The sequence below is a fragment of the Camellia sinensis genome, chromosome 7 (genome assembly GCF_055761805.1).
Source record: "Camellia sinensis isolate YWXY chromosome 7, ASM5576180v1, whole genome shotgun sequence".
NCBI classification, from domain to species: Eukaryota; Viridiplantae; Streptophyta; class Magnoliopsida; order Ericales; family Theaceae; genus Camellia; species Camellia sinensis.
The window spans coordinates 61,506,701-61,575,480 of NC_138967.1; the positions used below are offsets into that span (position 1 = coordinate 61,506,701).

The window sequence follows — 68,780 nt, forward strand, 5'->3', positions numbered from 1 at the left end:
TATTGGGAGTGCATTTGCTGCTGAGTTGGGAACAATGCAGGTTTCTGAGCAAACCGATACCCTAAGAGTTCTTGGGTCGGACCCAGTAGATTATCTGGTGACACCAAGGGTCATTGCTTCATGTGTTGCTTTACCGATTTTGACCCTGATGTGTTTCACAGTAGGGATGGCATCGAGTGCTCTCCTGGCTGATAGTGTTTATGGGGTTGGCATTAACATTATTTTGGATTCTGCCCAGAGAGCTCTCAGATCATGGGATCTAATTAGTGCAATGATCAAGTCGCAGGTTTTTGGTGCGATCATATCTGTCGTGAGCTGTGCGTGGGGGGTCACCACGTTGGGAGGTGCCAAAGGTGTTGGAGAGTCGACAACTTCAGCTGTGGTGCTCTCTCTTGTTGGTATTTTTATTGCTGATTTTGCCCTTTCTTGTTGCTTCTTTCAGGGAGCTGGAGATTCACTCAAGAATTGCGTATGATGTGTCCAAACATTTTGTCAATTTGGATTTGTATGTCTATTAGTTCCTTCTTTGTTGTTGGTTCTGTTTAAAATGGCTCCAAACACAAGCAGATGAACCATAAAATGGATTGGAATCCATGTATAATAGGTGGAAGCTTGATTCACCTTTAGGTGTTGATGTTTGTCTCCCTCATTTTCTTCTCTTCTAATGGTTATGGTTGTTTTGTTCTTAGTTCTCTTCGTACTTCCATTATTTGCTCTAATGGTCTACTGTTTGTGCTGGTTGGGTTGTCTTGATTTTATTACGAATGCTGGGTGCTCTGAGGCACATGTATGGGTCTACTTTTATTTTATTTTTTTATAAAAATAATAAGATATATTTGGAAGTATATCTAACACCTGTTGGAAGTATTTGATGAGTATCGATAACGCACAGGTATCCGACATGGACATAAATGCATTTTTGAAATTTGGATTCTTATATATAACTTCTGATGGCATTCTTTTATGCTGTGTCTGGTTGAGAGATTTGAGGAGGGATTTGGAAAAGGAAATGAAAAAGGTAGGTGAAATGTGAATAAAATATACTTATATTTTATCTAGTTTCACATATATTTTTCTTTTTTCTTTTTCCTTTTTCTTTCCTTTTCCCTTTCTAAATCTCTCAACCAAACACAGCATTAATAATATCTTATTTATATTGACTGTAATTTATTTAGGTTGGGTTTGGATTATGAATTTAGGTAGATTTTTAGAAATTTTTACCTTTTTATTTTTCTTTTTTTAAATTCATGATTCAAGTAGAGTTTAGTGTCATTGTGTATTGAAAAACGTATTTATGTATTGTTCATGATTTTATCGTGGTCTTTTGAATACCTTACATTTGTTTAGACCACCTTGTGGTTAAGTAGTGATGAACTAACAGTTTCCTTAAAGTTCTGCAATAGTAGCAATGCCGGGGAGATTTTTGTGATATTTGGTTATAATTTATTGTCGTGTTGGTTATGACATTTTGGTTATGATTGAAGAGGTTTTTGATTATGTCTTAAGTGGTATTTAATAATGACTTAGTTTTAACTTATTGTGATATTTATAGTTGTTATTTTGGTCATGACTAAAGATATCTTTAATTATCTTTCAAGTGGTATTTAATTATGATTTTTTTTAATTATATTGGTAAGTGATTTGATTATGACATTTTATAATATCAATATTATAAAATGTTATAATCTGTATATGATACACCATATTATGTTTGATTGTGAATGCAACTTGGAAAGGTTCTCATTACTCTTTAATATGGGTTAATTACACTTAACTTGTTAAGTCACTTAAATTTACTCTGGTTTACCATCTAAAAATAAATAAATTTCTGGTTCTTTATTTTCAATTGTCACAGCTATTCTCTTATCAAGTTACAAACTTATTAGTTTGGCCATTCTTGATAGACTTTTGATATTTACATCACATTAGGTTCCGATCTAAAACACAGGAAGATGAGGTTAGGAAAGGCTACAGCAACTCATAATTTCTCTTTTTAAGGTGGATTCTTTATATTTTCATTGCAAGAGTAAGTTCAAAGTAGTGCTGTTTGGGGAATACAATCTAATTACACATGTTCGAGGTAAAATTTAAGTTACTGCGTTGCATGATCGAGCTAGCACGGAGGTTGAGCAGAGTTGCCAACCGGGTGGCGAGGCTTAGGGATGGCAACGAGACGGGTTTGCGGTGGGGCGGGAGCAGATTAATTTTGTTACTTGAAAAATAGAGAAACTAATAAAAATAAGAACTAATATAATATATTAGGGATAATGATTTATAATTAGAAAGGGTTAAAAAGATATAAAATGATAAATAAATAAGTGAAATTGAATATGAAGTGTAATAAATATATTTAATAAATAAAATTTGGATAGTGGCGGAGGAGTAAAACCCGTCATTGCTCCACTTTCTCGTCGGGGCGGGAAAAACCTACGTGGACAGGACGGGGAAAAAATTGCCATTCCTTATAATAGGTCGGACGGCCAAGTACACAATTACTAGCATTCAAACTTACTTTCTAAGAGATATACAATTGTCATCATTTACTTAAACAGCAGAGAGTCTCTCGACGAATTACCCTAGTTAAAGAATATTCCATTTGTTGTTGTAAGAACAACGTGAGAGAAGTTTTACGATGTCTTACTTTCTAAGAAACATTATTTATTGAACATTAAGTTGATTTGTATAGTACCTAATTAATTTTGAATAAAAACAAACCTTATCAAGGAAAAGAGCTGGATTGCTGCAAAGAGAAAGCTAAAGCAATAGGGGCAAAGGAGATTACATGCAAAAGAAAAAGGAAAAGCAAAGGGGCAATTAGAAGAAACTTCTTGTTTTGACTCTATGATGCACCACCCAAAATACTTAGCATAAGAATGAAGAAAAGAATTCCACTGAGCTATTTATAAAAATATGCGGTGCTAATGATATTTGTACTGATTCAAATATCTCATAATTAAGCTCAACCTAATTGAGAAAAAATATGGTCGAGGCTGTGGTCTCTTTCGCAGCAGAATGGATTGGCAAGATGAGCACAAGACTTTCTATAATTTGGTTTTGGAAATCAGAGAAGTTGCTTATGATGCAGAGGATGTGGTCGCAATTTTTATATTTAAAGTTGAGCCTAGGGGAAGATGAGGCGTCCCAAGCATCCTCTTGAGATCAACTTGCTTCTTCAATGACCTCATAGCTCGACACAAGATTGGGTATGAGCTTATTGCTATTAAAAGCAAGATTACTCAGCTTACTGCAAATTTACAAATTTACGGCTCAACTGCTTTGACAACAAAGGCGGTCTCAATTAAGGCAGACTTATTCCCACATTGTGGATGAGGATTTTGTTGGTTTTGAACAAGATATAACAATATTAATTGCACAAATGAAGCCAAAAACTGTAGAGTTGTTTCAATCTGCAGAATGGGTGGTTAAGGAAAGACTACCCTTGCTAGGAAACTTTACTATCACCAAGATGTTAGGCGCCATTTTGATGCCTTCGCTTGGGTTTCCATATCTCAACAATGGCAACTAAAAGATGTTTTGCAAAGACTCTTAACTAAACTCATTCCGGAGAAAAGTCAGCAGATTGTGAATATAATAGATGATGATCAGCTAGTCAAGCAACTGTGCGAAGTTCAACAAGAGAAAAAATGCTCGATTGTTCTTGATGATATTTGGTCAACAGATGCTTGGCACATCTTTGCTCCAGCTTTCCCTAGTGAAAATGCAAGTAGCAAAATAATCCTCACGACTCGCAACAAAAATGTGGCAAGTGGTTACCTTTATGAACTCTAACGTTGTGTTTGGTTGGAGATTTGGAAAGGAAAATGGAAAAGGAAGGTGAAATGTAAATAAAATATACTTATATTTCACCTAATTTCACACTCCTTTTCATTTTTATTTTCTAAATCTTTTCCCAAATCCTCAATCAAACACAACATAAGCGTTTAAGCCAAGAAGAAAGCTGGAAGCTATTTGAGAAAAAAGCTTTCTCAAATACTGATGGAACAGGTTAGATTATCATGAAACTTCACACAATTTTGTCACCTAACTCTACTTCAATTTACATTTGTACTGTAATATGCTATCATACTTCGCCTTTAAATTAGAATAGCATCATCAAATTTTGAGGAAAATTATTTTGCCCTCTAAACTTTTACACGTTTTTAATTTGATTCACAGATTTTGATTAATATCAATTTTACATCTAAACTCTCGAAATTTTAATCAATTTGGCTCGTGCCGTCACATTCTGTTTACAATTAGACAGAATGTGCTGACGTGACACTAAAATTCATTTGGAATTTCATTTTATCTCCCAAACTATATCTTAAAAATCAATTTGCCTTCCAAATATAAAAAAATTAAATTTAAATATTTAATAAATATTTTTTTTGTCTCAATAATTAAAAAAATTAAATTTTAAATAATATATAATTTGCAAAAAAATAATAATAAAATTCTTATTTAAAATTATCTTGAGACTATGAAGCATATTCGACAAACATGTCGTACTCGTACCGGATACTTACCGACGTATGGCATTTCTGCATACGTATTAGGTACACAAAACACGTACTTAAATTTTTCCTTCTTAATTTTTGGAGTACCCAGACATATCTAGTATATACCCAAGTTGTTGTTGGAAATGGTTATAAAATTCTGGGTAAAACCAGAATTTTTTCCTAAATTTGGTCTATTTTTTAGGTGGGCCCCGTGCGTCAATTTTCACGAGTCAAAATGGTAACGCGTTCTATGCCGCATTGTGATTCACGTAGTATATTTGGTTGTTCAAAACCATTACCGAGTGAATAAGAAATTGAAGCCAAAATGTGCTCCATGGAAATGGAGTTTTGGTGGAAAACCCTTAAAGGTTTGAATAAGGCTTGTTCTACATTGATTTGGTGGGAAGTTTTGAATGGGTATATAAGGCATGAGTTTGGTACTTGGGGTGTGTCCCAAGGGGTACCCAAGTGTTTTAGAGGGAGAGGTTATGGGCTAGACCCATTGGACCCAAAAATCACCACACACGCGTGCGCGCTAGACCCATTGGACCCAAAAATTACCACGCGCCGCCGTCTGATCGGGCTGGCTGGGCGCGGGTGCGTGGTGTGAGGTTGGGTTGGGCTTGTCCGGCTCAATACTAATCTTTTTGGGTCAAAAATATTTGAATTTAATTTTATTTTTGGTAAAATAAAATCCAGAATTCAAATTAAATTGGTTTGGTTTTTCTGTACATCCAAACAGGGCCCTTCCCGTATTAAACCGGAAATAATCTGATCCGGATTTACTGTACACCCAAACAAGGCCCTTCCCGTTTTTGTTATCTGTTTGAATTGTAACCCAATAGATTTAAATCCGTTTGATTTCAAAACCAACAGGTTTCATACCTGTTCAATTCAAAACCTAGAGCCACCATTCCATCAATAAATAGGACAGCCCTCATTTGGATTTAGAGAACTCAAATTTTCGTCATTAATAATTCTACAAACATCCTCTTCATTTTGCTGCATTATTTTCTTGTCAGAGAGAGTATAAACACTTAGTGTGTTCGTTAGGCAAACAATTTGTAGTGCTACTATTGTTTGTAGTAGATCATTTTATCCTGGGAGATAGACGTCCAAATTCTGAAGAGGACGAATCTGTCTTAAGGACACAGTGTCAAACACTGGACTTGATCTGATAATTATTTAAAGAAATTAATCAAGTAAGTTATTTAATTTATTATTCTGTTTTATTTATTTAAATCAGATTTTAATTTTGTTTTTGTAACAAAATAAAATCTGTTTTTATTTATTTATTTTTTATTTCAAGTTTGATTTTTTAATCAAACAAAGTCTCTCATTTTCTTTATTTCTTAATATTCTAGTTGTTGTTTTGTACACAATGGAATTTAATCTTTTTAAATACAGTGAAGATTGTCCAACAATCTTAAGACAAAATATTTTTGGTATCTTCATTGTATTTAATTTTTTGTGTTTTCAAAGTAATATTCTGGTTGAAAAAACAAATAGTCATTTATGCTATTTGACAGATAGTAGTAATAGACTGTCTCTTTTCTTTGACAACTAGTAGTAATATACTGGTGTCATTAACAATTGCAGAATATTATTTGGTGTTACAGAAAATTAGCTTGGAATTTTTTTTTCTAGTTTTAGTAACAAGGAAAATAAAATTATTTTGTTGTTATCTTTTATTTTCTGGTTTTAGTAACTAGAATTTATTTTCTGGTTTTGGTAACTAGAAAATTATTTTGCGTTTTTTTCTGATTTTTGTAATCAGATATTATTTCGGTATTTTATTTTTCTAATTTTAGTAACAAGGAAAATAAAATAATTTTATTTTCCTTGTTACTAAAACTAGAAAAGAAAAGAAAATTATTTTATTTTCTAGTTTTAGTAACAAGAAAAATAAAATTATTTTGTGTTATAATTTATTTTCTGATTTTAGTAACTAGAAAATTAATTTGTGGTATTTTATTTTCTAGTTTTAGTAACATAGAAAATAAAATTATTTTGTATTATAATTTATTTTCTGATTTTAGTAACTAGAAAATTAATTTTGTTAATCAATCATGTAACTTTGTGTATCGGTCACAATCTGTAAATTTTGTACATGACTTACGATTTCGTTTGTAAGATCACTTAATTTTGAACCTTTTGTGAAAATGTGTTAATTCTTTTGACTTTATCATAGTTCATTATGAGTATACATGGTAGAATTTGTTTCTAGAATAAAATATTAGTTTTACAAACTAATTTCATTTTTATTATGAAGAAACCTTTGTGGCAAGATTATTTTCTTTATTTTTCTGAATCATTCTTTATTTTCTGTGTGTGGATCTGTAGTCGTGAATAGTTTCTGCACATGAGTCGGAAAATATATATATTCACAAGAGCATTTGAATGCATATTTAATTAGTTTATTTATGTACAAATCAAACTGATTAAATGAAGGTATGTTTTGTCATTTTGGAGTTTAAAATTCAAAACGCATTGAATTTTATTTATGAGTTGAGAATCTTTTTATTTCATGATGCAAGTTTTGGGATCAAGCATGATTAATTTATTTTGTTAATTCATTTTTTTTAGTTGATGCGTTTGATATGCATGTATGACATCAACTCAAGTTATTTCTTAATAATAATTTCATGTGATTTGGAATGATAAATTGATATGTTGACCTTATACATAAGCGGATTAATTTGAGTTTTTCCAATAAATTTTTGATGGGTGTTTAAACACTAGAGAAATTTAAACATGAAGATGTATGTAGTTATATCATTCCATTTAATTGGGAAGTAAATTTAAGAAATCTTTTATGTTGAGTTTATTTTGAATTATGTGACATGAGATGTCATTAATATTTATTTTACTTGCGTAGTAGAATTTGTTAAACCATGAACCACTTTATTAATATGGGGGTATATCTCTTGCATTAGTTGAGATAATTTAATTTTCTTCTGTCACCAATATTTTTAAGACAGTGACATTTATTCGTAAATGAGTTGCAAGAATGTATACAATCAATTGGGTTTTTTGAATTGTTTGATTCTTAGGCAAAATTTTTATGAGGATATGATTTTGTCAAAACTTTAATTCTGATTTGTGTAGTCATAATTATTTTGGATTTTTCATTTGAAATTTATGAATCATGATTTGAAATTTCTGAATCCAGCACATCATAGACAACAAATGATGAATGTCATGTTACCAAATTCAGGCTTATCACAGAACTTGTGGGGGGAAGCAATATTGTCTGCTAATTTTGTTCTTCACAGAATACCCCATGAGGAAACCAACAGCACTCTTTATGAATTGTGGAAAGGTCGACCGCCTTCCTACAAATACTTAAAAGTGTGGGGGTGTTTGGCAAAAGTTGAAGTTCCTGTTCCTAAAAGACTAAGATTGGACCAAAAACAGTAGATTGCGTGTTTATTGGTTATGCTCAGAATAGTAGTGCATATCGGTTTCTGACTTATAAATCAGAAATACCTGATATAAATGTGAACACTATTATAGAGTCAAGGAATGCTGTGTTTTTTGAACATGTCTTTCCTTACAAGAAAGGACAAGAATTAAGTTCACAGAAAAGAACTTATGATTGTACACAAAGTCAAGAGACTAATGACAATCAAACACAAGAGACTAGTAATAGTCTCAACCAACAGGATTTAACTGATGATGAACCAAGACGAAGTAAGAGAGGGAGAACATCAAAATCCTTTGGTCTAGATTTTCTGACATACCTGTTAGAAAATGAACCTCAAAGCTTTAAGGTAGAAATGACAGGTCCTGAAGCACTTTTGTGGAAAGAGACTGTTAATAATGAAATTGAATCCATTATGCAAAATCATACTTGGGAATTGGTAGATCTTCCACCAGGTTCTAAACCTCTTGGATATAAATGGATATTCAAGATAAAAATGAAAACAGATGGTTCAATTGACAAGTATAAAGCAAGACTTGTAGTTAAAGGTTACAGACAAAAGGAAGGTCTGGACTATTTTGACACATATTCCCTTGTGACAAGAATAACATCCATTCACATGCTTATTTCTATAGCAGCATTGTTTAATTTAGAAATACATCAAATGGATGTTAAGACAGCTTTCTTAAATAGTGATCTAAATGAAGAGATCTATATGGAGCAACCCGAAGGGTTTGTAGTATCAGGGCAAGAAAAGAAAGTTTGTCGACTTGTAAAATCCCTTTATGGATTAAAACAAGCACCTATGCAATGGCATGAAAAATTTGATCATGCAATGCTTACTAATGGGTTTAAGATAAACGAATGTGACGAATGTGACAAATGCGTCTATGTTAAAAACACTGACCAAGGATATGTCATAGTTTGTCTTTATGTGGATGACATGCTTATCATTAGAAGCAGTCAAAACATGATCAAATCAACTAAGCAGATGCTTAAAAGATTTGATATGAAAGATATGGGGTTTGCAGGTGTTATATTAGGAATGAAATTACTAAAACATCTGACGGATATGCATTATCTCAATCTCATTATATTGAGAAAATTCTTGATAAATTTATCAAGGATGATTTGAATTTAGCTAGAACACCTGTAGATATCAGTCTTTATTTATCGAAAAATAAAGGTGATAGAGTGTCTCAGTTAAAAAACTCCGAAATCATTGGAAGCCTAATGTGCCTAATGAATTACACTCGTTCTGATATAGCTTATGTTATCAGTAAATTGAGTAGGTACACTAGTAACTCCGGAGAAGACCATTGGAAAGTGATCATTCGAGTTCTTAGATATCTAAGATTCACCCGTGATCATAGTTTGAACTTTAGTCGATATCCAGCAGTACTTGAAGGTTATTGTGATGCCAATTGGATATCGGATACTAAAGATTCAAAATCCACTAGTGGATATGTCTTTATTGTAGGAGGCGCTGCTGTTTCTTGGAAATCCACGAAACAAACTTGCATCGCACGATCCACAATGGAATCCGAGTTTATTGCTTTAGACAAAGCAGGAGAAGAAGCAGAATGGCTTCGTCACTTCTTAGAAGACATTCCAATGTGGCCAAAACCTGTGCCAGCTATTTGTATTCATTGTGATAGTCAATCTGCAATAGGCAGGGCACATAATCATATGTATAACGGTAAGTCACGACATATTCGTCGTCGACATAATACCGTAAGGCAATTGTTGTCAAACGGAATAATCTCAATAGATTATATAAAATCTAAAGAGAATATTGCGGATCCGTTAACAAAAGGTTTGACAAAAGAGCTAGTGTATAATTCATCGAAGGGGATAGGATTAAAGCCTATTACATAAGAGTCGTCAAAATGGTAACCCTACTTATATGACTGGAGATCCCAAGAACTAAGTTCAAAGGGACAACTAAGTTATGTATGGCTCGCCAGAAATCACCAAGGGATTAAAAATTCCCTACCCATTCCTATGGTGAGAGTGATATCTGCAACATATGTTGTATGTAGGGGTATAAGGATAAGCTTTGCTTTTTAATGATTACTTATATCTTGATTGAGGCATAAATCAAGACGAGTATAAGGAGATACTCACAATAAGAATCACCTATATGAGTGTTGAACTGGGGCCGGTTCTATGAGAATGAAGAGGCTAAATTCTTTAGAAACACTTATGAAAACCAGGCGCGTTCAAGGCCAAAATGAACGCAACAGTGAGAACCACGATGTATTAGAAGATATTTTGTGTGAAATCTATTGTCTTGGCTTACACAAACGGTTGAACAATTCAAGGCATCGCGTCCATTGGTTAGCTAGTAAGTCCGATAGGTTATCACTAGGAAAGGTTCAAGGCCGAAAACTACCTATCTTGATGCAAGATATTTTCGACTTATACTCTTTCGATAAAGTCTGCATATTGTTGCATTTCCGTTGTCATCAAATTCCATTCATGTGGGGGATTGTTGAAAATGGTTATAAAATTCTGGGTAAAACCAGAATTTTTTCCTAAGTTTGGTCTATTTTTTAGGTAGACCCCATGCATCGATTTTCACGGGTCAAAATGGTAACGCGTTCTATGCCGCGTTGTGATTCACGTGGTATATTTGGTTGTTCAAAACCATTACCGAGTGAATGGGAAATTGAAGCCAAAGTGTGCTCCATGGAAATGGAGTTTTGGTGGAAAACCCTTAAAGGTTTGAATAAGGCTTGTCCCATATTGATTTGGTGAGAAGTTTTGAATGGGTTTATAAGGCATGAGTTTGGTACTTGGGGTGTGCCCCAAGGGGTACCCAAGTGTTTTAGAGGGAGAGGTTATGGGCAAAATGAGCTAAACCCATTGGACCCAAAAATACCACGCGCGCGCACCGCCGTAGCCGTCCGTTCGGTCGGGCGCGAGTGCGTGGTGTGAGGTTAGGTTGGGCTTGTCCGGCCCAATACTAATCTTTTTGGGTCAAAAACATTTGAATTTAATTTTATTTTTGGTAAAATAAAATCCAGAATTCAAATTAAACTGGTTTGGTTTTTCTGTACATCTAAATAGGGCCCTTCCCGTATTAAACCGGAAATAATCTGATCCGGATTTACTGTACACCCAAACAAGGCCCTTCCCGTTTTTATTATCTACTTGAATTGTAACCCAACAGATTCAAATCTGTTTGATTTCAAAACCAACATGTTTCATACCTGTTCAATTCAAAACCTAGAGTCACCATTCCATCTATAAATAGGACAACCCTCATTTGGATTTAGAGAACTCAAATTTTCGTCTTTCATAATTCTGCAAACATCATCTTCATTTTGCTGCATTATTTTCTTGTCAGAGAGAGTATAAACACTTAGTGTGTTCGTTAGGCAAACAATTTGTAGTTGTAGACACCCCATTTTTGACCGACCTTGAGACTCAGACGTCACCAGTTGAGCACTCGGTGATATTGCATATTGTGCTCGTTCAGAAGTTTTAGAGTCTCGGCTGCGAGCCTTGCCTCCGGACTTCCGGACTCTTTCATGCTTTGCCTCGGTTTGCGAACCAGGCTCTGTTTTCCCTGTTTTCTGTTCGCGAAGGGAGGGAGAGGTCTCGTAGATCATCTCTCAGTGGCCGTAGGCTACGTTTCGTGGTCGCAGGCCATTTTGCCCGTTTGGAGCCCGATTTTCGGTTTTTCGAAGCCGTTGGCCGTGTGCCAAGGTTCGGGACCGCTTAACCATCTCTGTTTGCCCCGGTTTTTGGCATACATCTTATTTGCTCCCTTTTGAGGGACACTGTGGTCCGAGAGACGAACTTCGTGGTCAAACACCACTCCCGGTGCCTAATAGCTGGTTTTCGAGGCCTCGGGCTGCGCGTTTCGGCCCCCGAACCTTCATTTTGTATCGGTTTCGGTTCATTTTTGGCAGGGGCCTCTGTTTCATTGCTAGGAAGGTCATAGAAGGATGGGAGGCCAGTAATTGTTCTGTCATCCAACTTTATCCCTTCATCGCCCTCCGTCGCCCGATTTTATTCACTTCAAAGCTAATGTTGACCACCCTTGGGCCATTTTCTTGCACCCAAAACCCCATATCTGTGATGTACACATCTGGGAGGCCACCAATTTTTGGTGGCCGGCCAGTAATTGTTGTTGACCCTTTTGAACCCCTTTGAAAAGTGGGTTGTTCTCTCTCCTGGTTCACTTTTTCCAGTGTTTAACCACAGGGTTGTGTTATGCACACATGGGAGGCCACCAATTTGGTATGGCCGGCCACTAATCACACTTGAACCTTTTGAACCTTGGCCGGCCGGCCATGGGAAGTAGCTGGCCGGCCACCTGCAACCTAGATAACTGGCCGGCCAGGATCCTCACATCAACTACAGTGCAGATATGCATTCTTTTTCCCCCCAGATTCTGTATCCGGGGGGCTGCATTTTGGAGGGAAACTTGGTGTGTTTTCCCTCCAATTTTTCCCCCCTTTTCCCCCCCTTTTTGGCCTTTATAACAGGAGCTCCATCTCCGATTTTAGGGTTACAAGAATCCCCCCTAAGGCTCTTGCATTACACCTCCTTCTCCATCTCTTCCAAGCTCAAAACCCTTGTGTTCTACACCATTTTACACTACACATCATAGCACCACCCTTCCATCCTTCATTCCAGCAGCTGGAGGTTGTTCCTCAGAGCTAAGGAGCCACCAAACTCAAGCCAAGAGTTGCCTAAAGAGTGGTCTTAAAGGATAAGTTCCATTTCCCTCCTTTTGGTCCATATTTTGCATGCTATTCTAGCTCCTTGTGCTTGCTGTTTTGGGCTCCGACCCTAACTGGAACTAGGCTTATTTTGAGCTACATTTCACTTTTGTTTAAGGGCCTCTCACTTTTTGAGGCCTCCTTGTTGCACTTACTTCATTACCCCTCTTGTATACCATTGTCTTGTGTAGTATTTTTGGCCTATGTATAGACTGTTTTGAGGCATGTCATAAACTGTAAAGTAGCTTATTTTGATCCTTTCTTCAATATTGGTGAAGGGATCATCACTTTTTGAGGCTTCTATCTTCCACTTGCCTTTATATCCCCTTTTTGGCTCCATTTTTGCATGATTTAGTAGCCTCTTGTGCTTCTGTTTTTGGACTCTGATCCGAACTGAAAATAACCTTATTTTGACCCCCTCTTCATGTCTCATTATGGTTATTTCACTATTTGAGGCACCCTTTATATACTTTGTGTTGTATCTCTCTTTTTGGCCTTATTTTGTGTGGTATTATAGGCTTGCATGCATACTGTTTTGGGTCCGGCCATCAACTGTAAAGTGCAATATTTTTGGCCCCTCTTCAACATTGTTTAAGGGCCCCCTCATGTTTGAGGCCAGAAACCACCACTTGCTTCTTTGCCCCTCTTTTGGCCCATTTCTTGCATGAGAGCTTAGCCATACCTGTGTTGGTTTTTGAGGTTTGTTGTAAACTGTAAAATATCATATTTTTGGCCCCTCTTCAACTTTGTTGAAGGTTCCTCACCTGTTTGAGGCCTAAATCTGTGAGTTTCTTCTTTACCTCACATTTAGGGCCATTTTTGCATGCTAGTTTTTCCCTATTTGTGTTCATTGTTTGACTTTGTTTAGAACTGTAAATGTGATTATTTTTGGGCTGTCTTGACTCTGTATTTACATTCCATTTTCAAATAATGCATGTTTTGTATAGCTATAGGCCAATGCATAGGCCTAGTTTTGCATTTCGGTTTCATTCCGTGCATCGGGTGCCATATTTTCATGATTCGGGGCTGTTTTGTGTCGCATTTAAGTTCTGAAATTTGCATGTTTTCATATCATATTTCATACCTTGCCATGCCTTGGTAGAGTGGCATTCGTGCCTTAGGTTCGGTCCTCGGTTTGCGTACACGCGTGCACGTACTTCGAGAGTCTTATTTTCATCTTATGGCCTCTTATGTGAGTGTGGCCGAGGTCCACTCGTGTTAGTGTAAGCCCATTTGTGCATTGTGTATGCCATTTCATCTCATAGCATTGCGTATGCTAGGTTGTATGTTAGCGCATTGTGTATGCCATGTTATCTCGTGCATCGTGTATGCCATTTCATAGCATTGTGCATGTTAGGTTGTATATTAGTTGCATTCATGCATGTCATGCATATTGCATTGTGCTCGGGATAGGTGTTAGCCCGGGCATAGGAAACGAGGTACGTTTCGTACTCCGAGTGACGGAACGTGTCTCAATTCCCCAGTCACCGACACTCCGGATTATCCATGATGGAGTTAGGTTTTAGTTGAGTTCTTATGTGCATTCATTCCATATTGAGTTGTGCAATTCGACCCCTCGGCCATCATGCATCGAGATACGTGATTGATGGCATGAGAATCGAGGCATGCATACATCTGTGAAAATACATTGCTATGCCCCTCTCTTGCTCTCTGTTGCAGCAAATCAAGAATCAGCAGCCTTCCGAAGCTTGGCGCGCTTTCCAAGAATAATTGTAAAACAGAGGCTAATTGGGGCATCCCAGTGGATTTCCGCGCAAGGCAACCCAGACATGCATCATCCATCATCCGAAGAAGAGTCAAGGTAGTCCCTGGCTTGCATGCCAGTTTATTATTTTTTTAGTTAATTTGTAAATTAATTAGGGATTTGTATTATTTGGACTGTATTATTCGGGACTGTATTATTCTTTCGGACCCTCCGAGCGAGGGCACAACTGTAATAAGTGTGCGTGAGTGTGATGTATGTCTTCCAACCCCACGTCTTTCTCCCTTTTATTTACTAGCTTATGATGGTTAGATTAAGGCATATTTCAATTAGCATACAGTATGATAGCATGTTTGCATTCATTCATCTGTTTTGCATGCACCGGGCTCGGCGCATCATACTAACTGCATTGTATTTTCAATTCCAAATTGAATATATGTTAGCTGTAGCATCATCATATGCCATGTTTAGAATAGCCGAGCCTGCTATAGTTGCATTCTTGCATGTGTTGCATTAGGCATTTCTGTATAGTTAGGATCATGCATGGATTTCTAACTTAGCTTCTGTTTTGGCTTGGAGTACTCGGTGAGTTTTATGGTTTAGCATCCTTGCATGTGTGTGAGTGACTGCCATGATAGCATGCTTACCATGAGGCTAATTGCTTATGTGATATAACTGCCTGAATGCCTGTGGGTGAAGGTTGGGTTATTTGGATCGGAACAATTCATCAAATGTGTGTTTTAAGCCCACTAGATAGTGGCAAAATCATATTTTCTAAGCCCACCTGAGGGTGGCAAATCCACGTCTTAGCCTACTTGCGGGTAGCACCTTTAAACCATTTTTCAAACAAACATACATGAAATGTTTTGTTCCAATTCAGGCGACCCAGTCTATACTTGTATGCTGTGCGCATCACATAGTAAATCTAGGCTAATAACCGGAATAAGAACACACAATGTTTTCAAAACTTGATATCATGGTTAGTAGAGGCCGATCGAGCGGGGGTGCTCACGAAGTGACCTTCCCCAATCGTACCCAAGTTCCCGAGCCGAGGCGACTTTGGTGATGACGGACACGTGGCCTTAGGCAACGAGTCAGGGTTTCCTAAATTTCCCAAAATAAAATATTTAGGTGGCGACTCTGTATCTGGCAAAGCAGTCCATGTTTGGCACTTCTTTTCTAAAAATCTGTTTTCTCAAAACGATTTGCCGGATTTGGACTCTTTGGTTCAGATTAAGAACCGTGACATTTGAGTCCTGAACTGTAGTGAGCCCAATATCGAACGGAACGGGGGACTCGTTCCTCCCCGGGGTGTTCGGGGACGTCTACAGTTTCTGGCGACTCTGCTGGGGACTTAGAGAACTTGACTCGAACTCATGATATTTGGTTTTGACTACCCTTATGTGTTTCTTTGCATTGCATTTGCATTGGTGCGCCTAGGACACCGTGTTTGCCATCTGCTATTCCTGAACGGTTTGCCGGAGGGTTGTCTTGTCAAGGCATGACCATAAGGCTGACCGGTTGTAGGCTCTGTCAGTATGGGAACACAAACCCCGATTTTACCGGGGCACCCTTTTTGACCATTCGATCTAGTGCATATTCGGATCCATAGTGACCATTCCAAACTAGGACAGGTTGCTTACCCGATATAGGTTGTTTGAAATCGCTGCATGCGTAGTGAAATCCTAGCTCCTGACAAAATAGGACAGGGAAACCCTACCCCAACATAGGGGTGTTTTGGCTCTCACTTATCTGCTATGTGCTTTTAGAGTACGTCTCTACAGGAATGCATGTATCCGTTTGCAAGTTTGGACATCAGGCCTGCGGGCACCAGTTCAGTATTTTGGGATCCAGTTTACCTGTGGGTATCAGTTTACGGGCAGAATTCTGTAGAGGCATAATCATTCAGCTCTACTCATATGGGTTATCGTGAAATCAGGTTGTGATGCTCTCTGTTTTCCCTTTTGCTAGGGGTAGTCCTGGAACCATAGCTTCAGAAGGCTCCAATATCCCCCAGGTACACCGAACTTGTGTTGATAAACTTTGTCGGGTCAGAGATTCAGTTCAAGGGCGATAGAGGCAGGGTAAAAAGACCAGTCAGGCAAAAATCCCTAGTTCAGCAGTTACTAGATCAGTGGCCCTTATCCGCCCCACCAGTGAATAGCCAGGCTGAGGCCTCAGTTTTTATCAGTTTTTAGTCACCCCACCAGACAGTTAGCAAGATCAGCAGAATACCGCCAGGATGGAAGAAATGATGCGCCAGCTCCAAGAGAGCATGAAACAAATGCAGGAGCATGCTGCCCGACAAACAAAGTTCTCTAAACAGCAGGCCACAGTCATGGCTCAGCAGGCCGAGCTAATCACTAGACTGCAACAGCAAAATGTAGCATCGGCCTCACATCAAGTTCCTCCTCCACCAGGGGTCCCGTTACCCGAGCAAGCACCTACTGTCCAGAATGCCCTGCCAAACACCCAGAACACCTTACCCAATGTCCAGAACATCCAAGAGGACACAAACCTTCCAACGGGGCCAGCTCCGCCCCCGCTTCCGCCTCAACTGTCCAAGACCCATACACCCAACCACCCGGACTCTCCCTTCGAGTTCGAAATAGACCATACAGCTCTGAAACTGAGCAAGCTCGAGAAGCTTTTCAAGAAATCACAAGGAGTAAAAGCTATTCCGGATATCGAGGACGGATATACCGATGTGGCTGTAACGTTGCCAGATAGATTCAAGATGCCGCAGATTGATCGTTTCGACGGATCCGGGGATCCCATGGTCCACCTCCGGTTATTCTCAGATATACTGCGGCCAATGGGCTTAACTCGACCACAAAAGCTTTCGCTGTTCGGTCGAACCTTGTCGAGTGTGGCCGCTATCTGGTACGCGAAATTAGAAGATGAGGTAAAAAGAAGTTGGGATGAAATGGCTGAGGCCTTTGTCGCACAGTACTCGTACAATACCCAGATCGAGATTATAACTCGTGATCTCGAAATAACGAGGCAGGAGCCCAAAGAGACTTTCTCAGATTTCGTAACCCGGTGGAGGGCGAATGCATCGATGATGACCCTGAGGCCTACTGACAAGGACCAGATCAGGATGATTGTGCGCAATCTCCAGCCAAAACTGATGCAAAAGATGATTGTACTTCCCTTCCCTACCTTTTCTGATCTGCATGAGATGGAGGTACAAATTGAGGACGCTATGAAGCAGGGCCTTCTTGACCAGGAGAAACAGCAGCCCAGGAGGGCATTTCCCCGCAGTTCAAATGCGACCACCAGTGGTGATGCAGCTGCAAGATCTTCTGATGTGGGCATGGTTACCACCACCGTATCAAAAATAGCTACCCCATTCACCGGTGTGTCCGGAAGTAGCTCACAAGGAACCAAATACCCACCTCGAGTCAAGAGGGTTTTTACCCCACTTCATATGCCTTTGTCAAAGGCTCTAGAGGTCTTAATCCGGAAAGGGCATCTGAAACCGTTGGAACAACGGCCCCTACCCGATCCTATCCCTGCAAAACATGATCAGACTAAATACTGTGCCTACCATCAACAAACCGGTCATGACACCGATAGTTGCTTTCGTCTGCGCCATGATGTACAAGATCTGTTTGACAACGGGGTCATTACCGCACCAGGTCCTGCAAAGTCTATCGGCACTTGATTAGTGAACTTATGGGGGGTAATGTGATGTGATCCAGGGATGAACCACTTGCGGGCGGCACCCAGTTAACTCCAGACGTGGGAATGGCATGCATTGTTCTGAGCAATATGCAAATACCAGTTTTTGTGCTTTCTGACTTGAGTATTGGGCCGGTCTTGTTGTGTCGTACAGAATCAGTCTTTTCTTACTGAGTCAGTCTTTTCTTACTGAGTCAGTCGGGTCTGTCTTGTTGTATCGAGTCAGTCCGATTTTGTTGGAGTCTGGTGATTTCAGGGGTGTTACCTCGGACATCACTTGTTTGTTTTGAACTTGTCTTTTTTTGGCTTTCTTTTGAGTCTGTTTTTGCCGGGGAGCCAGTTGTGCCAACAGATTTGAATGAAACAGCAGTGATTTTCACACTTTTGTGTTTGCCTCGGCCGTGCGCCAATTGTGCCAGAAAATTTGAATCAAACGGCAGTACTTTTCACCTACTTTTCTGTGCCTTGAATTCATTGCATTGACCTAAGTTTTTCAAAACCTTTTGAACACTGCGGTGAAAACGAAGAGGAAGGAATTCCTCGGGTTTTGCAAAATTTTGATCAATTGAGAGAAAGAGAGGCGTGCTAAGCCCCTTAATGAATGAAATCATGCTTGTTAGCGTGAGTACTGAGAAGGACCCTGGCTTGATCCAGACTGGTTTCGCACTATCTTCAGCGCGAGCGATTTGTCGCTTTCTTAAAAATTTTCAAAAACAAAATATTTTGCGCGGTCCTGCGAAGACTTGTGTGGAATCGCTCTTGAGATTGTGCAGCTTAGGATCGCTCTCAGCCTCGAGACTTGAGCCCTTGCTTTCAAACTTGGACCTTGGATTCAGAGTGTTCAACGGTTAACCGCGATATGAGGCCTGTGTGGCCAGATTTGAAACAGCCCTCGAACAAGAGGCACCAAAGTCAGATCAAGAAGATCAGACCTCATCAGAAGAAGCTTGCGAAGCTAGAACAGAAACACCCCTCGAACTAGGGGCGAAAATGTCAGATATGCTCGAAAAGCCGAAGATGGATCCTTTAGTAAATCAATACAACAGCCACTCTCCTGGATACAGATGGCTTCGAGATCCTAAAACCATTTGGCATGGACTTGTTACACTTTTACCCTTTGAGAGGCTCGCTGGGCCGAAAATCCGGAAGGGCGGCCTAGGCAAAAGTTAGAGCATGAAAAGAAGAAAAAGAACAAAAAAGAGAAAAGAACAAAAGAACAAAAAAGAAAGATGCAAAGAAAAGAACAAAAAAAGAAAATCAAAAAAAAAAAAAAAAAAGAGAAATGAAAAGATACAAAAATTGAAAAAAAAAAGAAGAAGAACAAAGCTCGCAAGGTCGAAAACCCGCGACGGACGCCTTGGCAAAAGTTATAGCGTAAAAGGAGAGGTTAATACCTAAGTGTACCTTAACCCCGAACTACGTATGGCTTGATTCCCATCTTTGGGATACGTAGGCAACTTCATTCTGAAGTCCAGCCGTAAAACACTTCAAATTCGATTGTGTCCATGCGATGGTTTTGGTCATCTTTGTCTTCTCTGTATCTGAGGATTGGTTGTGTTTGTCACTCTGAGGACTGCCTACAATGCGCTGCGGTGCCATCCAAATAAGGGGCAATTTTCCGTTTCCATTCAATGCGCCGCAGTGCCATTCAAACAAGGGGCAACTTTCCGTTGCCATGCAGTTTCCCTCAAGCAAGGGGCAATTTTCCTTCGAATCCGAGGTTGTGCATCTCGAGAGTAGGTTCCGTGCTCGTTGACCAGTGGTCGTTTGCAAAAATAGTTTTTGAGAATTTTTACTGTGGTTGACTAATCTTCTCGAAAAGTACTCTATTTTTCAAAACTAGACCATTTCTTGGACCCAAAATAGGAAAACTCCCAGTGCTCATAGCCTAACTTGCATGATTTTAAATCAGAAAATCGAACAAGCGCGTTAATCTAACTCTCATGTTGGTCAAAACTGTTTTAGTAGAAAGCAAAAACAAAAAATGGTCAAAATGATGAACTAGGGGCACAGTTGAGTCAGGTGTTCTGTCTTTTCCCCTTTGTCAAAATACTTGCCAGAAAGGGCACTCTACTTGTCGAAAAGGGCACCGTATTCGCCAGAAAAGGGCACAACAAAGGGCAGAAAGCTCTCACATCCTCCAAGCAACGAGGTATCAAGCAAAATGCGAAGCACGAACTAGAATGGGGCAAGATATTTCACTCCATCATCTGGACAGATCTTATCACGTCCAAACTCCTCAGCAAAGTATCATTAACCGATGTTAGCTGTAGATTTGCTACACACCCAGTTGTAGCACAACCTTTCCGTGGAAGGAATTCACTAGCTGTGAGTGGAAGAAAGAGAATCTAGCAGAATGCTAGGGGCACGAGCCCACAATTTGCTGTTTATCTATCAACCACCCAGGGGAGGGATGAAAAATGAGAGATTGAAGAATAGAGAGATGTGCGATGAGAGGAAAAGTGAGAATAGGGATTTTTCAGAAAAAAACAGAGCTTGAGGGCCGAGTGATGTGAGAACCATAAATGAGAAAGAGTGGGAAACACTACCCGGTGAAACAGGCTCCCTGTGCACGTTTGAGTGTCGTGTCTTTTTGTTTTATCTCAATTCTTGTTTTGAGTCGTTTCGAGTGTTACTCGATGTGTCTAGGTTGTGTGCCTTTTATTTCCTTGTTGAGTCGTTTTGCTGTGTTCAGTCGCAGGCTCGATACCCGGTCGAGAGCTCGTTTATCAATTCCAAAATAAAATCGTTTTGCGCTCCAAGTGCCGTGTCGTTCTCCACATCTGTGCAAAACAAGATTCGTTCTTTCATTAAACCGCAGGGTTCAACCCAGGTCATGTCAGAACAGCAAAACTAGGACCTATTTGAAGCTATATGGGTTCCAGACTACAAAGCAAAAGAAAAGAGGAAATATCGGGTATCTGAGTTTGTTCCAACTTCAGTAAGTTCCGAGACTACATTCCGTGTGTACCTCTTCAAGTCTTGCCAAAGCTCCGAAGTATGAGTGTGTCTCTACCTCAAGCTTAAGATCAAGTCTGCTTCAAGCCAAAATGGCAATCAAAAGTGCTCTCCCTGAGTACCATTCCCTGCCAGAGGCATCTTGGCTGTGTTCGCAATGAGTTCCTAGGAGACCAACTGCGACGGTGGAAACTAGAGTTCGAATGGCTGATGCCTAGAACGTAAAGGTTCGGGATTTCCGGGACTAAAGTCTAGTTTAAATACCCAGAGGCGTGTCCTCGGCTTGAAATCTGTATGGAAGCCCCATAGGTTGAGATAGCATGTATGCACCTCAATCCTGGATACTGAACCAACCTAGTCTATCACCTCGTTGGAGAATAGGGAAAGTTGTGAATGTGATCAGGAAGAAAGGCAACATCCAAAGTGTTCTACGTGAAGAACCCTTGTCAGTATTTCAGAGCCTTTGTACTGTGAGTTGAAGGTAAGTGTTCGAAGAGTACGAGGGGAGATCCCCGTCAGAGTAGAGCGGTTCCTCGCCACTCACCCCATGAGGTGCTTTCTAAAGCGCCGTTACGCTTGTTTATTGCGTTCCTTAAACATCATGCATTGTATTGCATTGTACCTATCAAGTTTCTTTCTCATTCATACAGGATATTGTATGTACGGTTCATTCAAAGAAGTTCCGTTTGAGATCTTTTATTTAGTGTATCAATCACACTTCATTCAATTAGTGTATCAATCACACTTCATTTTCAGTATATCAATCATACTCTGTTCACTAAGTGCATCTATCACACTTTATGTTCACTTTCAGTATATCAATCATACTCTGTTCACTAAGTGCATCTATCACACTTTGTGTTCACATTTAGTATATCAATCATACTCTGTTCACTAAGTGCATCTATCACACTTCGTGGTCACATTTCAGTATATCAATCATACTCTGTTCACTAAGTGCATCTATCACACTTTGTGTTCATTTTCAGTATATCAATCATACTCTGTTCACTAAGTGCATCTATCACACTTCGTGTTCACATTTTAGTATATCAATCATACTCTGTTCACATAGTGCATCTATCACACTTTGTGTTCACATTCAGTATATCAATCATACTCTGTTCACTAAGTGCATCTATCACACTTTGTGTTCACATTTTAGTATATCAATTATACTCTGTTCACATAGTGCATCTATCACACTTTGTGTTCACATTCAGTATATCAATCATACTCTGTTCACTAAGTGCATCTATCACACTTCGTGTTCACATTTAGTATATCAATCATACTCTGTTCGCACAGTGCATCTATCACACTTTGTGTTCATTTTCAGTGTATCAATCACACTCTGTTCACATAGTGCATCTTCACTCCTAGTATATCAATCGTACTCTGCTCACATTGTGCATCTATCACACTTTGTTCATTTTCAGTATATCTATCACACTTCGTGTTCACCTTCAGTGTATCAATCGCACTCTGTTCACATAGTGCATCTATCACACTTTGTGTTCACTTTTAGTGTATCAACCACACTTTGTTCACATACTGCATCTATCACACTTTGTGTTCACCTTCAGTGTATCAATCACACTCTGTTCACTTAGTGCATCCATCACACTTTGCGTTCACTTTTTGTATATCCATCATACTTTACTTCACTTAGTATATCAATCACACTTTATTCATATAGTGTATCCAGCACACTCTCTTCACTTTTGTGTATCTATCACACATGCTCGCTAAGATTGCACCATGACTGCATGAAATGTAGTTTGATTTGCCTTCCCGCTTAAAACTGTCGCATTTATTGTGAATATGTGCTTCATTACAGCTTGCTGCGTTTGCATGATCATTGAGTTACCTTCGGCTTCTTGTATTGTCAGTTGCATTTTGCCCCTGCCTGTGGGCATGCCTGCGGGCACATCTGTGTTATTTTGTATGTTTGTCTAAGTCTTCGGCCTTGTCAAAAATGGGTCGTCTCTGGGCTTTGACATTCACTCCCGTCACTTATGACTTTCGAGTTCTGTCAAAGAGGGACAACTGTAGACACCCCATTTTTGACCGACCTTGAGACTCAGACGTCACCAGTTGAGCACTCGGTGATATTGCATATTGTGCTCGTTCAGAAGTTTCAGAGTCTCGGCTGCGAGCCTTGCCTCCGGACTTCCGGACTCTTTCATGCTTTGCCTCGGTTTGCGAACCAGGCTCTGTTTTCTCTATTTTCTCTTTGTGAAGGGAGGGAGAGGTCTCGTAGATCATCTCTTAGTGGCCGTAGGCTACGTTTCGTGGTCGCAGGCCATTTTGCCCGTTTGGAGCCCGGTTTCCGATTTTTCGGAGCCGTTGGCCGTGTGCCTCGGTTCGGGACCGCTTAACTATCTCCGTTTGCCCCGGTTTTTGGCATACATCTTATTTGCTCCCTTTTGAGGGACACTGTGGTCCGAGAGACCAACTTTGTGGTCGAACACCACTCCCGGTGCCTAACAGCCGGTTTTCGGGGCCTCGGGCTGCGCGTTTCGGCCCCCGAACCTTCATTTTGCATCGGTTTCGGTTCATTTTTGGCAGGGATCTCTGTTTCATTGCTAGGAAGGTCATAGAAGGATGGGGGGCCAGTAATTGTTCTGTCAGCCAACTTTATCCCTTCATCGCCCTCCGTCGCCCGATTTTATTCACTTCAAAGCCAATGTTGACCACCCTTGGGCCATTTTCTTGCACCCAAAACCCCATATCTGTGATGTACACATCTGGGAGGCCACCAATTTTTGGTGGCCGGCCAGTAATTGTTGTTGACCCTTTTGAACCCCTTTGAAAAGTGGGTTGTTCTCTCTCCTGGTTCACTTTTTCCAGTGTTTAACCACAGGGTTGTGTTGTGCACACATGGGAGGCCACCAATTTGGTATGGCCGGCCACTAATCACATTTGAACCTTTTGACCCTTGGCCGGCCGGCCATGGGAAGTAGCCGGTCGGCCACCTGCAACCTAGATAACTGGCCGGCCAAGATCCTCACATCAGCTACAGTGCAGATATGCATTCTTTTTCCCCCCAGATTCTGTATCCGGGGGGCTGCATTTTGGAGGGAAACTTGGTGTGTTTTCCCTCCAATTTTTCCCCAATTTTCTCCTCCTTTTTGGCCTTTATAACAGGAGCTCCAGCTCTGATTTTAGGGTTACAAGAATCCCCCCTAAGGCTCTTGCATTACACCTCCTTCTCCCTCTCTTCCAAGCTCAAAACCCTTGAGTTCTACACCATTTTACACTACACATCATAGCACCACCCTTCCATCCTTCATTCCAGCAGCTGGAGGTTGTTCTCTCTCCTGGTTCACTTTTTCCAGTGTTTAACCACAGGGTTGTGTTGTGCACACATGGGAGGCCACCAATTTGGTATGGCCGGCCACTAATCACATTTGAACCTTTTGACCCTTGGCCGGCCGGCCATGGGAAGTAGCCGGTCGGCCACCTGCAACCTAGATAACTGGCCGGCCAAGATCCTCACATCAGCTACAGTGCAGATATGCATTCTTTTCCCCCCAGATTCTGTATCCGGGGGGCTGCATTTTGGAGGGAAACTTGGTGTGTTTTCCCTCCAATTTTTCCCCCATTTTCTCCTCCTTTTTGGCCTTTATAACAGGAGCTCCAGCTCTGATTTTAGGGTTACAAGAATCCCCCCTAAGGCTCTTGCATTACACCTCCTTCTCCCTCTCTTCCAAGCTCAAAACCCTTGAGTTCTACACCATTTTACACTACACATCATAGCACCACCCTTCCATCCTTCATTCCAGCAGCTGGAGGTTGTTCCTCAGAGCTAAGGAGCCACCAAACTCAAGCCAAGAGTTGCCTAAAGAGTGGTCTTCAAGGGTAAGTTCCATTTCCCTCCTTTTGGTCCATATTTTGCATGCTATTCTAGCTCCTTGTGCTTGCTGTTTTGGGCTCCGACCCTAACTGGAACTAGGCTTAATTTGAGCTACATTTCACTTTTGTTTAAAGGCCTCTCACTTTTTGAGGCCTCCTTGTTGCACTTACTTCATTACCCCTCTTGTATGCCATTGTCTTGTGTAGTATTTTTGGCCTATGTGTAGACTGTTTTGAGGCATGTCATAAACTGTAAAGTAGCTTATTTTGAGCCCTTCTTCAATATTGTTGAAGGGCTCATCACTGTTTGAGGCTTCTATCTTCCACTTGCCTTTATATCCCCTTTTTGGCTCCATTTTTGCTTGATTTAGTAGCCTCTTGTGCTTCTGTTTTTGGACTCTGATATGAACTGAAAATAACCTTATTTTGACCCCTTATTCATGTCTCATTAAGGGTCTTTCACTATTTGAGGCACCCTTTATATACTTTGTGTTGTATCTCTCTTTTTGGCCTTATTTCGTGTGGTATTTTAGGCTTGCATGCATACTGTTTTGGGTCCGGCCATCAACTGTAAAGTGAAATATTTTTGGCCCCTCTTCAACATTGTTGAAGGTCCCCCTCGTGTTTGAGTTCAGAAACCACCACTTGCTTCTTTGCCCCTCTTTTGGCCCATTTCTTGCATGAGAGCTTAGCCATACCTGTGTTGGTTTTTGAGGTTTGTTGTAAACTGTAAAATATCATATTTTTGGCCCCTCTTCAACTTTGTTGAAGGGACCTCACCTGTTTGAGGCCTGAAGATGTGAGTTGCTTCTTTACCTCACATTTAGGGCCATTTTTGCATGCTAGTTTTTCCCTATTTGTGTTCATTGTTTGACTTTGTTTATAACTGTAAATGTGCTTATTTTTGGGCTTTCTTGACTCTGTCTTTACATTCCATTTTCAAATAATGCATGTTTTGTATAGCTATAGGCCAATGCATAGGCCTAGTTTTGCATTTCGGTTTCATTCCGTGCATCGGGTGCCATATTTTCATGATTCGGGGCTGTTTTGTGTCGCATTTCAGTTCTGAAATTTTCATGTTTGCATATCATATTTCATACCTTGCCATGCCTTGGTAGAGTGACATTCGTGCCTTAGGTTCGGTCCTCGGTTTGCGTGCACGCGTGCACGTACTTCGAGAGTTTCATTTTCATCTTATGGCCTCTTATGTGAGTGTGGCCGAGGTCCACTCGTGTTAGTGTAAGCCTATTTGTGCATTGTGTATGCCATTTCATCTCATAGCATTGCGTATGCTAGGTTGTATGTTAGCGCATTGTGTATGCCATGTTATCTCGTGCATCGTGTATGCCATTTCATAGCATTGTGCATGTTAGGTTGTATATTAGTTGCATTCATGCATGTCATGCATATTGCATTGTGCTCGGGATAGGAGTTAGCCCGGGCACAGGAAACGAGGTACGTTTCGTACTCCGAGTGACGGAACGTGTCTCAATTCCCCAGTCACCGACACTCCGGATTATCCATGATGGAGTTAGGTTTTAGTTGAGTTCTTATGTGCATTCATTCCATATTGAGTTGTGCAATTCGACCCCTCGGCCATCATGCATCGAGATACGTGATTGGTGGCACGAGGATCGAGGCATGCATACATCTGTGAAAATACATTGCTATGCCCCTCTCTTGCTCTCTGTTGCAGCAAATCAAGAATCAGCAGCCTTCCGGAGCTTGGCGCGCTTTCCAAGAATAATTGTAAAACAGAGGCTAATTGGGGCATCCCAGTGGATTTCCGTGCAAGGCAACCCAGACATGCATCATCCATCATCCGAAGAAGAGTCAAGGCAGTCCCTGGCTTGCATGCCAGTTTATTATTTTTTTAGTTAATTTGTAAATTAATTAGGGATTTGTATTATTTGGACTGTATTATTCGGGACTGTATTATTCTTTCGGACCCTCCGAGCGAGGGCACAACTGTAATAAGTGTGCGTGAGTGTGATGTATGTCTTCCAACCCCACGTCTTTCTCCCTTTTATTTACTAGCTTATGATGGTTAGATTAAGGCATATTTCAATTAGCATACAGTATGATAGCATGTTTGCATTCATTCATCTGTTTTGCATGCACCGGGCTCGGCGCATCATACTAACTGCATTGTATTTTCAATTCCAAATTGAATACATGTTAGCTGTAGCATCATCATATGCCATGTTTAGAATAGCCGAGCCTGCTATAGTTGCATTCTTGCATGTGTTGCATTAGGCATTTCTGTATAGTTAGGATCATGCATGGATTTCTAACTTAGCTTCTGTTTTGGCTTGGAGTACTCGGTGAGTTTTATGCTTTAGCATCCTTGCATGTGTGTGAGTGACTGCCATGATAGCATGCTTACCATGAGGCTAATTGCTTATGTGATATAACTGCCTGAATGCCTGTGGGTGAAGGTTGGGTTATTTGGATCGGAACAATTCATCAAATGTGTATTTTAAGCCCACTAGATAGTGGCAAAATCATATTTTCTAAGCCCACCTGAGGGTGGCAAATCCACGTCTTAGCCTACTTGCGGGTAACACCTTTAAACCATTTTTCAAACAAACATACATGAAATGTTTTGTTCTAATTCAGGCGACCCAGTCTATACTTGTATGCTGTGCACATCACATAGTAAATCTAGGCTAATAACCGGAATAAGAACACACAATGTTTTCAAAACTTGATATCATGGTTAGTAAAGGCCGATCTTTGATCGGGCGAGCGGGGGTGCTCACGAAGTGACCTTCCCCAATCGTACCCAAGTTCCCGAGCCGAGGCGACTTTGGTGATGACGGACACGTGGCCTTAGGCAACGAGTCAGGGTTTCCTAAATTTCCCAAAATAAAATATTTAGGTGGCGACTCTGTATCTGGCAAAGCAGTCCATGTTTGGCACTTCTTTTCTAAAAATCTGTTTTCTCAAAACGATTTGCCGGATTTGGACTCTTTGGTTCAGATTAAGAACCGTGACATTTGAGTCCTGAACTGTAGTGAGCCCAATATCGAACGGAACGGGGGACTCGTTCCTCCCCGGGGCGTTCGGGGACGTCTACAGTAGTGCTGTTATTGTTTGTAGTAGATCATTTTATCCTGGGAGATAGACGTCCAAATTCTGAAAATACAGTGGAGAGGACGAATCTGTCTTAAGAACACAGTGTCAAACACTGGACTTGATCTGATAATTATTTAAAGAAATTAATCAAGTAAGTTATTTAATTTATTATTCTGTTTTATTTATTTAAATCAGATTTTAATTTTGTTTTTGTAACAAAATAAAATCTGTTTTTATTTATTTATTTTTTATTTCAAGTTTGATTTTTGTAATCAAACAAATTCTCTCATTTTCTTTATTTCTTAATATTCTAGTTGTTGTTTTGTACACAATAGAATTTAATCTTTTTAAATACAGTGAAGATTGTCCAACAGTTGTGTCGTACCTCAGTCGAAACATTATTTTCTTCTATTACAAAGATAAAATTCCTTTTACTAGACTTCTTTTTCATTTTTAGTTTTGTGCTTTGTATGGTTTTAAAATTAAGTTATGGTTTGCAAGTTATTTAATATAATGATATTTAATTTTGATTTATCTTATACCAATACTTTTGGCATTAAATGTCAATTGTATGTTGGATTTAACAAATTAAATTAGCACTTGGTGTGGGTTCAATGCTCCCCCGCCGTGTGAGTCTTGACTTAAGCGGAGCTTGTCTTGGGAGGTCGGGGCAAGTTCCCAAGTTATAGTCTCCTCGCTCGGAACGGCTAACAGGACACCTTGGTGATCTCTACAAAGGGGTGTTGCCTTGGACTTGCGGGAGAGTAAGGAGGATTTTCCTGTAACAAAAAAAAAATAAAAATAAATCATTTAATCAAATTTTGTATTATTCTAAATTAAAAGCAAATATTTTTTTTTTCAAACGTATTAAGCCGTACTTGTAACCTATTTTTTTTTTTTTTGGATTTTACCGTGGTGTTGGATTTTTTTTTTTTTTTGATTTTATCTCAAGTCGATCTTGGAGAACTTTATTGAGTCGAAAATTTCTTAGCTACTCTATGTGTGTGTTCACGCCCAATTGTAACTAGTTTATTATCAAAATTAATTTCAATAGAATTTGATCGATTAATAATCATTTCAAAATTGCGTGGGAAAAAAATTTCAAAATTTGGCAAGTACCCAGCATTGGTACCACATGTTTGTCGAAATACCCATGCTTCATAGTCTCAAGATAATTTTAAATGACGAATTTTTATATATTTTTAATTATTTTTTTGCAAAGTATATATTATTTAAAATTTAATTTTTTCATTATTGAGATAAAAAATTATTTATTAAATATTTAAATTTAATTTTTTTTGTATTTGAGGGGTAAATTGATTTTTAAGGTATAGTTTGCGGATAAAATGAAATTTCAAATGAATTTTGGTGCCACGTTAGTACATTCTGTCTAATTGTAAACAGAATGTGACGGTAGGAGCCAAATTGATCAAAATTTTGAAAGTTTAGGTGTAAAATCGATATTAATTAAAGTCTAAAGGTCAAATTGAAAAACACGTGAAAGTTTGAGAGACAAAATGATATTTTGTCTTTTTATAATTAAAAGTTCAATATATACAAATTCGTAAATAAAAAATAAAATAATATGTACTAATAATTGTGGTGCCTTTGTCTAATTAACCCCTCATGAATTTTGGTACATAGAGGTTGGTGATGGATAATGAGTGGGCCATCTTGTGGTTATGGAATATAGTGAGGCATGTTATGATTGGTGAAGAGAAAGGTGTGATTCATAATTTTGAATTGAATTTTGGTACATTGAGGTAGGTGATGGACAGAGACCTGATGAAATTGAATGAGTGGGCCATCTTGAAAGAGAAGTTATTTGGTGGTTATGAAATATAGTGAGACGTGTTATGATTAGTGAACAGAGAGATATGATTCATAATTTTGTATTGAGATACAGAAAAATAACAAATAATATAATGTTTGATGATTGATAAGTAACATAGCACATGATTCCCAAATATACCAAATAATTTCCATAATCAAGAGGTCGTTGAATCATTTTATTGCTTTGGTACATAGTTCGTTGCATCATTACTCATACATTGAAAAAGAGGGTAGAGGCATGGAATGCATGCGTGGGAAGAAAAGTTTGGCTTTAAATTCATTTATGCTATGAATGAAAAATATAATTATTTAAATAATTGTTTTTTTTTTAATATCTTTGTACCTACATTTTTGAGCTATACTTTATTTTGTGTCTCTCTCTCTCTTTTTTTTTTTGGGGGGGGGTTGATTATATTTTTCACCTCCGTAGTTTTATTTAAATTTTATTTTACTTTAACTCTTATAGTTTTAAATTGAACAATTTAATCCATACATCTCAAGTGTAGATTCAATTTAGTTTTTCAGTTCAAATTAATAATTTTGGGACACTTATTAATTTTCTAAAGTGTACGCATAGATAAATTAATAAAAATTTAGACAGGAAAACCAAATTAAAATTAGGCCTACACTGTAGTATATAGACTAAATTATTCAAATTTAAACAATAGACTAAAGTAAAATTTAAATCATATTATAAAGATAAGAAGCGTAATTATTATTTTTTTTTCCTCAACATTTCTGGTATATAACCATTTTTTGGAGAGGAAATTTTTTCCTCATTTATTAAAACTTCTCCACCAATATTTTTCCTCATATCAAACATAATATAAACTTATGGCACCACTTCAAAAGTGCAAAAATTCAGGATCCACCCTAAATTTTTAAGTAACCTCAGCGAAATCTTAACATGAGACCATATTTACAGGGAAAAAAAAATTACTTACATATATATTTGACTAAAATTTACATATCAAAAATGACCGAGAGCTCCCACTGTGATGTGATATTTTGATTTTGTTCTTTTTATTATTTATTCTTATTTTTATTAGAGTTCCAAAATTAAGGAGATGTATCATTGCTCTTTACATATATAGATATCAAAATTCAATTTACAGTATAAAAATATATAAATCTAAAACTATGATATCAAATAAAAAGTTAAATAAAATGAGTGAAATGTTAACATTACTCTCCAGGCACTTTCAACAACAAAAGCAATAATTAAATTTGTATAATTTAACTTATTTATCATATCAAGTTTTAGAAAGTAATTATGAAAATTCAACTCCATCTATATTGTGCAGGTAATTCTATTTCCACATACTAAATATTTTCAGTGCACATCTTTTTTCAAGGTACACACTTATGCTGTGTTTGGTTGGGGAATTTGGGGAGGGATTTGGAAAGGGAAATGGAAAAGGTAGCTGAAATGTGAATAAATCATGCCTATATTTCACATAGTTTCATACACCTTTTCCCTTTCCCTTTCCAAATCCCTCCCAAAATCCCCTAACCAAACATAGCATTAATGATTTTTAAACACCAAGTTTTGTTCAATACACATCATTCCTTGTCAAAAATACCCCTAACTCCTTCAAGCCAAACCTAACCTAACATAACCCTAGCCACCACTTGTAACACCCCCAAATTAATTAAATTAAAACATTACTCATAACATGATTAATCTGAAATCTTACCATGCCAAACAATAACATTAATCCCAAAAGCCCTCTTTTCCATTGAACTACATATCAAATATTGCAAAATTCTAGATTCTTGTCTTAGTTACAACAACATTAACAAAGTTTAAGAAGCTAAAGGATAAAAATAATAATGTCTTAAAGGCGTATAAACATCAAGGCAAGACCTTGCTATACAATAAAATGGACACGCGGTTTCAAAATACATATGCTCGGAGCTTCCACATAACACATCCATGAGCCTTCGTGCCCCAACAAAACAAAAGAGTCCCCCTCATTCTTGTAGGGGTGGTTGCACATCACCGATTCCTGAAATTGTTAGATAGGAGTGAGCCAGATGCTTAGTAGAAGTACTTTTAGCAAAGTATCTAGTTATTCGAAAATCTATATGGCATTATCACAACCAAACATATTTAATTCAACTCATAGTATTAATTTATGAAAGAATACATGAATTCATAACTTCCACAACTTTACAATTCAACAGCAGGGGGTAAATACGCCATGAAGTCCCTAAAGAGAATCCCAATACATACATATACATAGGTGTATATCCGAACTATTCTCACATTTGCCGGTTATTAATACGGCAGGGAATAGACACCCAAAATCATCCATTTTTTCACTTTTACCGACTACAATACGGCAGGACCAGTAGACACCCAAAAACACTTTCCCACATTCGTTCGGCGATAAGCTCAAGACAGGACAATTGGACACCTAAACTTTTCTCGGTGCTGGTACTAACAACACACAACTCTTTCCAAAAACCGACTCTCTACCTAGACCCACATGCTATTTACCACCCCCTTAAACAATCTTTCCAAGATTTCCAAGTATTCATACATTCTTTAGGTAAAGGGTAATGTACGCCACTTAAGTAATGTAATGGAGTAATGAGGAACAATATTCATAATTCAAGAAAAATCTCAAGAGGTTCCAATTTCACAAGTCTCAATCAATATATATTTAAAATAGGGTAAACTTCACTTTACCCCCTTGTGATTTGGGCCATGTGTGGATTACTCCCCTGACATTCGGATATCATCACGTAACCTCCATGTGGTTGATAGACTAAAACGCACACTAACTTCTGTTAACAGAAGTTGTAAATTGACAATTATACCTTTATATATATTATTTCAGGGAAACCCAATTCTATTTCTCTCCATCTTCATCTTCTTCTTCTCTCTCTCCATTTCAACTTTATATGTGTACATACATATACATATATATACATATACAATCTCATCTTGATATTTTTCTTGATAATGTGTACATATATACATATCAAACCCAGTTCGAATGCAAAGCCCCTGTCCGAATGAATGGAAATTTTGAGATTGAAGTTGGAGAAATTCATAGATCACTGAGGTATTTTACTTCATAAATTCATAGATCGCTGAGGTATCATTGAGGTATTCGGAGAAATTCAAAGCCCCTGTTCGTCTCAAGTATTTTACTTGAAGCAACCATGCCCAGTTCATAGTATCATGTTAATTCCTTCTATGTTGACCTAGTTTTCTAGGCTATCATACAAGCTAAGCTACCCTTTGGGGCATGAAATAGATTGAATTAAACCGTGTCACATATCAAGAGAAGTTGAACCCAATGGTGCTGGAACTGACCCTTGTAGGATAATATAATACAAGTAAAATTTAAGAAGAATTTAGATCATGGCTTGATTTAGGTATATATATTCCTAAAATCTGTTAAGACGCTTCAGATAAAACTATATTAAAAGAAAAGTTTACCACCATGGGCATCCATAGATTCAACCTCCTACTGTCAAACCTTGACATCCGCAACCCATCCTACCCAACTGTCCTCCGATCCTACATCCGCAACCGCCGCTTCAACACCTCCTCCACCCCCAAACCCCTCATCATCATCACTATTATTTAGGCTTGTTCCAGTGCCGAAAACTATGACGGTTTTTCGGGTTGAGAAAGGATTGGATCACAACGCAATAGAGCTTGTTCATCGATGGCAATTCGTTTAAGATAAGATCGATAATGGGTTGTTTATGAGGCTTCTGATTCAGCCAATTAGTAATAGAACACAAAAGAGTGTGAAAACGATTCGAGCAACCTTCATTTCATTGTTTCTGGATAATTCAAATCAACTCATGACAGTGATGAATGGAGACTTTCCTAAACTGGGTTTGCAAAAACAGGACGGTATGGAAATGAGTTGGATTCAATCTGTGCTTTACTGGGCAAATTTCGACCCAAACTAATCCCCCAAAAGAAAAAAAACCTGCAGATCTATAGAATGTTTTTGATAGAAATTAATTTGTTTAAATTAATTTAGGTTTTTGTTTTGGGTTGTAATTTTAGAGAGAGAATGAAGAAGACCCATGGCATTTCTTTGCAAATTTAAAGATGTTCTAGGGGTATTTTGGTCATAAAATGTGACTTACTCTATGTCTGGGCGTTTGAACTACACAACCCGTTAACTTGGATGGAAAAGTGAACGGTGCGTTTTAGTCCACCAACCACAAGGGGGTTATGTGGTGATATCTGAATGTCAGGGGGGTAATCCGCACATGGCCCAAACCACAAGGGGGTAAAGTGAAGTTTGCCTTTTAAAATATCATAATCCATTCATCAATTTTAAAGAATTAAAAATCAATTTCATCTTTTTCCCAAATTTTATAACTAGGGTTTTCATAAATTTGGGACTTTTACCACTAAATCATGTTAAATGTTATTTCCCAACTAAAATCTTCATAATCCATAGCCATTAATAGAAATCATAAGAAAATGTTGAGAAAATTTTATTTTCGAAACAAAACCCACTTTTGTAAACTCAAAACATTAAATTATAACATCAATGTCATAATAGCACCACATAAACACCCTCAAAATAAAGAGATACAAGATTAAAAGTAATCCTATCTCAAAGATAAAAGTAGAGAAACTAGATCAAGAAGATTCCTTTGAAAAACCCAAAATTCAATCAGTCAAAATGTTGATCTTTACTTGTTCTTCATCTTTAACGTAAGATCTATGGTGGATTCTTGGTGAAAAATAGATGAAATCAGGGTTTGGAGGTCTAAGGTTCCGGGTATGGAGGAGAGGAAGAGAAAAGAGGAAGAAAGAATGAAAAGTTTGGGTCAAAAAGTGACTTTAAAGTGCTTGAATTTGAACAGACTGCTCGAGTGGTCAAAGCTTGGCTTGAGCGGTCAAATTAAACTTCCATAATCTCAGAATCCCGCATAAATTGCTCGAAGCGGTTAAAAGTTCGCTCGAGCGGACTTGCTTCCAGCACATGTACTCAAATTTCAAATGAGCATAATTCCCTCGTCCAGATTCCGTTTTAGGTCGTTCTTGTATCCAAATCCAAGACCCGAAAACAAGCATTCCAATGGTTCTAGCCTCACATCCAAATTAAAAGTGTGGAAAGATAAAAAGGAAAAAGAGTGAAGATTGTTCATAGGACAATTATCCAAATCAATGTTTTTGGTTTAATCCTACGTTACCATTATGATATCACTCCAATCAATACTCTAAAATCAATCAAAGAGGCTTCAAGTACAATAATAAGAGAGTCAAAAGAAATCCTACTAGTCCAAGGAGTACGAAGTGTTACAATCTCCCCACCTTAGGAAATTTCCTGCCTAAAATTAGTCACTTTAAGATTTAAAGTTTGGGTGAACCTAAATTGAACAAATATTTGAACTAACACTCTTACCAACTAATCACAAATGACCTCTATGCAATAACAAGTTTCTGGAAGAGTCTCCCAACACAAAGGATTTTGCGTGGTGAACAACAAGAAACAATTCCCACAAAAGGAGATAAGGTAACACAATGATGTGACAACACCTCAAATGATGTGAACAACAATTCGAAAGTGGTATGTCTCTCTTTCAACTCATTCGCAAGAATTACCTCTACGAGCCACAAGAGACCATTGATCCTACGAAACAAAAATCAAGCAAAAGGTGTCACTAACATACCCTACAATACTCACGTCTCAAACAGACTCGGACTCAAGGGAATAGCTCTCGGTTATCTAACGACCTAAAATCTTAGAAAGATAATCTCTCACATCACATTCACACCTCAAGAAACAACTATCGGTCACTCGGCAACCAAATTTTCAAACGATTACCTCACACTACTTCATAAGTCCTCAACGCCCTCTGATGAGAAGAAAAGATTCTAATAAGAGTTCCATTCGCCAATTATGACCTTCAACAAAACACAACCCAACAAAACCCAAGCACCATGAACTATGTTCTTACAACACAAACTAGTATTTCATACCCACATATTTACTTAGTTGCATTTTTGAAATACTTAAGAACCAAAAACACCCAAAAATAATATTTCCTGACTTTTGAAATTAAAAGAGATTATTCTTGGTAAAAAACCTTATATATATATATATATATATATATATATATATATATATATATAATATTTTAGACGTGTACAAGTGATTTGTAAAAGTAAAGAGTTTGAAAATTTATTTATTTATTTATTTTTGAAATAGTTAAGGATTATACACATCATAAGACTCAATAGGTCCTTTTCATGACTATTTGTCATTTACTCACTAGTTTATCCGTAACGATAAATTCTCAATTTGGGCAAAAATAAGGTCATACTCAATAGGAAAACTCTATTCTAAACTCTTTTATCAAACATATTTCAACTGACGACTCCCAAATGTCACCCAACCAATGATCCTGTCACCATGGTGATGCCACAATCCATTTACAATTATACAAGAAACAACAATTCAAAAAAATAACGATAAGGTTAAATAAAACAACAAATAAGCTTTGCTTATAAATTTGGAAAATCGTTTTCCCTCACAACTATCATTACAATTCATCAACCACTCATTAACATTTTTCAACTCGCAAAAATAATTTTCGCAACTGCCCTATCTTGGGTATCATTGACTACTTTTATGGACAACGAACAATAATAAGATAAAAAAGAAGGAAATTGGGTGTTAGGCCCTACTATTATATTGTTAATTATTAATTATTTTTAAATTATACATAATTGTCTCAAGTTTTGTTTTAAAAAAAATAAAATTAAGTGGAGTGTCATCTACGTTTAAAAAATAAAATTAAGTAATTGTCCTCCTATATCTACGAAGACACGAGGGTCAAATTATAAATATATATATATATATATATAAATAAATATATATAATAAAAGAAATTTATTTCTCATAACTAGTGTGAATTATAATCACTAGCTTGCAAAGAAGAAAAAAGACGAATAACATCAATTATTTGATCACATTATTTAAAATTATAATATCGATTTTATTACAAATATTTCAAACATATTTTATAGATATTTTAAACATATTTTAGATTGGCTTACATTTATTGTCTTTTATAAATCAATCAATGTGGATATATATATATATATATATATATATATATGTATAAACATTTATGTATATACATATATTTATTTTTTCATATTATTTTTCAATTTCTATGCCTAGAAAAATTGATATTTCAGTTCATACATTTTTTCCTTGTAAATTTTTGTTAGTATTCTTGTTCACCCCCACAACATTGAAATCCTAACTCCATTAAATCTGATTCACGTATTATTTTTATTTTTGTAATTTTATTCATAAATATTTTTATTTTTCTTCACTATCTAGAAGTATTGATGTGAATAGGCCAACTACTCCTCCAATAGCTGAAAGGTAAGGTAGTTGGTCTTCCTTCAACTTATTGTCAAATACAATATCATATCAGCAATTATTGAACTAAAAACCTACAATATTGTAACCAAACTCTGAATGCATATATGATAATAGCAAGCGAATCATATGTGTTACATGTATTGAGTGAAGCCAAAAACAGAAAAAGAAAAAGAAAAAGAAAAAGAAAATAGTAAAATACATGGCAGAAGTTGCAGTATGCTCAACTATCAACAATTTGGAGGCATTGTTAGTGCATGATGAACCAAAATTGTTGAGGAAGGTCCACAGAGAAGTTTCCATTATCAAAGCTGAATTGGAGAGCATAAAATCAATACTAAAAGATGCAGATTGGAGGGCTGAAACAGGAAACGAAAACGCGAAAACTTGGGTGAAACAAGTTCGAGAGTTGGCTCAACAGATTGAGGATGTCTTCGACCAATACACGATTCACTTGTCAGAACGTCGTCTGCGTCGCGGCTTCATCAATTTTCTCAACAAAGTCACTCGCTCGATCGTTAAACTAAAGCCACAACATGACATAGCCTCTAAGATTCAAGAAATTAAACAAACCATTGTTGAGATCAAGAAAAAGGCTAGTGGGTATGAATCATCAAACAGTGAAACTGATCAAGATGATCCTCGTGTCGCTTCGCTTTTCGTGGAGGAAGATGAAGTTGTGGGTATTGAATACACCAGAGAAGAATTGGTTGACATGTTGGTAAGTGGAGAGACAAATCGGATGGTGATCTCGCTAGTAGGTATGGGCGGGGTTGGAAAAACCACTCTTGCTAAGAAAGTTCACGACAATCAAAAAGTGCTTGCGCATTTTGATTGTCGTGCTTGGATCACTGTTTCTCAATCATACAAGATAGAGGAGATTCTCAGAATGTTGATAAAGCAGCTATACCAATCAAGAAATGAGTCTCCACCTCCGGGAATCGATGCTATGGACCAAAACTCGCTCACTGACAACGTTAGAGGATATTTACTTCAAAAGAGGTATGAAATTGTCTTTGATGATGTTTGGAGAACAGACTTTTGGAGATTCGTAAAACATGCTTTACCTAAAAATAGCAAAGGAAGTAGGGTAATTATAACCACACGCAACAAAGAAGTTGCTAGTTTTTGCAAAGAATCTTCACTTGATTATGTCTATGAGATTCAATCCCTACCTGAAAACGAGGCTTGGAGACTCTTTTGTATGAAAGCCTTCCAATGGGACTTTGGGGGTGTTTGTCCCTCCGAATTGGAGAAAGTATCTCGCGAGATTGTTAGAAAATGTGAAGGATTACCGCTTGCAATTGTGGCAATAGGCGGTCTGCTGTCCACTAAAAATAGGGTTGTATCCGAATGGCAAAAATTCTATGATAGCCTTGGCTCTGAGTTAGAAAGGAATCCTAATCTTACAAGCATCAAAAAAATTGTGTTGCTTAGTTACCACAATTTGCCTTACTTCCTCAAACCGTGTTTCTTGTACTTCGGTATAATACCCGAGGATTATTCTATCACTTGTGGAAGACTAGTCCGACTTTGGATGGCTGAGGGTTTCATTGAAGAACAAAAAGGCAAAACATTGGAAGAAGTTGCAGAAGAATACTTGATTGAGCTCATCCTTAGAAACTTGGTTCAAGTGTCAAGTACAAAAATTAATGGAAGAGTTAAGAATTGTCGGGTTCATGATGTAGTGCGTGAGATCATCCTCTCAAAGTCCGAGGAGTTGAGTTTCTGCCATGTTTTAGCAGACGAGGATTCAAGTCCCAATAATCAAAGTCGACGACTATCAATGCATATGAAGAACAGAATGGATGAGATTCAGGAAAGCACACATATTTCCCGAATTCGTTCTTTTTTTCTTTTTGCAGTGGGAGAGCTGCCAAAAACAGGTCCTCGTTGGGTGAACTAGCTGCAAATTTCAAGCTTTTAAAAGTACTAGATCTTCAAGATGCTCCTCTAGATCAACTACATGAAGAAGTGGGGAATCTATTTCATTTGCAATACCTAAGTGTGAAGAATACAAGTGTGAAGACAATTCCAAAGTCTATTGGTAAGCTACAAAACCTGCAAACTTTGAATTTGAGATGCTCTCTCGTGCTTGAGCTACCAATCGAGATCAATAGGCTCCATAAGTTGCGACATCTTCTAACCGTTTTTTATAACTATGATATTGATATAAGTTTGGATACTATAAGAGGAGTGAAAATAAAAGGAGCGATAGGGCGTTTAGAACAGTTGCAAAAGTTATGGGGTGTGGATGCAGAAGAATGGGGCAACCTTGTTTTTAAAGAGCTGGAAAATTTGAGGCAGTTGCGGAAGTTTGGCATTTCCAAAGTGAGAAGAGAAAATTGGAGGGTTCTTTGTGCTGCCATTGAGAAGATGAAACACCTTAGGGTTTTGGGGATACGGGCTAAAAGTGAAGATGAGATTCTGGATTTACATTCTCTTTCTTCACCACCTGAATATCTTGAACGTCTCTACATGGGGGGTTATTTAGTGACGTTGCCAGATTGGATCCCAAACCTACAGCATCTATTCGTAATACGTCTACACTGGTCAGGTTTGACCGCTAATGCGATAAAATCCCTTCAAGTGTTGCCTAATTTACTAAAGCTTGATATCTATCAGGGTTATGATGGACAGAGTTTGCATTTTGAGGTTGGAGGGTTTCAAAAACTTAAGGTGTTATATCTACAAGGCTTGAAGCGATTGAATTCCATGGTAATAGAGGATGGAGCGTTGCCTCTTCTTGAAGAACTATGGATTGGGCCTAGCCCGCAACTGAAGGAGGTACCCTATGGCTTCCACCACCTCAAAAGACTCGCAACTCTTTCCTTTTATGATATGCCAATAAAGTTCTTAGGTAGAATGCAACCGGAAGAAGGAGAAGACTATTGGATTATTCGGCATATACCCGATATCAAGTTCTCATTCAAGTCTACAGGATTATACTACAAAACCTATAGCCTTCAAGATTTCCAAGTCACATGTGAAAGACAAAGGTCTGAGTAAAGCTCAAAACGCCAAAAATGTCAATTCAAGGTTTGCTCCCTAAATTTTCAAGCTATACAATTAATTTCTTGGTTCATGAATAATTTCTCTCGACATGTTTTGATATTATAGATGAACTTGATTTAACCACTATAAATCCAATTTAGGGAACATAATTCATTCTTGGATTTGAAACTTGGATGAACTCCAATTCAGGTTCCACGATGCTAAAGACAACAAATTTCTTTTGTCAAGGTTTCCCTCTAAAACATTTTAAAGTATTTTCTCTAAAAACTCTAAAATCTGAAACAATTTTTTAGTATTTTTAATGTGAGATGTTTTTTATTTTTATTTTAGTTCTTTCCATTGTTAATGTTTGTTGCATTTTTTGTCATAGGAAATATAGATGTGCATCGAAGTTGATGGATTCTGGTCTTACCGCCAACACATACGGTTGAAGGAAATTCAATTGCAGGGGATTGAAAAATACAAAATTGAAATTGTCTGATGAATACCTCTCTAGTCAGTGTTGGTTTTTATTTTCGTTTGGTTGGTTTTTTACTTCGTGAAAAGAGAAAAAATGGCATCTCCTTCTCTCCCTCCAAAATCAGCATGGCTCTTTCTTATGTTTTATTATTATTGTTGTTGTTGACCAAGACAACATGTGTGGATTTCTCTTAGTATCCCTTGTTATTTTTAATAACTATGTAATGTTTAATTAGACAAATATAATAAGATCATCCACTCCTTTGTTGTAACATCATTGCACTATGTTCTATTTCTTTTTCTGATCTTTTATTCTGCAATCATTCTAAGTCTTTTTTTTTTAAACATTATCTGTAGTTCACACAAATAATTCATCTAGTTTCAATCGACTTTAGGAGATGCATTGATCAATTGTGAATTTTTATTATAACCAAACTGGTTCTATGTTACTTTTCTTTTTTCTAATTATTCACACAACAGGATTCTAGCCACGTGTCATGACATAAAGAGTATACTGTTATCATTCTAGCTAGGTGTCATGGCTTAAGAGTGCAATCTCAGAATTTATTAGGAGGAATAAAGACTTTTAGCAATATTAAGAGGGCAAGATAGGTTTTGGAAAGTTAAAATTTGACGCTTGAAAATGCAGATAGCAGAAGATAAATAAAAAGTGCTGTAGTTTGAAGAACTGAAAAATATGCATCTTGGAAATTTATTTGTAGAAGAGAAATTTGTCTACCATAGGTCATTGTAAAACTTTTTTTAATAACATCTAAAGGGGATGGAGTGAAGTTTTGGAAACACAAGTGGTGTTGAGAAGGGGCTCTTGATAGGGCCTTTCTTGCTATTTTCTTCTTGTTGTTGACAACTAAGGGTCATAGATACGGGCAGGCGACACAATAGCTTTTAAAATATGCAAGACGTGACATGTAGGGAGACACAAAATGCATAGTTTAGATAGTTATTATATATCATTTATATGAATATCTTATTCACTGATAAATACAGAACAACAAAACTCTAACTCTTGAGGTCAAAAGGAGGGATTAATTTGTATAAATCTACTTTGTTTTTCATTTATCATTGTGTGACTAGGTACTTATCTTACAAAAACAAATCGTTATTTGTAGGTGATTAATACGCTTGTTCAACTGTTCAAAGTGTGTCCAAATTTTAAAAAATAAACAAATAATACAATACCTATTGGGTAGCAATTGACTGAGTGTTGACACTCCACCTCGGGAGTGTCTGTGCTTCTTAGGTTTGATAAGGAAGCCTTGATGGTAGATTATGTTAGGGGTGTGGGTAGAGATGGCTTTTGAGATGTTGGGTTGAGGAGGAATTTTCCAAAAAGGGGTTGGGTATTTCATAGAGATGTGAAGGTATTTTGTGTAGTTGGTGGGGATTGGGGAGGCAGGGTGGTTAAGCAAAGCAGAATTCGTGGTGTTCAGTTCCATTGTGCTTGATGTGGCTTATTTAGGAGCATTTTACAAGAGGACCTTTACAAGAGTATAATGACCTAAGAAGCATAGATACAGACTTATAGACGCATGAATAGTTAAAATTTTAAAAAATAGAAGATATGAAATGCACAGGACACGTGCTAAATATATAATTTTACAAATTTATTATATGTTATATATTTATTCTCATTAAATTTATTAACTTTGGGTATGTTACTCTAATGATTTAAATAATTATAATAAATAAATAGGACACTGTGTGTCCCCAGGGTCACTTCCTCCCATGTCCGACATCTGTATGTGACCTCTAGAGAGGTGTTCATACTTTATAGATGCCTCTATATAGGCTTAAGGTAGTAATATTATTATTGTTTTGGTTATTTAGCCTATTTCGTATAGTTGGTTGACAAGGAAGGTTTTGCCTAACGTGTCACACCCCAAATTCGGGCATGACCGGCCGTGGCCCACAGGGCCTTAGCCCAAGGCACACGTAAGCCTAAACACGCATTCAATTTCACCTTGAACAATTGAACAATAGTCCAATAATAAATAACCAAAACTCAATTCAGACATGCCACAATTATAAACGGCAAAATCAACCGTAATAAAAAACCATCCAAATTTATGGGATATAAACAACCCACATATCAAAAATAATCCTAAATGAACTTCGATAAGAATAAATATAAATATGCACAAACTTGACATAACACTCTAAACTAAAGGAATGCCCTAGAGGTCCATGCAATTGAGTCCCCGCTACACCATGAGTCCACTCTAAGTCCTTCTAACACCTGGAAATCGTAAACAATTAAGTCAGCTGATAGCTCAGTGAGTAGCAACATGGATAGTAAATACAGTTTTGAAAACAGGGTTCAATTCCAAAATAAGATATATATCACAGAAACTAGATTGGTATACAGTTTGGTAAATACAATCTGTTTCAAAAAGAAGGTTCCACAATTCAACACTTAAAATACTCATGTCTCGCAAAAACATGATAAACGACATTTTTCACTTAAAACAGATTATAACATGAACACCAATAATTTTTTGGGTACCAATAAAAACAAATAATCTGCCACACATTTCTCAGGCTATAAGCCCCGTTGGATCCAATACCGAACTAAGAGTCATCCTCAGGGTGGCACCTGGGCCTTTTCTCAAAGACGATCCGATTGAAGGTCACCTAGTTGTTTTTAAAGGTCTGTTCCTTACAATCGTTGAGCACTAGAGTCATCACGGCCCAACCCGGATCTGTTCCCTAGTGGCCAGAGTCACCACACACAGTGGAATAATTTCCCTGGACTAAATACACACATGGTCCCAATAATCAATACACATCAGTTTTGCAAAACATGGTAGTTCATCATTATAAACATGAGACCAAAACAAATAGTTCACAGTATGCCAAGTTCACATATGTTTCAAAAATAATTTGATTCAATTGATAATATAATAATTTATCAAAACAGTTTAATCATGAAACAACAATTTAATTTTCCAACAGTTCAGGGTAGGGGAACATTTATAAAAATATGTAGCATGAAACTACTCACCTGAAACCGAAATAATATAATCCTCGAATAGAGTGTAAAAGTCCAACTAGTGCCCTGAACCAAGTATAAAAAAAACTACACATCACAACTAATTTAAAAATACTAAAAAATAGGAACTAAGTAACCTCAACTAAAGCACACTAACACAGCTCAACCCAACTCACCGTTACTCTTAAATATTACCTAAGTTCATGTTCTTCAAGGTTTAAAATCACCAAGACATAGGTTCCGATCGAAACTTAACTAAAAATAACTTTAAGACAAAACAGTGTTTTAAACAAGTTTTCCCAATCTATTCGCTAACTTTGAAAATTACAAAACCCACTCCACGCTATTCGAAAAATTCTAAAACCCTCCAGATATCAACTAATATATCCTAAGTTTCAAACCCAATTGGTTTCACTTGATTTGTTTATCAAAATAATTATCTACAATTTATTATATCCAAACAGGTTGTTTTCTGCAGCACTTTAAAGAAATTGACGGTTCTCTTAATATACACGAGCAATCAATGCAAGGCCAAAAACATACGAGACTAGTCTCGTAACCGGTTCTAATGACACTAATTTGATAATTTTTGGATTTATACCCAAAGAGAACAACAATCCCGAATTTACTGTTTCGGACTAGTTTCCTGAACAGATTTGAATACCTCAATTTATATGGATTTCGACTCCCAAAAATTATGACAAAATTCAGATATGCAATTCAATGTGTAATTGATCTACTGTAAAAATTTCAGATTAAAATTCATCCGTTTGATATGGTTTCTTGATTTTTAAAGTTAGCGATTATGTGCAGAATTTTTGGACTAAGATTCACACCGATTATTTAACTCCTTAGATTTCTTAACAGCATATATATATACACAAAATACATACACCTACAATCTCTCCATCAATGAATTAAATTACAATATTATTAGGATAAAGAACAAAGAAAGAAGAGAAGAAAACCTAGGAAGCCACACAGCACAACACACCCAAAGCTCTCCTTCTTGGCTACAACAATAATCTTGATGATTGAAAAACCCCTCTTTTCTTCATAAACCCACGGCTGCTAGGGCTGCTAGTGTTGTGGAAAACAATTATAACAAGAGTTAGGGTTTGTGTTTATTTTATTTTATACTAGTGGTGGGCACACTTAGGTCAAATAGATAGATAAATATACAAAATACATATAAAAGTTACATGCAATTCAAATGGTAAGAGTCTAACTTATTAATTTTGTGGTCTAGAGTTCAAGTCACACCCTCTTCTCTATTTTTTTTTTAATAATAAATCTTGCTTCTCAATCAATGACTTTCACCATAAATTTATTTTAGGTTTAAAATTAATTAAAAGATCCTCCAATAATATTTAATTTGCACTTAAAGATTCATAATAAAATATTTGAGATTTGTAAAATTATTATTTAATTATTTACTTAATTTTTATATTCGGGTTCTCACATAACGTAGATAATATTTTCTGAATTCTTTTTACTTATTTTTATTTATTTATTTTGTGAGAAATTATCTAATGTTCTCGGAGTAATACTCCATGCTAGGGGTGTGTGCAGTGTGGTTTGATGCGATTTGACGATAAAATTATAATAAAATCGTAGATAACAAATTGATAAATTTACTATCCGTAATCAAACCGCTTTCAACCTATTAATTGATTAGTGTAATATATATGAAGAATATTATGCAAAATAATCTGTTAAATTTAATAAATTCAGTACCTGAATTTCTGTCATCCCCACCCCCAAACCCCTTCTTCCTTTCCTCAAGCAGGATCTGCAACAACCAAATCAACCAAACACATGCCAAATAATATATGCATATGTATACATATGTATGTATCTATAAAATAATAATAAAAAAAAAAAACAAAAAGAGATAGAGAGAGAGTGACAAGAGTTTAATATTGAGATAGAGCAAAATGGGTACTCAATGACTCTGCTTTGCATATTCATCTTTTTTTTTTTTTTTTTTTTTGATCAGCTTTGCATATTCATCTTTATTTGTAGAATGACTATGTGGTAGTCATATTCATCATTATTTGCCATTCATATATAGCAAATCACAAATCAATAGCAAGATCCAATGAAAAGATGACAAATCAATTGAATTTGGGACATACATGCCTTGAAATCAATAGAGGCGCGTGTGAGAGAGGTGAAAGCAACTGTCAGTGAACTTACACGTGGTTTGGACTGAGTTATTTGGTGAACAATAATGAAAAAAGAGAACTCGCTTTTATATTTAGTTTATAAATTTGGTAATAACTGGTGAAAAAAATATTTTCTTATTTGTCTATTTTATTTTGGGTAAACTATTAATACGTTATAATAGTTAAACTTAATTTCTATCAAGTACTATTGAAAATAAGTCCTAATAAAATCGTTACTAAAAATAATTTTTTATTTTATTTTTTGCATGTCACTAAAAATTGACAATTAATGACTTCTTTTCGTCACAATTTTTTATAAATTATCGCTAAAAACTTATAATTAGTGACATTTGTCTGTGACAATTTTAAACTGTCGTTGAAAGTTGAAAATTAGTGACTTTTTTTGTGACGATTTTTTTAAAATGTCACTAAAACTTATAATTAGTGACATTTTTTGTGTTAATTTTCAAATTGTCGCTAAAAGTTAACAATTAGTAATAATTTTTAATAGTGTATGATGAAAAACGCCATTAATTATCATAGGACTTATTGGACAATAAGTCTACCTATTAGTACCTACACATAAGTCTCCTTTTTATTTTTTACCAAAAGTGATAAGATTTAATAAGGAACATGTCCATTAATTATGAAATATTTACAATACTGAGATTATCCCTTAAAGAAAAAAAATAAATCTTGTTTATATCTCTCTTATATGTTTTACTTTCCTACTTATCTAAACGTGATAATGAGAAAATATAGCTACATTTTTTTTTTTTTTTTTTTTGGTTGAGGAAATTTCGTTTTCCCCCCTAAACTATATCCCTCTAATCGATTTCATACTCGAACTTTTGATATTGTCAATTTACCACCTCACCTATTTAAATCATGATCAATTTGCCCCTTGTCGTTATATTTAAATGGAAAAAGTTAAAAAATTACAATTTGGCCCTTAATTTCAAATTATAGATCCAAACTCACCATTTCTAGTTTCCTCTCTCACCCGAACTACCCGCTCTCATCTCTCAACCAAACAACCATCACCACCACACCATTACCATCATTAGTCCCCACTGCCACCACACACTCTAGATAGATCATCTTCTTAACCACAAACCATCACCAAATTTCATCACCAACAACATGAAGTGTTCAGGATCCAAAACCTTCAAACCTAGATTCAAAAAATAGTTTTGTTAAAGCATAAAATGCAGCTTTTCACTAATCCACCTCCATCAAATCCACACATGTTACATGGCTTAAGCAATTACTCAAATTTTATGAAGCAATTTCAACATTCGGTGTCACTTTTAGAAAAATGGCTCTATTAAGTCAAATATTTTAGTTGAATCGGGTTTTTGTTCTTTGTTAGAAATCAAAATGGAAATTTGCTATATACATATATATATATATATATATATCTGTTGGACAATCTTCACTACATTTTTTAAAATAAATTCTGTTTGTGTACTTAACAACAAACTGAATACAAAAGAAATAAAGGAAATGAAAGAATTTGTTTGATTACAAAAATCAAACCAGAAAATAAAATAAAATCAACAAAATAGATTTTTATTTTGTTACAAAAACAAAATGAAAATCTGAAACAGAAAAAATAATAAAACAGAAAATAAATTAATTACTTACCAAATTAATATGTTGAACAAATTTTCTAATCAAGTCCAGTGTTTAACACTGTGTCCTCAAGACAGATTCGTTCTCTCCACGGTGCTTTCAAAATGTGGACGTCTATCTCCCACAATAAAATGATCAACAACAAACAATAGCAGTACTACAAATTGTTTCCACAACGAACACACTAAGTGTTTACACTCTTTCTCACAGAAATTTAATGCAACAAAATGCAGAGATTTATTGCAGAGGAGAAGTACAAAAATTGCGAATGAAAAATCCAAATGAGGGCATGTCCCTCTGCCAAATATTGACTCTTCCCTGTCGACCTTCCTTTTCACCATTGTGGGGCATGTCCCTCATCATTACGAGTTAGTGGGCACACTTTCAGGAGGAAGCATGAGACAAAGCAGGAGTCTTGCTCTGTCGACAGAAGTTTCAAACAGTTAGTGGCCATGAAATAAACACAAGAAAAGGGAGATCGACAGATAGAAGTGGAGGTTTAGTATACTTGGAAAGCCTAGAAGGGAGATCGTTGGTTTCGATGTCCGTATACTGTTTTTGTGGCCCATCGTTGCATGATCCCACACGTCTACACCATAACTGCCACTGTAACTGCCCCCTGACTTCGAATATTCAAGTCCCCTCTGCCAAATATTGACTCTTCCCTGTCGACCTTCCTTTTCACCATTGTGGGGCATGTCTCTCATCATTATGAGACAAAAATCGACAGAATATTGTCCACTAAACACAACCACAATCCTTGCAAACTGGGCCGCTGAACCACAGCACTTGGCCACTCACTGTTACTGCCCCTGACTTTGAATCATCAAACTCTGCCAAATATTGAATTTTCCCTGTAATTTAATCAAAATATATTCAATGTCGGTAAACTTGTTAATATTTGAAATAACCTTTTTCTGGATTGTAATTTTACGTAACCAAAATACACAACTTATTTATATCGAAAATAAAATATACATCTCGGGTTATAATCATAAAAATGGAAACTACTTTTTTTTAAAAAAAAAAGTTCACTTATATTTTCAGCTAAATTATGATTGGTTATTTTTTTAAAATTCCTCTTTGCACCTATTTTTCCTACATCCTGCCAACAGCTGCTCCATTCAATTGAGGACACATGGCAAGTCCACCTGAAGACAAGGGTTATCAACTAACATTGAATCTTGCATGCCACCTGACTTACACGGTGGAGCAATTACTGTCAGTGCTCATGGATTTAGTGGCCAGCCTCCAAGAGGAAACATGAACGAATTGAGAGTCTGTATCTGTCGAGGAAAGGCTAAAAAAACTTGGGCACAGGTGGCAACTTCAATTATATGCACTTCGACAGGTACAAGTGAAGGTTTTATGTGGTTTCAAGACACGAAAATGACCGTGCAATTACAGAAGTTGCACAGAAGCAGTTGCAGAATCAGCAGATCATGGGGTCGTGGGAAATAAAAGCTATAAAGGGCAGAATGTTTGCAAAGAGAGAGGACATGAACAACAATACAACAACTTACTTTCTACATTGTAACTTCTGAGTAGTTTTTTCCTTTCTACTTTCTACTATGTTACAAACAACACAACAACACAACAACACAACAACTTACTTTATACTTTGTACTTTGTACTTTGTTACTTTCTACTTTGTTACCATCAGTTCATCGAAAGAAGTCTTCATGCTTTTCAGGCATTCGAACCAATACCACAATTGCTTGATTTTCTTCTTTAACTTATCAACTTTAAATTACTGCTTCGTTGCTGTCGATATAGGCCCACCATAATTTTACTAACAATAAACCCATCACTTTCATAGTTGACATGAAATAATTTCACAGTCGTAATTCATATAGCAATCGGCATGGAAATAAAGTAACGAGTTTGTTGGGTTACTTTCTCCAAGTAACACCCAAAATTAACTGCCACTTGGATTATATACAAAATGCATGTGCTGGGATGTAATTTTGCAAACCTACATGGACAAAATTCGTATTTTACTCGAAATATAATACTAATTTACCGAAACAAGTCATAACAAATCAATACGAAGCCAAACACATCGTTAGTTGATAAACCACATCGCAAAAAACCCTTCAGTTAGATCCAACCAAATATGGAACAGAAACAAGCAACCCGCACTAGGAATCTTAGAATACAGACATAAGCCAATTTCCCACCTAAAACAATACACAGACAACCCATATATTTCACCTTCAATTAGTTTTCAAAATGACAAGACACTGCAAACACAAATGACAACATCACTCTAAACAATATGGGAAATTTACAACTCGTGGCCTTGTACATAAGTAATATTGTGCTATTTCCTGGCATTGTACGTAACCAATTATTTACACGTTACATATAGCAATTCGTCCAAAATGAAAACTACATACATTATTTACATGTGTTTTCAATAGCTAGTACTGTTTACCTAATAAACTAAGGGAATAAGTAAATCATACAAATTATAAAATTACCTGATTCACCTCATTAATTGTGGTCGAATCATTTTTGCACACTGCTGCTTCAACACTACCGTATTGGCCCGCAGGCTGATTGGAATCAGGAGAAGCATCGAAAAATAGTCGTCGTTGCTTAATGTGCGGTGTACTTGGATCCACCAATCCAGTTTTGCAGCGAACGGGCAATGACTCCGCATTGTACTCACGGTCAGTTATATGGGTTATATCTACATCTGAGTTACTACCCACTGTTCAGCTAATCCGAACCTTAGGACACGTTCGCTTTGTGTGCCCAATGCATTTGCAATTCCTACATTTTCTTGGTCTTTGACAGTTGGACGAGGCCCGTCCCGGGTTCCCTTTTGTCTTCACAACATCAGGATCTTCTATTCCAAATTGTCGAGGGAATGAATGTTTCCCTTTGTCTCCATTCCCATCGTTCAGATTCCTCTCATATAACTCCTTCATCCGGCTCGCCATCGGAAGACATGCATCCTTAGCCTCTTTGAAACCTTTCGTTGATTGCGAGGCATAGAAACACATTTCATTGGAGGAAGAACTCAATATCCCATACCGGGCCGTCTGTGTTGTAGTGCTATCAATTGAGGGTTGAGGCCATTGCTGGCCATCCTTGCTTGTAGCCCTAGTCCATCTATACAGCACACAAGTTGGGAGAATTTACGGTAAATTTTCGGCTTTCATAACACATATCATGTGACAGCAAGGTAGCCCCAATGACTCAAACTTCATGCAAGAACATCTCATTGCAGCATCCATTGGACTGCGTGTTACTATCCATGATCTATCTTTCACTTTGTACTTATGAATATAGTAGCATTTCTAGCCATCTGGCAAAGGGAACACGTCATTGACATTCAACTTCCTCTCTTCTAAGATTTCATCACAGAACATTCTAAATATATTTCGGGTGAATAGCTCAGCTCCATGTCTCTCTATATCTCGCAATGGAGTAATCAATACCGAAAAAGTGTTATTTGTTTCAGCATCATCTCCAGCCTTGTTATACCTTATCCTTGCAAGAGCCCGATCATAGTGCCTAACAAATTCATATAGCTTCAATATGTGTTGAAGGAAGGGATTGAAATAAGCATTCATACTCTCCGAGCGCTGAGTGCTCTTCATCCCAGCAAAGAAATGTCCACGCATATATGTCTCAGCCCACATATGACGCTCCTCATATGTCTTCAACACCCAACTGTTGGTTTGAAGTCCAAATTTTTCGACCATTGTCGTCCAGCCATGCTCAAACTTTGTCTCATCCGTTTCCATGTCCATGCACTACTTGAAAGCATGTGCAAAGCCACTTTTGTGAACATTTGAAACAACATTTTTCCCAAGATGCCAATTACATAATCGAATTTTTGCGTCTGGAAATACTCTTCTGATTGCCTCTCGCATCGCCTTATCCCCATTTGTCAGTACGGACACAGGTGCTTTATTACCCATCGCCTCCATAAATGTTTCCAAAACTCATGTGTATGTATCAATTGTCTCATTAGCTAGCAAAATACATGCAAATATCGTGGTCCTAAAGTGCCTAGTCACACCAGCCAACATGACAAAAGGTTTCTTGTATGCATTGGTTTTGTAAGTTGAGTCAAATATCAACACATCACCAAACTTTGCGTAGTCGGCCCGCGATTTCGAATATGCCCATAACAGATTTTGTAACTTGTTATCGTTACACACATCATACTTGTAAAAAAAACATGCATCAACATCAAGTTTTGCACATAGGTAAACCAACGCACCCTGCGCATCACCATCCTCAACTTCTGCTCTACGTTCGGCTTGAATATGGTTGTGCAGATCCGTATGGATGAAACCAACATTCTGATAAGACCCGGATTGATTTACCATATAGTCCATGATTTGGCTAGTCTTCACACCGACGTTGCGCATAGCCATTGCTTGAGCTTTGTCAGCGCTGTTTAAACTGCGATGTGACCTCAGATACATCACACAGTGTTGTTCCGCCAATTCATGGTTGTGGTCTGCGACGAAGTGAGTCACAACATACTTTCCTCCTTCATCAGCATCTGCATCGTACCGTATGCAAAATTGGGTTTTGCAACCTACTCTTGTTAGTGCCTTGGGAGCTCTACTCTTCTTAGCAACACGGTCCAAGTATTTTGGTAATCTCTGACGTTCCCTTGAACACAACCACAGCCTACTAACAACCTTTCCCTCTTTATTTGTGTTAAATCTGGATTTTCGTATACTAAATCCCTTGGCTTTAGCATACGCATTGTAGAAAGCTTCTCCATCTTCGACCGAATCAAATTTCTATTCGAGAATAACATGTTCAACATCACCAACTATGTCATTGCGATGAGCATCGTTAACCATTTCTTTTTTCACATCGGCTCCGCCATCTTCAACGTTTATGTTGGTTGCTTCTTCATTGCTCGGACCAGCTTCGCAACCATGATAAGGTTCCACCCGACTTTCATTCATCAAACGAATGCCATCTACTTCATTTGGAATGTCATAATCATCACCTTCCCTTTTAATTTCCGCTGGGGCCGTACTGCACATGACATTATTACAAACAATTACTTGATGACCGAAAAATGTTAACACAAACACAAACATGACATTTTCACACGGTTTAGTTGTTTGTGCAAACACAAACACTCGCTTGAGAAAGAGAAAGGTTAGTTGCCAATGGAGGGGTTTCCGTTTGAGCGAAGCGTAGAGCGGTTGAAGTTAGGATGGAGGTTTAGTTGAGGGAAAATAGTTGAAGTGAAGAGGCTAGAGAGAGAGAGAGGGAGACAGAGAGAGGGAGACAGAGAGAGGGAGACAGCTCCATACCTCATATCTAGTTGGAGAGAAGGGCTTCACTTCAGCAATGGAACCAACACAGCCTTGTAGTTTCATTGTTGTTGAAAATCGCCCGTTATACTGTTCCCTACAGAGGTTCGTCAATGGAACCAACCAGCAGGGGCTTCTCGCTGTTAATAGAAATCAAGGGTTACGCTGACTCAACCTTACACAGAGAGGAGAACAGAGAGAGATAGAGACGAAATACAGAGAGTGAGTGGGATGCAATCATGCAAAGACAAGCATTAACCGGTTGCCCGGGTTTCAACTTTTTCACAATTAAACGATTCAATGGTCTTGATTAATTATTGTAATCTAACGGCTAACAATTGAGTTGCATATGGTGTGCAATCTTAAGGGGGTTGCACACTTAAACAGCGCCCTTCTTATATATAACTTCTGATGGTATTCCTTTAATATTATCTTATTTATATGGACTATAATTTATTTAGGTTGGGTTTGGATTATGAATTTAGGTAGATTTTTAGAAATTTTTACCTTTTTATTTTTCTTTTTTTAAATTCATGATTCAAGTAGAGTTTAGTGTCATTGTGTATTGAAAAACGTGTTTATGTATTGTTCATGATTTCATCGTGTTGTCTTTTGAATACCTTACATTTATTTAGACCACCTTGTGGTTAAGTAGTGATGAACTAACAGTTTCCTTGAAGTTCTGCAATAGTAGCAATGCCGGGGAGATTTTTGTGATATTTAGTCATAATTTTTTGTGGTGTTGGTTATGACATTTTGGTTATGGTTGAAGAGGTTTTTGATTATGTCTCAAGTGGTATTTAATAATGACTTAGTTTTAACTTATTGTGATATTTATAGTTGTTATTTTGGTCATGATTAAAGATATCTTTAATTATCTTTCAAGTGGTATTTGATTATGATTTTTTTAATTATATTGGTAAGTGATTTGATTATGACATTTTATAATATCAATATTACAAAATGTTGTAACTTGTATATGATACACCATATTATGTTTGATTGTGAATGCAACTTGGCAAGGTTCTCATTACTCTTTAATTCGGGTTAATTACACTTACCTTGTTAAGTCACTTAAATTTACTCTGGTTCACCATCTAAAAATAAATAAATTTAGTCTGGTTCTTTATTTTCAATTGTCACAACTATTCTCTTATCAAGTTACAAACTTATTAGTTTGGCCATTCTTGATAGAATTTTGATATTTACATCACATTAGGTTCCGATCTAAAACACAGGAAGACGCGGTTTGGAAAGACTACACTCATAATTTCTCTTTTAAAGGTGGATTCTTTATATTTTCATTGCAAGAGTAAGTTCAAAGTAGTGCTGTTTGGGGAATACAATCTAATTATACATAGGTAAAATTTAAGTTACTGCGTTGCATGACTGAGCTAGTAGCACGAAGGTTGAGCAAAGTTGCCAACCGGGGCGAGGCTTAGGGATGGCAACGAGACGGGTTTGGGGTGGGGCGGGAGCAAATTAATTTTGTAACTTTAATAATAGAGAAACTAATAAAAATAAGAAATAATATAATATATTACGAATAATGATTTATAATAAAAAAGAGTTAAAAGATATAAAATGATAAATAAATAAGTGAAATTGAATATTAAGTGTAATAGTATGGTGTTTTAGACTTGCTATATTGAAAAAAAATAATAAATTATACATATATTATATACATATAAATATATTTAATAAATAAAATCTGGACAGTGACAGAGGAGTAAAACCCGTCATTGCTCCACTTCCTCATTGTGGCGGGAAAAACCTATGTGGGTAGGACGGGAAAAAATTGCCATTCCTTATAATAGGTCGGATGGCCAAGTACACAATTACTAGCATTTAAACTTACTTTCTAAGAGATATACAATTGTCATAATTTACTTAAACATCAGAGAGTCTCTCGACAGATTATCCTAGTTAAAGAATATTCCATTTGTTGTTGTAAGAACAACGTGAGAGAAGTTTTAAATGTCTTACTTTCTAAGAAAAATTATTTATTGAAAATATGCTACTTAATTAATTTTGAATAAAAACAAACCTCATCAGGGAAAAGAGCTGGATTGCTGCAAAGAGAAAGCTAAAGCAATAGGGGCAAAGGAGATTACATGCAAAAGAAAAGGTAAAGCAAGGGGCAATTAGAAGAAACTTCTTGTTTTGACTCTATGATGCACCACCCAAAATTATTGGCATAAGAATGAAGAAAAGAATTCCACTGAGCCATCTATAAAAATATGTTATAAAAATATGTGGTGTTAATGATATTTGTACTGATTCAAATATCTCATAATTAAGCTCAACCTAATTGAGAAAAAATATGGTCGAGGCTGTGGTCTCTTTTGCAGCGGAATGGATTGGCAATTTGCTGATTCAGGAAGTGAAATTCTTATATGGAGTGTGCGGCCAAGTTGAGGATATGTTAATAGACTTAAAGCAGATGCAGTGGTTTTTAAAAGATGGGGAAGCAAGACAAGATGAGCACAAGACTTTCTATAATTTGGTTGTGGAAATCAGAGAAGTTGCTTATGATGTGGAGGATGTGGTCGCAATTTTTATATTTAAAGTTGAGCCTAGGGGAAGATGAGGCGTCCCAAGCATCCTCTTGAGATCAACTAGCTTGACACAAGATTGGGTCTGAGCTTAGTGCTATTAAAAGCAAGATTACTTGGCTTATTGAAAATTTGCAAATTTACAAATTTATGGTTCAATTGCTTTGACACAAGAAAGTGAAGGTTCAAGTTCTGCACTACAAAGGCGGTCTCAATTAAGGCAGACTTATTCCCACATTGTGGATGAGGATTTTGTTGGTTTTGAACAAGATATAACAATATTAATTGCACAAATGAAGCCAAAAACTGTAGAGTTGTTTCAATCTGCAGAATGGGTGGTTATGGAAAGACTACCCTTGCTAGGAAGCTTTACTATCACCAAGATGTTAGGCGCCATTTTGATGCCTTCGCCTGGGTTTCCATATCTCAACAATGGCAACTAAAAGATGTTTTGCAAAGACTCTTAACTAAACTCATTCCTTAGAAAAGTCAGCAGATTGTGAATATAATAGATGATGATCAGCTAGTCAAGCAACTTTGCGAAGTTCAACAAGAGAAAAAATGCTCGATTGTTCTTGATGATATTTGGTCAATAGATGCTTGGCACATCTTTGCTCCAGCTTTCCCTAGTGTAAATGCAAGTAGCAAAATAATCCTTACGACTCGCAACAAAAATGTGGCAAGTGGTTACCTTTATGAACTGTGAAGGGGCTAAATATAAAACAGGCCGGATCCAAGGCTTGGGCCGGCCCAATCCACTAAACTCAAGTCCAAGAGCGTCAGATGAATGTGTGGGCAAGTCGATTCAGCCCAAATCTATGATCAACAACGCACCCAAGTCCTTAAGCACTTGGGCCCAACTTACTATGGAGAGGCCAGCCCAGATGCGATACTGGGCTGGGCCGAGCTATAGGACTTAATCTTTGAACCGAACTGATGGGCCAAACCCATCATCAAAACCAAAAGTGGGCCGAGCCCATACAAAGATGTCTAAATGGGCCAATCCATCTCCATAAACAGTCTTGTGAAAGGTCGAGTTGGGGCACAACGGTACCGAACTGAAGAAACTTCTCAGGGAAATGTGGAAGCTATGAATACATGCACATGGAGGATGCCACCTCAGCTGGTCCCCTTCCCTTAGAATCACGGAAATAGTTGATCAAGGGAATGAGATCTATTATAAGCATGGTTGCAATGAGTGTATGCATCCATTGACAATTACCCAATGGTCCCCTACCTCGAGCATTGTTAAAGGGAGCCTGGCAGCACCAAAACTTCGTGAAACCATCTTGAGCAACAAGTAAAGTGTTCTATTTAAACTTCACTCACGTCACATTAAAGGTAACTAAGTGAAGCAAAAGTATACTCACAAAAACATAACTGAATTCACTACACATTCCCTCTTTCTACACTTAGAGAGAGTCTCTTATCTTCTCCGATCTTTCATTCCCATGCTAGAGGGATTTTCCAGCCAACCCTGGCCGGGCAGCCTTGATAGTGTTTCTTGTTGTAGGTTCTTGGTTCCTAGACCGTCCATTCAATTGTGGAGCTCCGATCCACTTTCATCTAGTGCGGTATTCGGTACACACAATTGGTGTGGTGAATGTGGAGTCTTCATCTCTGAGTTCTGCATTTGATTCCGACAATGGGACTTGAGAATATTCCACCCTCTGCATTGACTCCATAGACGAAGAAAACGAAGGATAAGGGCCTGGTGTTGCCAACGGTTCTGGAGGAGCAGACCAAAAATAAAAATCGGACTGCAGAATCTATTGAGCATCGATAACCCTTAGCTGGTAGTTTTTTCTACCATTTTCTGTTAGAGAGAGATTATAGAGATTGCATCATCGATTCCATGGGAACGGAGATACAGGAACTAAAAGCGCAGCTCAAGAGAATGATCGGTGACCCGATGGAGAAGAGGACCGATGCAGAACCCCCTCGCCTGTGCCGGAGAAGCCCATCCAAGAACCACCAGCGAAGAAGGTCCCTAGAAATGGATATGGGCAGCGAAGCCAGCCAACTCCGTACAAAGTGAAGCAGCGAGCAGCCACACACGTAGTTCACGTCGGATGAGGGCTAAAAGGCAGAAGAGAGCTAGTCAACAAACTGAATGTCCTCTTCAGGATCTCTGCACATGGCTGGTCGAGAACAGAGAAAATCAGGAATGACGAGAGTGTCAGGCTCAACACCTTGATCGCACTATTCATCAGAGGGAGCACCGAGCACTAGATCAGCTTGTTTCCTCTTCGTTCTCCCTATATATTGAAGTTGTGAAACCCCCCAAGAAGTTCACCCCACCAAAGTTCATGTCGTATGATGGGAAGTCAAATCCACTCACACACATCAGCCATTATCGGCAAATGATGTCTTTATGGAGCCGAGATGAGGCGCTAATATGCAAGGTCTTTCCATCTAGCTTGGGAGAGTCCGGACTCTAATGGTTCGATCGTCTCCCTGCTGGATCGATCTACGACTAGAAGCAACTTTCTGAAGAGTTCTTAGCCTGATTTGTTTCCAACACCAAAATACCAAATGAGTCGGATACCTTGTTCGGTCTCGAAAAGGAGCAGGAGGAAACGCTACGTAATTATGCAAGAAGGCACTAGGAAGAGTATAACGATTTGGAGGAAAATATTTGCAGCGAATAAATGGATGTAATGTCTTTTAAACAAGGTCTACGTCCGGAAAGCAAGTTGAGGCAATCATTTACCAAGTGCCCAGCCACCGCACTGAAGGACTTACACGCTAGGATTGAGCAGCATACTCGCCTTAAAGACGATCAGATCCCCATCGAGATGGTGTTGGCTGAACAGACGAGTCGGGGAAACCGACGAAGAGCAGACTGAGGAGTCACAGTAAATGAGGTGGACAAGTCTAAATCCTACGAAGCAATTGTTCCAGTTTTCAAAGAACCTATCTACCACATTATGGAGAAAATTAAGAGAGAACCATTCTTTATTGGAGGCCTAGCTCGGTGCAACCAAAAGCTCAGGTGCACCTACCATCAGGATAGAGGGCACATGACTCAGAACTACAGAGCATTGATGCAGCACTTGGAGGATTTGGTGGTCGCTGGGCACCTCTAAGAGTACATCAATCCAGACTAGATGGTGTTCGAACATGGGAACCCCCGCCAGAACCAAACGTAGAGCATCCGCCTCGATTGGTTATAAATGTAATCCATGGCACAAACAGTTATGAGCGAGATGAGGTACTACAAGAGGAAATTGCAAAAGCTGTACAGATTCAGTAAGTAATGTCAATGGGCCCAGCACCAAAAAAGGTTAGATCAATACCTAAGTCACCCTTATGTATTGTTTCGTTTTACTGAGAAAGATTTAGAAGGTATTCAACATCTGCATACTGACGCATTGATTATAACTGTGGGAATTGGGAAACGATTTGATGTGAAACTAGTCCTGGTGGACCAGGGTAGCGTTGCAGACATACTGTACAACAATTTGTTCAGGAAGTTGGTCTCTCTAAGCAGCATCTCACCCCAGCAACAACCCCATTGATCGCCTTCAATTCTTAACCAGAATGGCCACTAGACAGGATAGTGTTACCTGTAGTAGTTGGGACAAAGACTCTACAGATAGAATTCTGGGTGATCAACACTCTATCCCCTTACAATGCCATACTTGGATGGCCATGGATTCACCAAATGGAAGCGGTCCCTTCAACCTATCATTAGTTTATTCGTTTCCTCACAGAGCACGGGGTAGAGCAGATTTCAGGGGACCAAGTTGCATCGAAGCATTGCTTCATGGAAGCCATAAAGACCAAATAACTCTACAATCAGGTTCAAACGATAGAGGTAATAGAGCAGCCTGTCCTGGAAGATGTCGGAGGAACCACAGCCAAAAAGATAGTTAAGATCTCGAGAAAGTTTTAGTAAAAGAGGATGACCCAGAGAAGTACTTTCTTATTGGTACCTCACTACATGCTGATGAGAAACTTCAGCTGCTAGATTTGCTGAGGGAAAATATGGAGGTATTTGCGTGGTTGACATATGATACTCTTGGGCTAAATCTAGAATTTACGTGCCATAAACTCAACGTCAACCCTTTTGCTCAGCCCATCATGCAAAAGAGCCGGAGGTCTTCAGTTGAACATACCAAGGCAGTAATTGCAAAGGTAGATAAGCTCTTAACGATGGGAGCAATCCGAGAAATCCAGTATCTGCAATGACTTATCCAAAAGACAGTTTTCCCTTACCTAGCATAGATCAGCTTGTAGATTCAACAGCTGAGCATGAGTGTATGAGCTTTTTGGATGCCTACAGCAGTTATCACCAGATACCTCTATTCAGCCCCGATCCAGAGAAGACAATATTTATCACCCCGAGAGGCACTTACTGCTATAAAGTGATGCCGTTCGGCCTAAAAAATATTGAAGCAACTACTAGCAGATGGTAACTCGAATGTTCAAAGAGCAGCTCAGACGGACCATGGAAGCATACATAGATGACATGGTGGTGAAAAGCAAGCTTGCTACAAACCACCTCACAGATCTAAGGGAAGTTTTCAAAATCCTGAAAACCCATCAACTTCGCCTCAATGCCTCGAAATGCGCTTTCCGGGGTAAGAACAAGGAAGTTCTTGGGGTACATGGTAACTCGCAGAGGAATTGAAGCAAATCCAGATCAAATCAAAGCGATACAGGAGATAGAGATACTGACAAAAGCCAAGGAGCTACAGAAACTGGCCAGGATGGCGGCAGCCGTGAACCAATTCATTAGCAAGTCCTCGGATCGAATGAAGCCGTTCTTTCAATTACTAAGGAAAAAGGCTACATTTGAGCGAAGTCTCGAATGTACCGAAGCACTACAAGACCTCAAGAATTATCTTAGTACACAACCTCTCCTTTCCACTCCAGAATCGGGAGAAGAATTGTACCTGTATTTGGCAGTTTCAGACCACGCTGTAAGCGTGGTGCTGATTCGTGAAATGGACAAAGAACAGAGGCCCGTACACTACGTCAGTAAAACTCTTCTGGATGCCGAGACCCGGTACCTACCATTGGAAAAACTGGCATACGCCCTGCTCATTGCCTCAAGGAAGCTACAACATTACTTCCAGGGGCATACCATTAATGTCCTCACTAAATTCCCTCTTAGGTCTGTCTTCGGCCGAACTGATTTCTCGGGTCGAACGGCGAAATGAGCGGTTAACCTTGGTGAGTTTGACATTCGGTATCAATCCAAAACAACAATCAAGGCCCCGGTCTTGGCGGATTTTGTCGCCAAATTAGCCCCCGCACAGAGTATCGACGATAAAAACTCCAGCTCAGTACAAGTGCCATGCACCACTGAATTGGGGAAATAGTGTGCTTCAGAAGCATGAAAACTGAAAACTTTTCATTAGTGATATCTAGCAGCTCTACATTGACGGATCATCCAATAACTAAGGCTCGGGGGTAGGGGTGGTACTCATATCTTCAAAAGGATTCTTTTGGGAGCAAGCTCTGAAGTTTGGATGAAAGACCTCTAACAACGAGGCAGAGTATGAAGCCTTACTAGTTGGATTACGCAGTGCCGAGCACTTTAATGCAGATCAACTCTTGGTTTTCAGCGATTCTCAGTTGGTTATTAACCAACTCACTAGGGTCTATGAAACAATAGGTGAGAGAATGGCTATGTATGCAAACAAGACATGAGATTTACTTAAGAAGTTCCAATCTATATGAGTGGAACGGATCAATTGCTACAGAAATAGTTATGTTGATGCTTTAGTTTGCCTTGGTTTGTCAGTAGATACTAAAGATGCCAAAAAAATTTGGGTTGAGTTTGTGCTAGAACCAAGCATTACCTGTCCAGACCAAATTCTCTGCATTGACCTGGGACCGAGCTGGATGGACCTAATACTTGTTTTTCTAAGATCTGGCACTCTCCCCGAAGAAAAGAAGGAAGCAAATAAAGTTCGACACAAATCAGCTCGGTTTTGGATTTCACCATCTGGAAAACTATATCGACACTCTTATCTTGGCCCCTACCTTTTATGTGTGCATTCAAGTCTAGTTGGGAATGTTCTCTATGAAATTCACGATGGGATTTGTGGAAGCCACGTAGGTGGAAGGTCATTGGTGCACCGTGTCCCCACTTATGGATACTGGTGGCCACAGATGCAGCAAGACACACAACAGTTATAACAAGTGCCACAGGTTTGCTCCTTTGATTCATCAGCCTGCCAAAAATCTCACTCCGCTTACTAGCCCGTGGCCTTTCTCCTAATAGGGTTTAGACTTCGTTGGACCTTTGGTACGAAAGACTGGGAACAGACTTAACTGACTATTTCACCAAGTGGGTGGAAGTATAAGCATTGGCAAGTATCAAGGAAGCAGACACAAATCGGTTTGTTATGAAAAATGTCATGGTTTGTTTCGGCATCCCATGGGTACTGATTGTAGACAATGGAACGCAGTTTGACGGAAAGATTTTCAGAAAGTTCTGTGTTGATCTCAGGATTGAATATTGGAATTCCTCTCCATGCTACCCGCAGAGCAATGGGCAGGCAGAATCCTTCAACAAAACCATTATTAACGGAGTAAAGAAGCGGCTTGAGAATGCAAAAGGGAAGTGGGTTGAAGAGTTACCCCATGTGTTATGGACCTACCGAACTACGGCATGGCGCTCGATAGGGGAAACACCTATAACAACCCTCGTCACTGTTTACCGAATAACCATTGATTACCGTTAAACTGAAACTGATTATGACTGATAAGTGAACTGAATAAACTACTGAACTGACTGACTGAAATTGAAACTGAATTGACTGAGTATACCTGTTTTATTGTAATTCTATCTGTTTGGTTATTTGATTATCTGTTTATGTCTTTGCGTTTAAATTGCGAATTGAAGGCCTTATCGGCGGCTGAACTGAAAACCGATTAGTGTTTTATGATCATCATGATTTATGTGAATTTATAGCATATTTATCTGAAAGCTAATTAGGTGTGATTAAATTAGATTAAAATGAGTTAAATTGCATTGTTACACTTATTCACAATTTTGCCATCCTTAGTGGCCACTACCTAGGACATCTTTGAGCCTTATTTCACTCAAACAAAAACATTTCCTCAGCCCCCTGTCCTTGCTAGCCGACCAAGAGAGAGTGATAGTGAGAATAGTGAATTCAACATAGAGATTTGGCTTGAATCTTGAAGAATTGAAAGCTTAAGTGCATAATTGAGCCTCTAGACTTGTAATTGAGGAACCTAGGTATGAATTTCATCCTTCTTATTGTGTATTTAAGTTCCTTCTAGCATGGATCATGGTAGTTGAAAGAGTTAAGTCAAGAATTGGTTCATTAATGTTGAATTGGAGCTCATTCCATGCATGCATGTTTGAATTGTTGAATTTTGAGTTGATTCCACGGAGAATTGTCTCATGCATGCTCATGGTTATGTTAAGTCCATGTTTTCATCTTGTTTTTGGAACAATTGGCTCCTTAGAGCATCAAATTGAAGCTTTGAAATGGTTTTAATTCATGTATGTTTGCATGTTCTTCATATTCATGGAAATTGGTTTGAATTGGATTTATTTGAAACACCCTTGGGCTTTGATTTTACAAATTGAGCTTTGAATCATGTTAAAGTATGAGTTTTGATGTGTTTTCTGGAAAATTGGCCCAAGAGGATCGAAATTTATGGTTTAAAACTTGGTTTTGAGCTTGAGGTTCAAATCTGGAATTTCCAGAATTTGGACTCGCGCTCGAGCGGGACATTGTGTCTCATGCTCGAGCGGGTGTCGAGCGTCCAATCGAGCGTGATTTTCACCTATCCAGCACTTTTGACTGTTTTGCAGAACGCTCGAGCGGGTAAGTCTACGCTCGAGCGGAAACCTTTGTCTGCATGTCCGCTCGAGCGGAATAACCTACGCTCGAGCGTGACCCCTGTTTTTTGAAAATTCTGAAAATGCTTTTAAAGTGCATCTTGGCATCCTCATCTCATCCTAGGCATTATTTGGCCTAGTTTAAGGCATCTTAATGAGGATATAGATGTAGAACCACACCGAGGCAAATTAGGGATTAAGTTATTATCTTTCCCAACTGTGTAGCTTAGTGTGTGTTCAATCTGTAACTGTGTAGGGTTGGCGATTGGGGACGCGCTCTAGCTTTATCGTAGCCCAGAAACTCTGTGAGTAACAACTGTGTGAAGATATGTTCAAAAATGATTATCTTCTGAACAATTGAACTGTACTGTTTCTGAATTGATACTGTTAATAGAATGAATGTATGTCCTCTATATTGAACTGTATTGTGATATCCTTAGCGACTATTGTTACTGACTGTTACTGTTACAGAGATCTCTGTCGGTTCCCTCGTTGGAACCACTACTGTTACTGACTGATGGCCATCATTTACTGTTCGGTCTTTTAAGACCTACTGTTTACTGTATTGTTATGCTAATGGATGTACCACATATGACTGTATCGACTGAACGACTGAAATACTGATTTAATGAACTATTTTCATTACTGTAAGGACATTCATTCTTAACCCCTTTACGCATTGTGTTATTCACTGGGCTTTAGCTCACTACTCATATATATATATGTAGGTGTACAGGCACCAGACCGCAGCTAGAAGCATCAGGGTAAACTCCAGTTTTGTCAAGCCAACCTATGTGCCTCAATGCGAGGTTCCGAGCCTGTCAAGCTACGGCTTAGGGGTGTTTTTAATTTCTCCATCTGTCTCTGTATCTGTTTTATACGACTGTGTAGACTGTTACTGTACTGTTTAATAGGGATTAGGTCCCTGAACTGAATGAATGTATATATGTACATACTGTTTTGTCTGACTGTATATATTTGAATGAAAAGTCTTTTTGCATACAGACTGTCACAGCTCGTTGGACACTGTTTATTTACTATATTGGCTTCCGCCAGCCCTTATACTCTGTCTTACTGTACTACTGTTGAGCAGGCCTTCGGTAATCTCGGATTACTGGCCGGTTACGGTGCTAAACCCATAGGGGCGAGTTTGGGTCGTGACAACACCCTCCTCCTTACCCTATGGAATGAAGGTTGTTCTTTCACTAGAATTCGGTCTCCTAACCCTCCGATCAGAATTGTTTGAACATGTCAGTAATGAGGAAGCTATTGCAAAAGCGCTGGACATGGCAGAAGGCCGAAGAGAAGCAGGTCTAATTAGACTTGTAGCTTATTAGCAGCAACTTATCAAGAGTTTCGATAAGAAGGTTCTTCCAAGGCATTTTACTCATGGAAAGTTGGTTCTGAGGAAGGTTATGGACCATAAGGGGGTGCCTGGCGAAGGGAAGCTAGGACCTAACTGGGAGGGTCCTTACAAGGTTGCAATCGTAGTTGGGAATGGAGCATACTACTTGGAGGATCTCAAGGACAAATTTGTGAGCATTAATTCATGACATCTAACGATTAGGTACAAGGCAATGTGTAGGAAACATGAATAAAACAGAGCATAAGAACATTAAATCGAGAATAAGAAGGACATTGAAAGAAATTAAAGCCTAAGCATACGGAATAACAAAACTTGAATATGTAGATACAGATTCAATAGTAACGTAAGTACAAGAATAGGTACAATATAAAGCATACGGCAAATTCAAAAGAGAAATTTACTGAAGAATAGTAAAGAAAGAAAATGAAAAATGAAGAAATTAGTGACTTACAGTGAGAGCTCGAAGAAACGAACACCGGGATGAAGCTCGCCGGAGTCAGACAACGTGGATAATCAGAATTAGATGATGGAAAGTTCACCGGTCGTGACGGATGGAGCTGTTACAGAGCTTGGAAGGGCTTGAAAATAGTGGTTTTGTAGAGAGAGAAAATTTGGGAAAATAGAGAAATCGTATTTTGCAGATGGAAAGTTCACCGGTCGTGACGGATGGAGCCGTTGCAGAGCTTGGAAGGGCTTGAAAATAGCGGTTTCGTAGAGAGAGAAAATTTGGGAAGATAGAGAAATTGTATTTTGCAGAAGTGAAAAGACGGAGTTAGGGGGAAAGTTTTTATCAAAAACTAAAAAGGTGGAAAAACGTAATGAAGTTGCCTTAGACGACGTGCTTGTCAGGCGGCATGGATAGAAACAACGTGACTTGACAGCGCGTGCTTGGTACGAGTCAGTAAGAATGGGACACGTGGAAGAAACGGTTGAAATGACTATGCGTGACAGCTCATGCGCAGTTGAAAACTCTTGAAATTCTTGAAATAATGAGGCAATAACCTCGGCTGGAGGAACGATCTCGGTTGAAATGCTTAAAGAACTTGGTTCTTGATTCTTAATAAAGTGGGCAATTGAGTCCTGATTACTTGAAGCTGACGAGTCATGATCTCGGTCAGAGTAGTATCTGCGTTTTGAGCCGACATGTTATGTGGACAAGCTATGTAGGTTCCATCACTTCAGGTTACCGAGGTAATAGAACTTAGGGGGCAGTTGTGGGAAAGTATTTTGTGAATGGCGCCACGTGGCCAAGATAGCCTTGAGATGTTGTCTAGGGTGCCACGTGGATGAGTCATGTTGCCGAAGTGACCACGGCATTGCCGAGATGTTTTGCAGTAATACCGGAATCCCGAGGTATTCGGACAAGGGACAAGAGTCCTAAAACAGAAGAGACTTTCAGTCTAGATAAGGATAAGGCTCACAAGGAGTTTATTCCTATCTAGCCAAGAGTCCAAGATGAGCGTTGAGCTTGAGTCCAATGAAGTGAGGTTTCTAGGAGATCAGGTCACTACTGGTTATAAAAGTGAGGCACCCTCGTGGGTCTGAGGTATGTTTTGACTTGTGAGTTTAAGCACTGTGTTGATATCTTTGAGAGATAGGTTGACCGACTTGATCGTCGGGGTGCCTCCGGGTGGACGAACTACCTCGGTATTCTCATCTTCTTATTGGCAGGTGGTTGGCTTAATCTATCCTGTCGATACTCTCCAGCTGAGTTCCCTGTTTGGTTGTGTGGTCGGAAATCAACACCCACACAAATATATATAAAAAAAGTTTGAATTTTCTTAAGTTGGTAACTTAATTTAAGAGAGCGTTTAGATAAGATGAGTCTATTTTGGAGTCGACATCGCCTTGTTTGTTTTGAATTTAAGCAACTATTTTTTTAATTTTTAAAATTATTTCCGCTTTTTAAAAAGATAAAACTATATAAAAATGATAAGTGCTTTTAATTTTTTCTTTTTTTTACAAAACAAATTTTAAATTTTTTAGAAAAAAAAGTTTGAAATAAGTTTCTAAAGAGGAAACCAAATATGGCCTCCTTATTTGAATCACATTTGTTTTACAATAATAAACAACAAATATAATTTTAAAAATAATCATAATTTTTTTTTTATAATATAAGTATAATTCAAACATATAATTATTGAGTATAGGATTAAAGTCACTACAAGAATTTACACAATTGCCGACCACTTTTGCCGACCAAAAAAATTTTAGTCGCAAAAAAATGACATTTGGCGACCAAATATTAATTAGTCGCGAATGATCATTATTTTTGACGACCAAATATTATTGGTCGCAAAAGGTTATATTTTGGTGTGTTCCCGTTGAGAGGTACATTGCTTAATGTGAGGAAAGCAAGCCATAAACAGATCATGGAGAACGCTGAAATCACAAGCATCAAGCAGATTCTTGGACTTCAACATGGAAAACAGTATGACAGTGTGAAGACTTTGAGATATGGTCATTTGATGATCATGACTGATCAGGTTTAAAACATTTAACTTCTTGTTTAGTCTTTTCTTTTGGTTTTATCTATATGCAATGGACAATGGTGAAATTTTATATGTTACAAAAATCTGTTTAGAATGTTTAGAATCTGTTACCAAAAATGTGTTACTAAAATGTGGGACCTCTAGTGATGTTTAGAATGTCTCATGTCATTTCTTTATGTCAGTAGCTTTAGGGGAATTGAGTTCTATCCTTTTTTGTATTTTTCTTTCATGATTGTTCTTCAAGTAAGTTATCTTTTTGGACAAAATAATAAAATCTAATTTTTCATGATAACCCACAACACTATATATATATGAGTAATGCAATTCATCACTGTCAGTAGGAGTAAATGCTGATAGTGTTTCACAATTGAAGAGTGCTGTATGGAAAGAACGGCTGGAAGGTTATTCTCTCTCCATGTCCAATGTTTATACTTAGTTTTTCTGATTTCTCTTGAACATGTACCATGAGTTTTGGTGATCATGAAGGGAAGAATGAAAGAGTGTCAAAGTTTATGATGTTGGGTTTACCACTGTATGGAACGTCACTTGTGCCATTCCTCGAATTTATGTGCTATGTTATTGCCTATTGGGAAATTGGAAAGTAAGAAAATATTTATTGTGCTGAAGGGCCCACTTCAGGTGAATTGCAAATTTTAGGTCATTTAAAGGGAATGGAGCTTTGATAGTTAACTATGCCCGAATAAGTTCATGTTAGGTCTTCAATAACTCATCATTTGTAAGATATGCTACCTAGAGAAGTAATTAGTGTCTGATAGAACTGCTCAACCTCCAATTAGCAATCATTGAATTTTATTTGTGTTGGAGTAGGATTTGACAATGACACAGGTATTTAACTTTTTTGCTTATCTTACTGGCAGGGTTGTTAGGGCTGTTAGCTTATTAATCATCGTGTATTGAAATTTGCAGGTACAACAACAGGTACAGCTTTATTATGCCAGCTAGTTGTCTTAATACGATGTACATGTTTATAGGATTTAATTGATTTTTGCAAAGATACGGGTTTGCAATCCAATGTTGCTGCCACTATCATGCTTCTCTGATAAATTTTCCAATTCTGTTTCTTTATTAGGTGCCTTACATCACTACTGCTTTGATGGATGCGAAGCTTGGCACGAAAGGGCGCAAGGATCTTTTTGATTGGCTATCAAGGCAACTTAGTGGATTAAAACTTAGAATATGAATTATGTATTGTGTTGAATAGTTAATGAATTAAAACTTAGTGGATCCTTTTGATTGGCTATCAAGGCAACTTAATGTATTGTGTTGAATATGAATTGAAAACTTAGAATAGTTGTATTGTGTCGAATGTTAATGAATTATGTATTGTGTCAAATGTTAATAATTCAGTTAATTTGAATGATGCTTTAAAATTATAAGTTTATTATGAATTGATTGAATTATAACATCATTACAGGTGTATTGTTTTCCTGCTTTGACGACCAATTTATTAGTCGCGACATCCAAAATTATTTTTTTTCGCAAAAAATGACAATTGCCGACCAAGAGTTTTGGTCGCAAAAAATACATGTATTGCCGACCAAAACAGCTCTTGGTCGTGAAATCTCACTTTTGCCGACCAAAAGTTTTGGTCGCGAAAAGACACAAATGGCGACCAATTTTTTTGGTCGTGAAATGTGACAATTGGCGACCAAAAAATTTGGTCGCGAAATGTAAAAATTGGCGACCAAAAGTTTGGTCGCCAAATGTGACAATTGGCGACTAAGAAATTTGGTCGGGAAAA

The 68,780-nt window shown here is 37.8% G+C and overlaps 3 protein-coding genes and 2 long non-coding RNA genes across 10 annotated transcripts in view; 4 read left to right on the forward strand and 1 right to left on the reverse strand.

Moving 5' to 3' along the window:
* The window catches only part of ABCI14 (trigalactosyldiacylglycerol 1), a 14,033-nt gene extending 13,345 nt beyond the window's left edge, over positions 1 to 688 (forward strand). For all 5 annotated transcript variants that reach the window (XM_028268770.2, XM_082878016.1, XM_028268771.2 and 2 more), the window contains one exon: positions 1 to 688. This exon is cut by the window's left edge and continues 543 nt beyond it. In XM_028268770.2, coding sequence (XP_028124571.1) covers positions 1 to 475 — 475 coding nt within the window. In that variant the 3' untranslated portion in view covers positions 476 to 688.
* Positions 689 to 31,507: 30,819 nt separating this feature from the next.
* On the reverse strand, positions 31,508 to 45,511 carry LOC145795123 (uncharacterized). Its single transcript, XR_014335392.1, has 2 exons — positions 45,403 to 45,511; positions 31,508 to 31,802 (listed from the first exon to the last, which is right to left on the reverse strand). It is a non-coding gene; the product is annotated as an uncharacterized LOC145795123 (long non-coding RNA).
* Positions 37,212 to 40,927, forward strand: LOC114321607 (disease resistance protein RPM1). 2 transcript variants are annotated; one of them, XM_082878022.1, is made up of 3 exons: positions 37,233 to 40,220; positions 40,337 to 40,424; positions 40,567 to 40,927. In XM_082878022.1, exon 1 carries the CDS (start codon positions 37,384 to 37,386, stop codon positions 39,085 to 39,087), a length of 1,704 nt encoding a protein of 567 aa, XP_082734148.1. In that variant the 5' UTR covers positions 37,233 to 37,383; the 3' UTR covers positions 39,088 to 40,220; positions 40,337 to 40,424; positions 40,567 to 40,927. The 2 variants fall into 2 exon arrangements, with proteins under 2 accessions (XP_082734147.1, XP_082734148.1); XM_082878021.1 differs by lacking the exon at positions 40,337 to 40,424 and having other exon boundaries at positions 37,212 to 40,220.
* Positions 45,512 to 55,094: 9,583 nt separating the features above from the next.
* On the forward strand, positions 55,095 to 56,032 carry LOC145795845 (putative disease resistance protein At1g50180). The gene is made up of 2 exons (XM_082880771.1): positions 55,095 to 55,319; positions 55,811 to 56,032. The coding sequence occupies exons 1-2, from the start codon at positions 55,095 to 55,097 to the stop codon at positions 56,030 to 56,032; spliced, it is 447 nt and encodes a 148-aa protein (XP_082736897.1).
* Positions 56,033 to 67,907: 11,875 nt separating this feature from the next.
* On the forward strand, positions 67,908 to 68,409 carry LOC145794671 (uncharacterized). The gene is made up of 2 exons (XR_014334602.1): positions 67,908 to 67,957; positions 68,109 to 68,409. It is a non-coding gene; the product is annotated as an uncharacterized LOC145794671 (long non-coding RNA).
* The last annotated feature ends 371 nt before the right edge of the window (positions 68,410 to 68,780 follow it).

Bases quoted from the DNA above. Each gene is read 5' to 3' on its own strand.
- LOC114321607 (XM_082878021.1), top strand. From the start codon at position 37,384: ATGGCAGAAGTTGCAGTATGCTCAACTATCAACAATTTGGAGGCATTG.
- LOC145795845 (XM_082880771.1), top strand. From the start codon at position 55,095: ATGGTCGAGGCTGTGGTCTCTTTTGCAGCGGAATGGATTGGCAATTTG. The intron at 55,320-55,810 runs GTCGCAATTTTT...CTCATTCCTTAG, and splicing joins CTTATGATGTGGAGGATGTG to AAAAGTCAGCAGATTGTGAA.